Below are 69,843 nucleotides of genomic sequence, written 5' to 3'. Positions count from 1 at the left end.
CCACAGTCTCCTTATGCAAATCAGGCCCGGGTACCAGGGCATGTCCTTGGGATGGCTCCCCTCCGTCCACAGACCTGCGAGCCCCCCAAGGAGGGCAGGTCTGGTGGAAGGCACACGGTTCCCCCTGTGAGGTCGTCTGGGGGCAGCCCGCAGAGCCCAGCAGGACTCTTGGCCAGAGTTCACAACCCCCCTCCCCCCAGCTGCTGGACCCTTCAGGGAGACAGCCCAAGGGTCAGGGAGGGCAGCCCAAGGGTCAGTGAGCACTGTGGTCACCCCGCTTCCTGCCGGGGGACGGCCAGACCTCTCACAGCCTCCCACTGTCCCTTCCAGTTTAAGTCCCCAAGTTTCCACAGATACTTTTCGGGTCACCTGCGACGTTCCCTTTATAAAAAAGCCAGAGCCAGGGCCGGCGCTGTGGCCTCGCGAGTAAAGCCACCACCTGCAGCGCCAGCATCCCATGAGTGCCGGCTCCAATCCCAGCTGCTGGACTTCCGATCCGGCTCCCTGCTAATGACCAGGGAGTGCAGTGGAGGATGGCCAGGTGCTTGGGCCCTGCACCCGGGTGGGAGACCAGGAGAAGCACCTGGCTCCTGGCTTCGGATCAGCCCAGCTTCTGCCGTTACAGCCATTTGGGGAGCGAACCAGTGGATGGACGATCTCTCTCTCTCTCTCTCTCTCTCTCTCTCTCTAACTCTGCCTTTCAAATAAATACATCTTAAAAAAAAAAAAAGAAAAGAAAGCCAGATCCACGGTTCTGTTTGGGACGCGCCCTCATCTACTATGGGAGGGGCTCACAGGGCTGGAGGACCGCCCGGCTGAGCTCTGCAGGGCCCTGTCCCGTGGGAGGCTCCGGGGGACACACCGTGGTCTCTGGGGACGCCCTGTGTGCCTGGGTCCCCCTCGGCCCCTCCGATCTTCCTGACAACGGAAGCTTGCAGTTCCAGGCTCCCGGCTGCTTTTGCTCCAGGTCTGGCTGGTGTGGCCACTGTGGGAGTAAACCAGTGACGGAAGATCCGTCTCCCCGCCCACCCCCTCTGTGTCTCTGCCTTTCAAAGAAATATGTACACATTTAAAAACATGTTCGGAGTGGGTTAGCAAGCTCACACACTCCCATTTTCAGCTGAGAGACGTCTGCACTGTAGAAGCCTCGCTGCTCGGTCTGCTCACGCAGTTGCGGAACCTGGTAGTGAGCAGAGGCTCTGGCTGTGTGTACTGGGCCTGGGGTCTGCGGACTGCGGGGCCCTGGGCGGCTGCGGCCCGGCCTCCCTTGGTGGTAAAGGCTGCCCAGTCCACCCGGTGAGCACCAAGAGGAACACACAGAGCTCCCGAGAAGCCCGCGAACAGCGACACTAAGACCTCCGTGTGCTGGGGTACGAACGTTTGGAAACACAGGCACCATGTTTTCATAATAAGCACTTTCCATGTACTTTTATTTTTTTGACAGGCAGAGTGGACAGTGAGAGAGAGAGACAGAGAGAAAGGTCTTCCTTTGCCGTTGGTTCGCCCTCCAATGGCCGCCGCAACAGGCGCACCGCGCTGATCTGAAGCCAGGAGCCAGGTGCTTTTCCTGGTCTCCCATGGGGTGCAGGGCCCAAGCACTTGGGCCATCCTCCACTGCACTCCCTGGCCACAGCAGAGAGCTGGCCTGGAAGAGGGGCAACCGGGACAGAATCCAGCGCCCCGACTGGGACTAGAACCCGGTGTGCCGGCACCGCAAGGTGGAGGATTAGCCTAGAGAGCCACGGCACCGGCCTTCCCATGTACTTTTGAAGGTTCCCTCTCATATGGATTTCACAACTTTTGCCCTCAGATAAACTTTTCTTCTGATCCATGAACGCTGGGACGTGCTCTCCCGCGCAGGCGTGGTTGTCTTTCTAAAGCACTTCGGAAGCTCCTCCTCTGCCGTCCTCACACTCAGGCCTGCACGGTGGCCGCCAGGCCGCTGGCGAGCGAGTCTAGCAGCAGGTGCTCCGTGTGTGCCGCTCACTTTGCCCCGCAGCTCGAGCTCCGTGGTTGCCCTCGGAGCTGCCCGGCGCCACCCCGACCTCCTCCACCGACGGTGCTGCAGGAACTTGAGAACAGCTCCACGTCTCCCGCGACCCAGCACCGGGCGTCCCTACGGCTGCCCCCGCCTGACCCAGGTCCAGGTCCCCGGCTGTCTCAGCGAGTCCCCTCTGGTTCGTCGGCAGTCGCTGCAGATTCTCTGACTGCTGGAGCCAGTGTCCAGCACCAGGGATGCAGCCCCCGTGCCCCCGTGCCCTGGGCTGTGCCAACCTCTCCCCGGCACTCTACGTCAGGGACCCGAGCCCTCCGAGCCGTGCTGCCAGGTGACGGACCAGAGCCTGGGCTTCCTCGTCTCTGGGTTTTTCCACAGGAGGCGACTCCTCGTGCGCCTTTCTTCACCCTCTGTGCATAACTGGAACACGTTCTGGTCATGGACAGAACGCACCCGTTCCCCACCTCCTAACAGATGCACAGCCGACGACTGTGTCTGTCAGAGAGCCTGCAAACCCGCAGCTGGCTGCCGGCGCAGCCTCTCAAGCTTCGTTTAGGACATCCATACGTCAAAGTGCCTGGTTCGAGTCCCAACCACGCGGCTTCTGATCCAGCTTCCTGCTAATGTGACTGCCCAAGTGCCGGGGCCCTGCCATCCACATATGAGACCTGGCTGAGTTCCTGGTTTCTGGCTTCAGCCTGGCCCAGCCCTGGCTGCTGCTCGCATTGGGGGAGTAAACCAACAGCTGGCAGATCTCTTTCTCTCTCTGTCCCTCTCTGTCACACTGCCTTTCAAATAAGTAAATACATTTTTTGTTAAATCTGAAGGAACACTCCCTTGTCTAATTGGGGTGGGTTTTTTTTAAGATTTTATTTATTTAACAGGTAGAATTACAGACAGAGAGAGGGAGAGACAGAGAGAGAGGTCTTCCATCTGCCAGTTCACTCCCCAGATGGCCACAACAGCCAGAGCTGTGCCGATCCAAAGCCAGGAGCCAGGAGCTTCTTCTGGGTCTTGCACGTGGGTGCAGGGGACCAAAGACTTGGGCATCTTCTACTGCCATCCCAGGCCACAGCAGAGAGCTGGATCAGAAGTGGAGCAGCTGGGACTAGAACTGGCGCGTGTATGGGATGCTGGCACTGCAGGCGGTGGTTTTACCCACTACCCACAGCGCCGGCCCCTAATGGGGCTTTTGGGTACCAGCAAATGGGTCTCTGGTGCGCAGGCTGGGACGCGTGACAAGCCAGGTCCCTCTGCTATGGGTTAGACTTACCTTCCCCACCCCCTCTGTGGAGCTGGAGGACCTGAGCCCGCACCGTAGCCCCTGCACAGACCCCTCACAGCCTCTTCTCTGAGGGGCTGCTTTGTAAATGTTCATCATTCACGCTGTCCCCTCCGCTCCTCTGCAGCTTCCCCACAACGTGTTCCACTGGGCCCACGACCCAGCAGAGCATCCCAACGCCGTGTGGGGGGCAGACGAGGCACTGCGTCTGTCATACCACGGCTCAGTGTCGGGGAGACTTAGCCAAGAGGAGTCCCAGGTACGACGGGTCTGCTCCAGCTCTCTGCAGCAGGCATGGGCTATGTGGGACATGTCCCCCATCCCGCCCCAGAAACAACGTTCTACCCAGCAGGGGCCCACGACACCCACAGGGCAGCAACTCAGCGCATGGATTCCGGGAGCAGGAGACGGAACGGGCACCTCCTCCGGGTTCTCGGCGCTGTACCGCTCTCCGGTCTGGTCGGAAACGCGGTGGCCGAACGCAGTGGCCTCGCCTCCCTTCTTCCCACCCTTATCCCGGGGTCCGGGGCTGCTGTACTCCTGGGACCGCCCAACTCCTCAACTCCGCCCCCTGTGGCCTCGGCTCCGCCCTTAGCTCAGCCCTCAGCGCCGCCCCCAGAGGCCCCCGGCTCCACCCTCAGCTCCGCCCTTAGCTCAGCCCTCAGCTCCGCCCCCGAAGGCCCTCAGCTCCGCCCCCGGCGTCCTCGGCTCTGCCCCCGGCTCCACCCTCAGCTCTGCTCTCCCTCCGGGAGGCCCTCGGCTCCGCCCTTAGCTCAGCCCTCAGCTCCGCCCCTGGAGGCCCTGGGCTCCGCCCTCAGCTCCACCCCCGGAGGCCCTAAGCTCCGCCCTCAGCTCCCCCTCTCCCTCCAGAGCCCGCCCTCCAAGAAAGTGAGGACGACAGGCTCAACACAGGAGACTGCGCACCAGGCAGCCTCACTGACTCAGCAAGCACAAGCTGCAGACCCGCCCCTGGCCTGCCCACCACAGACCCCACCCCACCCCCCACCCCCACCCCGGGGCCTGCCCACCACAGACCCCCCCCACCCCCCACCCCCACCCCGGGGCCTGCCCACCACAGACCCGCCCCTGGCCTGCCCGCCACAGACCCGCCCCTGGGCCTGCCCACCACAGACCCGCCCCTGGCCTGCCCACCACAGATCCACCCCCCAGGGCCTGCCCTCCCCCGGGGGGGGGGGCCTGCCTGCCACAGATCCACCCCCCCACCCCCTGGGGCCTGCCTGCCACAGCCTCCCTCCTCCTTGTCCGCGCGCTCGGGACAGGCCGCCGTCAGCCATCAGCAGCTCCAGGACTTCTCCTTGTCACCGTGTCGAGACACTGCCGAGGGAAGGCCGCCGGGTACCGCCCTCCAGGAGTGGGCATGTGGGATTCCGTTCCTGAAACACAGAAGAGGAAGCAGCCTACGGGACAGACAGCGATGGAGCTCGCCCAGGGCCTGGAGCCGGGGACCACCCCAGACAGCCCGGGGGACGCTCTCGCCCGCACTGGGGTGGAGCTTCCCCAGGCCCCCCCCCCCCATCCCCACGCGTCCAGGGACCGCGCCGTCACTCCTCGGAAAGTGCCACAGACGCACAGAGGAGGACGCGCACAAGACCACTTGGCGTGCATCCAGCGGGCCGTATTTGCAGCAGGAAAATTCCGGGAACGAAGTGGAGCCGACCCCAGTGACAGCCCAGCCAAGCCCATCTCTTCACCCGGCCCCAGGAGCGGCTCTGCATCCGAGCACAGAGCACAGAGCGGCTAATAATTCTACACGCATCCACAGTCTGAAACCATGTACTTCCATGTGCTTAATAGATCTACATACATGACACCCATGTTATTCTACAGGTCTTCTACAGCACGTCATGTGTAAGATGCGGCTTTCTATGCGCGGCTACACCGAGTGATGTGCAGGCACGGCCGTCACACAGAAACACACTGCACTGCAGAGACAGTTCATTTGCCTGTTCTCCCAGGGACAGGCACAGCGTAACAGTCAGCTAAACAGCCCTCAGAACACACCAGAGTAGCACCAGCGGTCAGCACCACTGGCCGCAGCCACCACGTGAAGGTGTGCACAGGTCCCGTACAGGCCGGACGCTGGGGAAGGGAGACGTCTGGTTCCAAACACCCACGACTGCACACAATCACCCACGTGCAGCCGGTCACGTCCAGAGCCCTGCACAGCCACGGGGCCTGGGATGTCCCGTAGGACGGTTCCAGGGGCCCACAACTCCCAGATCTGACGTGGACACACCCCACAAGCTGGCAGGGGGGGGTGCCTCTGGCGAGTCGGCCACTCGAGTGCCGCTGCCCAGAGCCCACCTGCGTTGCTGAGGGCGGAGAACGTGTACCGGCGGCCTCCAGGATACTGAGTGTGCTGCACACACGTGAAACCTGCCTTGTGCGCTGTGCCTAACATTTACTTTGTTGGTTTGGCAAAGGCTCTGGGCACACCTTACAGCAACACAGCCACAGTGTGGGGCCAACAACGGTTCTAACAATGAGGCACACACAGGTGTCCCAAGGTGCCAAACATGCGTCTTTGATGCCAGAGTTGCCTTTCGTGTTATCGAATTGTATTTCAAGAGCAAGGACTGGGGCGGCCAGCACTGTGGCATAGCGGGTTAGGCAGCCCGTCTCAGTCCCAGTTCAAGCCCCAGTGTCGCTCCCCCTCTTCGTGGAGGAACGACACAGGATCCTGCACTGTTCTTTTGTCTGCTCGGCCCTCCCCGGGTTTGCTGCTGGTTCTTCCCGGGTTGGCTGCCGTCCCTTCCACCTCCGTGGAAGGGCGGTTCCCCCTGCCACATTCCCCACTTCCGCGGGGGAGCGGCACACCGCCGGCCGGCTCTCTCGGGGGCTGCACAGGTGTTCCTTCAGATGTTCCTGGTGCATGTTGTCTCTCTCCTCCTTTATAGTCCTCTTCCACCAATCCCAACTCTGCTACCCACACGCCGAGTACGCTGCTCTCCTCCAATCAGGAGCAGGTCCTGCTGTTTATTGGTTGAACTGGAGGCAGCTGTGTAGAAGCTGTTTCTCCCTTCTCAGCGCCATATTGTGGGAGAGCAGATGCATAGAATAAGTCTTAATTCCAGTAACTTAGTCTAGTCCGAGTTGCTCCCAGTTGCTCCCCACACCCCAGCTGCTCCACTTCTGATCCAGCTCCCTGCTAATGCACCTGGGAAAGCAGCAAACAATGACCCAAGTCCTTGGGCCCCTGCACCCAGGTGGGAGACCCAGAAGAAGCTCCTGGCTTCAGCCCCACTCAGACTGGACAGTTACGGCCATTTAGGAAGTGCACCAGTGGATGGAAAATCTCTCTCTCTCTTTAAAACTCTGCCTTTCAAATAAAAAAAAAAAGCGAGGATTGGAGAACCTCCAGCAGTAGAGGGGCCCTTGCATGGTGCAGCAGGATGCCCCCGCAGAGAAGGTGGGGAGTAGGGTGTGTGGTCCCACACGTGGGTGCACCTGACAAGACAAAGGCGCAGCCTGGCTCCAGAGGCCCAGCAGGAGGCGGGGCTAACACCTCTGTATGCCCACGGGGTCTGGACAAGCTGAGGGCCCCGGGCCCCCCGGGGTTACAGACCACTTACAGACCAGTAAGGTCTGGTCTCTGGTACGGGCTAGGAAGGCAACTGAGCATACCACAGAGTCTGTCCCCAAGGGCGGCCCTGCTGGCAGAGCCAGGATCAGATACGGTGCTGTGTGCTCGGTCTCTTGGTGAAATACCAAGGTCACATGGGTGGGCGGTGGGCGCAGCAGTCAACGTGCCAGCTAGAAGTCCCACAGCAGCTGGCAGTGTGGAAGAGTGGGCAAAGCCGCCACCTGTGACACCAGCATCCCGTATGGGCGCCGGTTGGAGTCCCGGATGCGCCACTTCCAACCCAGCTCCCTGATAATGGCCCCGGGAAAAGCAGCAGAAGATGGCCCATGTGCTCGGGGCCTGCCACCGTGTGGGAGACCCGGAAGCAGCTCTTGGCTGCTGGCTTTGGCCTGGCCCAGTATGGGCCTTTGTGGCTATCCTGGGAGTGAACCAGTGGATGGAAGATCCCTGTCTCTCCCTCTCTCTGTAACTCTGACTTTCAAAATAAATAAATAAATCTTTAGAAGAAAACCTCCCACCTCCCGTGTCAGAGCAGCAGCGTAAACTCCTGGCTCTGCTCCCGACTCCAGCTTCCTGGTGATGCGACCCTGGCAAGGACACCGTCCTGATGCCTCCTGACGAGTGCACAGGCTCACTAGCTCACGCTTCTTGTTTCTAAAAGATTTATTGATTGATTGAATGTCTGAGGTAGAGACAGAGAGTGGGGGAGACAGAGAGGTCTTCCATCGGCTGGTTCACTCCCCAGATGGCCACAGCAGCCAGAGCAGGGCCGTTGTGAAAGCCAGGAGCCAGGAGCTTCTTCCAGGTCTCCCATGTGGGTGCAGAGGCCCACGCACTCGGGCCATCCTCGCCTCTCCCCTGCTTTCCCAGGTGCATTAGCAGGGAGCTGGACTGGAAGCGGAGCAGCCGGGACTGGAACCCACACGGGGTGCTGGCGCGGCAGGTGACGCCTTCACACACTACACCGCAGTGCTGGCGCCACCACCTCACGCTTCCATGATAAGTGATTTGGGCCTGGCCTTGGTGGTGTCTGTGGTCAGTGGGCAGTGGCTTTGCTCACGTTGGCCACCCGTGAAAGGAAGGGTGGAAAGGAGGCCGGGCCCGCGTGGCCCCTGGAGACGGCTCTCCCTGTTTCACTCAGCAACGCCCGTGGCAGGGACATGCAAGCCGCGCGTGACCCCGTGAACGGTTTGCAGCCGGCTTTTCAAGCATCCCTGGAGCAGCGGGCTCCGCCCTTCCACGCCGACCCTGACAGACTGGGGGTCAGATCGCCGACGAACCGGAAGCACGTGTCCCAGGAGGGGCGTCAGAGCTGTTTAAGCGCATGGCTCAATGCTTCTCTGTCACCGCGCAGCCTGAGTAAGACATCGCGAGTCCTATCCTTGACCATTCCCTCTCTACACTCAGGAACTGGATTTCGGAAGTTCGTCTGGTCCTGAGCTTTTGTCACCAACGCTGTGTCCGCAGTGGCTGTCAAGGCTACTGTGAGGACGCGATCAGGACGCAAGGAAGGTGCTGTGGCAGCGCTGGCTCCCAGCTGTCCCTCACGTATGGTCAGCCCAAGCTGTGAGCCCCCCACGCAGGTGCAGGCCCACAGGACCCAGCGAGGAGCGAGGGGGTGGCACTGAGCAGCACAGGGCAAACGCAGCCCCCGCGCAGCCCTGCGGGCTGTGAACAGCAGCCCCGACTCGGTGCGGGCGCAGGGCGGGAGGAGAGGCTTGGAAGCCACAGGCAAGGTCACGGAGGAGCTGCGTTGGAAAGCCATGCTAAAGCGCCACTTCCTGTTTCTGGCTTCCCTGTGCTGGGCTGAACAGCGGGCAGCCGGGCTGACGGCAATGCTACGCAGAAGGCAGGTGACGCTGGCCAGTCAGGAACGCCCACACCAGCGCGAAGGTCACGGGCCATGTCCCACAGTCCTGGAAAAACAAACGCCAAGTGAGACTCCATCAGCACCAACTCCCAGCGACCTCCCCGGAGAGACACGGCTCCCTCTGCCAGGAGCAGCTGCAGGGAGCCCGGGCGAAGCAGGCAGCCGAGGGAAGAGCTCCGTGGCAGGCTGCCACGAGACGGGGGTCGCCTCCTGCCTCCCTCACGTGTGCCTGGAATTCCCGACTTCTCTGGTCCTGGAGGCTGACTGATGGGACTTCCCGATTTTATTCTTCCTCCTTGTGTCCATTTACAACTTCCCATCAGGAAGGGTTTTGGAAAACTCAGCAATCACAGCTCCTCACGCCAGGAGATGCCCGTGACGGCCGTCCGGCCGCTCCCCGTGTGTGTTTCCCTGCCCAGGAGCGCGCTGGCCTTTTCCACAACTCACTGCATCACGTACCAGATTACAGGCCCAGTGGCTGAGCAGGCCGACGGACTGCGTCCCGACCTCGAGACCTGCCCAGAGCTGCGAGCCGAGTGCAGTCACTGGGAGGTCCAGGGCGAGGACGTGGACGAGTTGGGAATCCTCAGGTCCTTCAGGCCCCTGAGAAGTGACCTGGAGACCACGGCCCTCCGGCTGAGCCAAGCCCAGCACCGAAGCCACACGGATCACGGAGGAGCCAGGCATCACACAGCAAGCTGACCTGGTTCTGGTCCATGTGTCTGGGAACTGACCTCCAGTTTCCCTGGGTTCAGCCGAGCACCAGGAGGGAGCTGACCATGTGTCGCTAACCCATGGCTAACAGGCAGAGCCGCCAGGGTAGCAGACTCCAGCCACGCTGCAGGCAACGCATTCCAGGTGGGCACGGGCTGGCTCCTCGGAGACGGCATCTGACACAGCCTGGATCTCATGCGCTGGCTCCGGGGCCCGACAGCCGCGTCTGTGATGCCATGACCCTGCACAACCCCCAGGGCCAGGCAGTTACTGCTCCTGAGCTCCCTCGGATGGGATGCTGCAGGTGGACAGACGCTGCAGGTGGACAGACGCTGCAGGTGGACAGACGCTGCAGGTGGACAGAAGCTGCAGGTGGACAGAAGCGTGGTCCCGTGTTACGTGTTTAACTGACACGCTGAGAGCTGTGCGTATTGGTGAGGTACCATGTGATGCTCGGGGCTTATATACACCTACTGTTCAAATCAGGGTACACATCTGTCTCCTCAAATGCTTATTATCTCCTCACGGTGAAGACATCCCAAACCCTTTCTTTTATCTTTGCTAGGAAAAATACACTGATTATTACCTGTATCTACCCTTCTGTGTAAACACACAGAACAGCAGAACGGCCCAACCTAACCAACCTCCTTCCCTCTCTGCCTCTGCCTCTATGGCACCCACCACTCCACTCAGCCTCTATGAGATCATCTTTTTTTTTTTTTAATGATTTATTTGAAAGGCAGAGTTATAGAGGCAGAGAGAGAGAGAGAGAGAGAGAGAGAGAGAGAGAGAGGGCTTCCAACTGCTGGTTCACTCCCTAAAAGGCCACAACAGCCAGAACTAAGCCAATCCAAAGCCAGGAGCCAGGAGCCAGGAGCTTCCTCTGGGTCTCCCACGTGGGTGCAGGGGCCCAAGGGTACAGGGTCCACACCCAGGGAGGTCCCTGGGACTCCCTCGGCCCCCACGTTTACCCCAGGGGACCTGTGCGTCTCTCGTTCCCACGGTGCCACCCGAGGGTAGCTCACTTCTTGAACGGCTGCAGTGACCTCCCGCTGCCCTGGAACCTCCAACCTTTCCCGTCTGTCTGCAGTCCATGCTTCGTTCTGCAGCCAGAGGGACTTCTCGTCACCAGGCGACACGTGCCCCTGGAGTGGTGACATGCAGCGCTGCCGGTGGGTGCTTCGTGGTGCCTCTGTCCGGCTGAGGGGACTCCCCTCGACACCAAGATTGCTGAGACTTTTCTCACGACTGGGTGCTGAATTGCGTCAGACGCCTTCCACGTGCTGAGCTACAGGCTCCGTGCCCGCCATCTGACGCCCCGCGGAGCTGGCTGAGCGGGAGGCGGAGCTGCAAGGTCGAGAGCGATGGCACCGTCTGACAGAGCCGATGCCTCCTGGTCTGGGGCAGGGGACCCGGTGGGAGGCCGCGGGAGGCAGCGATTCCGCCGTGCCTGTGGCTGGCGAGGGGACGGGTCCTGCAGCCTCAGCGCACAGCCTCCCTGGGGTTCCCTGCAAAGCCGACTGTGCCCACTCCTGCAGCCTTGCCCTCCCGTGACAAACAGCGATGGTGTCGCATGTGAACCTGCCCCCAGTGCAGTCCCTGCGGTGAGCTGTGAAGCCGCAGGCCCGACCCCCCACGCAAATCTATTCAGAGGACGATTGATTAACCTGACTTGCTCACTGGGCACCTGCGGCTTCCCTAACCTCTCACTCAGGCCACGGGGTCCAGGTGATGGCTGTCACCTTGTCGTTTGTCACGTCAGTCACACCACTGCATCGTGCAGCCCTGAGACCACTGAGAATGCGTCACCTGACTGCGCAGAGCGGCAGTGCAGAGGACACAGCCGTGGTCACTAAGTAGCACAGGCCGTGGCACGTGTTTCAGTAATGCATTCCAGCGTGTCGGCTCAGCCACGGCCACTGCCCCAGCCACCCTGCCCCGGGAAGGCTGCCCTGAACCTACGGCAAGCGTGGTCTACCTCGGGACAAAACTTCACCCATCCCCAGAAGACAGACGCGGACAGACACACCACACTGCAGCGCCTGGTGGGCTGGGGGCTGACATGGCCCAGGGCTGCCCTGCGTGGCTGGAGCTCCCCGTGCTGGGAGTGGCACCCTCCACCCCTGCCCCCTGCTGTCGTCCTGAGCAGCCCCTGCCAGGGGACCATGGGAGCTGTCCCCTGAGCGTGGCGCGTGTGCCTGCCAGTCAAGCAGGAGATGTGAAACGTGCCACGGTTGTCAGGGATCAGCACAACCCACCGATGCATCACCTGCTGGTCTGTCCCGGAAACGGGTCACGCTGCTCCCAGACCACAGGAGCAGCCACGGAAACGAACCAGCTTCCGGCCTGAGGACGTCATCCACGCTGTGAAGCGTGGGAACAGGAACACGATGCTGCTGCCCCCCGTCTCACTGCTGCACGTCTTCAACACAAGGGGCCCGCCCCGCAGGGGTGACGGGCCGGAGCTGAGCTCTGCTTCCACACCTCCGCCCTCTGCCCCGGGCTCCGAGGAGCAGGCGCAGGACAAGGCTGCCCAGGACTGGAGGCACGGCGGAGGCTCTGCCACTGTCCGGACCCCTCCTGCAGGGAGCGCACAGCCGAGCTGTGGCCGTGGGACAGGACAGCCGCGCGGCGGGAATTCTCCACTGAACCCCACGTGCAATACTCACCGAAGGGCGACGCCAGCAGAGCGCACACCACCGACAGACAGGTGCTTTCAAGTTATCTGAGAGGCAGAGGGAGGGCAGGGGGCGGAGGGAGGAGGAGCGCGAGAACGGGAGTTCTGTCACCAGGTCTCCCTCCACCGCCAGCAATGGCTGAGCCCCAGTGTGGGGGACTCTCTTAGGAGAGAGGCACCTTTGGCCACGCGGCCACACGGCAGCCGCCCACCCCTGCAGAGGGCGCCCGCTGGACACGGAGACCGCAGCCCAGACGCAGGCTCTGGGGGCCTCCTGGTGCCCCAACCTCCTCCAGGTGGAGAGGCTTCCCCAGAGGGAGACAAGATGGGGGGGGGGTGCCAGGCACTGCACACCGGTGGCAGCGACTCCGTGGCGGCTCCCTCGATGCCGGGGGTGACTGCCGAGCACTGCTCTACCGTGCAAACACCGAAAGGCTCCGGAGGCCGAGCAGCTGTCCCCGGCTTCCAAGCTGGGACGCAGCAGAAGCAAACCCACACAGCACGGGGCAAAGCCCATGCTGCAGCCGCAGCAGGCCTGCCCTGCTGTTCCCGCTGTCCAGGCACTCGGCTCCTACACCCAGTGCACGTATGGGCCTCGGCCGGGGTTCAGAGGGACAGCGTCCTCCTGGCTCTGCCCCAGCCCCAGCGTCTGACTCCTGCCGAGTCGCGTTCCTGGTGACTCTGGTGCAGCAGCGCTTCTGGGCGCCACGTGTGCTGCTGCCCGTCCCCATGCTGTACACGCGTGCTTGATCGCGCAGCAGGGTCTGCGCCCCGCTCAGACTGAGAACAATCTGGAGAAAGAGGGAAAGCGCTGTGCTGGGTCACCAGGGAAAACCACCACGGTCAACCAGACCAGCATCGGCGGAGGCAGGAGGAGCCGGGCGGAGGCAGCCTTGACCGAGCTCACGTGTTTCTCATGCAGCACTTCCCTCTTCCGGCTGCACGCCTGACGCGTGCGTGGTGCTCAGCCAAGGCCGAATAACTGCAGATTCCAACTTGAGGGACCGTGGGCAGGCCCAGCGCGGCCCTTTAGGGAGGAGGCAGGAGGTGGCTGTTCCCTGCACCCAGACACCGAGGTGCACAGGCAGAGGACGAGGGCCTTGGGGCTGGGGGGTTCCCGGGACTGGCCTACAGCTCGTGGCCCATAGGGGGCGCCTCCGTGTCCCACTGCTGACTTTCGGGAGGCACAGTCCCTTCCCAGGACACCCGCTGGAGGGCACACAGGCTGTGGTCGGGGAAGGCTGGTGTCCGGGCCTCACGGGGCGAGAGCCCACCACACTCCAGGTCCTTCCTCTTCAAGCTGGAACCGAGGGTGGGAGCACAGCTGGGGACAGATGGACCAGGAGCTGCCTTGCTTCTGTGGGGGGCAGGCGGGTCCTGGATTAAGAGCCTGAGCTGGGGGTGGGGGGGTTGCTGCCGCAGCCACAAGGGGGCGCCTTCCAGGCAGGCGGTCCTAGGTGGTCCCCGAGGGGGAAGCTGTGGTGTTGCAGGGCCCCCTCTGGTCCACTCGCGGCTGGGCCTTCCACGCAGCGCGTTCTGTTTAATCCTCACAGCGACGCCATGGACAGAGGCGTGAGTGCTACGGTCTGTGTCTTCCAGGTGGAAAAATCAAACCAAACCAAAGACCTGAGCTGTTAGGCTGGAATGGAACGGCGGCTTCTGGGGACCCTGCTACCTGTTCTCACGCGGACATGAGCTCTAAGCCAAACCCAAACCAAATGCCTGGTGCACGTGTGCTGTCTGGGAAAAAGGGAGCCGGCCGGGGGGGAGCCGATCCAGTCCATGTTGCAAATCCTCACTGGTGGCGACCACTGCGGGCATCCACCTCCTGAACCGTTCCACCTTCCCAAACGGCAACTCAGGGCCCGGAACGCTCACCTCCCCCAGCCTCCGGCAGCAGCACCCGCGTGGTCTGAGCCTGCTCACTCCATGGGGCTTGTCCACGTGGGACAGGACACGCTCCGGTAGGCCTTCCGTCCTCCCAGGCACTCGCGGCTGCTTTGCAGTGAGAACACACACGACGGAGGCCGAGTCCCACACCCAGCGGCTTCAGCTGCGCTCCAAGGCAACACCAGATGCTAACAAGCCACGCACTAGGTGCACGACGCCAACATGGCGGCTGAGACGGAGTCAGAGCCAGGGGAGATCCTGGTGACACCAGGCAGTGGAGGAGAAGAAAGCTTCATTCCGAGGGTGGTGACCGGAAGAATGGCTGGGAGGTCCGGTTGGGCAGAGAGGGAGACCCAGACCCAGGCAGGCGGCTGGGCCGTCCCCAGCAGAACCCCGCCCTGGGCACAGCTCCGTGCGTGTCTCTGAGCACAGAACAAATGCTCCGAGTGTGAACGGGGCCTCTGCCTGGCCCCAGGCCACGCACACACGTGATTCTGAGAGGGAGGGAACCTGAGTCGGGCGAGAGGGCGAGGCCCTACCCTCCACGACACGTTTCACGTCAGTGCTAAGCGAGCCGGGAGGGCCTGCGCTCAGACAACCCGGCAACGTCAAGAAACGCAGGCAGCCCCAGCAGCTGGTCGGGGAGACAGCAGGGACTGCCAGGCGGACAGTGTCCGACGACCACCTATCCGTGCCCGGTCCCGGGGGCACGGGGAGGGACAACAGCTCTCCCGACAAGCCCAAGACAACGTCCGGTCTTTGTTCCGTGGAAGACCTGTCGCACACAGGTAACCCTGCGGGGCGGAATCAGAACGGTGAAGACAGACCTGAGCACCTCCATGCTCCACTGTACCCTGGCCCGCGGCTCCCGGCTCCCGGCTCCCGGCTCCCTCAGCCCCGCTTCCTGGGAGCCTCCCAAGGCCCTGCCCAGTCCTCAGTGCGGGCGCTGCCTGCAGAGAAACCCAAACCAGGAAGAGGCCCTGGACTCGCAGTTCCTCCCAGCCTGCAGCCAACTCCCCGTGCTCCATGCCCAACTCCCTCCTGCACGCTCTCCCCTGCTCTCTCTTCCCTCCCTCTCCTTCCTCACTTCCTTCTTTCAGACCCAAAGCTGCAAACAGCTAAGAAAAAAGCTGCTAATCCTACCTTCCAGGGAACCGGGCTACAGGGAAACACGGGCAGGAAGGATGTCGGCAAAGAGGTGGCTACAAGACGGACTTGAGGAGGCCAGCCCCCCGGCAGCCCCCAGCCCTACCTCTTCCCTGTGCAGCCAAACACCACAGGTGCCACACCGGTGCTGGCCCAGCACACCTGCTGCAGCCCTGTGATGGCCTTCGCTCGTCACAACGTCCTGACAGTGAAAGCACCGGCCCGCTCTCCTGCTCCAGTCATGCACCTCACACCACAATACGCCCAAGATTTCAACAAGAGGGTGAGGATGCGTGGAGCACTCAAACCCACCCAGGCCACAGACCCTGACAGTCAGCTAACACTGCCCCTATGCACACAACACCCCCTGTGAACAGTCAGCTAGCACTGCCCCTCCGCACACAACACCCCCTGTGAACAGTCAGCTAACACTGCCCCTATGCACACACCACGCCCCCTGTGAACAGTCAGCTAACACTGCCCCTATGCACACAACACCCCCTGTGAACAGTCAGCTAACACTGCCCATCCACACACCCCATGCCCCCTGTGAACAGTCAGCTAACACTGCACCACCACACACCCCACGCCCCCTGTGAACAGTCAGCCAACACTGCCCCTCCACACACCCCACGCCCTATGGCTCCCGACTGTAGAACGGATGCACCAGGATCACGCTGAGTACAGCTGTCCCGCGCGTGCCTTGCTGTCCTGCTAACGTTCACCTACGGCTCTTCCTCGCACCAGGGACACGAGCCCGGGCCCAGCAATCTGTGGCTTCCTGACTCAGCAACCGTGAGTGACAGGAAGACAACAGGTGTGGTGAGCCTGTCGGATCAGCACCCAGGAAGGCTGGCCGCGTGCCCCTGCAGGAGAGGGTTTGTGGAGCTGTGTCTGCAGTCCTAACCCTGGGCATCGTCTTGCTGTGTGTAATTGTGCTACAACGAGGTCACTGCAGTTGGCGCTTGGTGTTAACGGTCGAGTCCTGGCTGCTCCACTTCCCATTCAGCTCCCTGCTGATGCGCCTGGGAAAGCAGCCAGAGGTGGCCCAAGCGCTTGGCCCGCTGCACCGATGTGGGAGCCCCAGAAGAAGCCCCTGGCCCCTGGCTTTGGCCTGACCCAGCCCTGGCCATTGTGGCCATCTGGGGAGTGAACCAGTGGATGGAATACCTCTCTCTCTGTCTGCCGGCCAGGGACACACAGGGCCCAGGGCTGTGGCCCGATGCTGGGCCCTCAGAGACTCCTGCGGAGAGCCAGTCCCAGGGCAGCCATGCTGGGCTGGGGCATGATGGGAGGTGCTCAGGCCTCAAGAGCACAGCTCAGTGCCGCTCCTCCCCCACTCACCTGCAGAGGCCAGAGCCCAACCCCGGGCAGCCTCCAGAACTGCCGGCCACACCCGGCTGTCCCTCTGAGCCTCTTCGTCTCAGGTGCTCTGTTCCAGCAGCACCGGGGTGTCGCTCCCCCTCTTCATGGAGGAACGACACAGGACCCTGCGCTGTTCTTTTGTCTGCTCGGCCCTCCCCGGGTTTGCTGCTGGTTCTTCCCGGGTTGGCTACCGACCCTTCCACCTCCGTGGAAGGGTGGTTCCCCCTGCCACTTTCCCCACTTCCGCGGGGGAGCAGCACACCGCCGGCCGGCTCTCGGGGGCTGCTCAGGTGTTCCTTCAGATAGATGTTCCCCTTAGATGTTCCTGGTGCATGTTGTCTCTCTCCTCCTTCATAGTCCTCTTCCGCCAATCCCAACTCTGCTACCCACACGCCGAGTACGCTGCTCTCCTCCAATCAGGAGCAGGTCCTACAGTTTATTAGTTGAACTGGAGGCAGCTGTGTAGAAGCTGTTTCCTCCCTTCTCAGCGCCATATTGTGGGAGAGCAGATGCATAGAATGTCTTAATTCCAGTAACTTAGTCTAGTCCGAGTTGCTCCCCACAGATCCCCCTTTCTTTTTATTTTTGGCGTTGATACACGCCTGTCTTCGGTGCCCCGCGGCACACACTCTGCTCTGCTTGCTAGAGTTGCCCACAGGTGCTTACAAGCCCTATCAATCAGGCAAACCGAATCCGGGTCCTCTCTTCGCCATGTTGTGAGGAGGTTTTTAGGCGCTGATGCGTGCCTGTGTTCGGTGCCCTGCAGCGCATGCTCTGCTCTGCTAGAACTGCCTGCAGGGGCTTACAAGCCCTACCAATCAGGCAAACCGAATCCGAGCCTTCTCATTGCCGTATTGTGGGGAGACTTATTGATGTTAATTCGTGCCTTTCTTCGGTGACCTGCAGCTCATACTCTGGTCGAGCTGCCTGCTGGTGCTTATCGCCTAATCAGGCAGACCGAATCCAAGCTCTCTCATTGCCATGGTGTGGGGAGGCCTTATTTTTCTCTATTTCTCTATCTCTGGGCATTCCTATCTCTCCTATTTTACTTCTATCTGCCAGCATTCCTATTTCTCTCATTTTACTTCTAAACTTCCCGCGGCTTCCCGGCGCCCGCCCCGAGGCAGCTTCTCGGCGCCTCCCCCGCGGCAGCTTCCCGGCTCTGTGCCGCTTCAGCCCGCGCCTCTCTCATCTGCACGGCTTGGCTTCGCACGCTCCGCGGTCCTTCGCACCCGCACCACGGCCTTCGCGCCAGCCCCGCGTTCCCTATCTATTCACGCCCCGTGCTCTCTCTGCACGCGGCGGCTTCCGCGAATCACACAGCCCAGCTCACGTTTCCGCCACCGGCATTCAATCTAAGTTCCCCGGGCTAACCTGGCGAATTCAACCTAGCTCACGTCTGCGCCTTTCGGTTTGCCTTCCCATCTTTTGCTCCCTGGGCTAATCTGATGGATTCCAACCTGGCGGCCCACGTCTCTGCCTCTGGTTCCAGATTTTCGACTTTTGCTCCCCGGGCTGACTTGAAGAATTCCAAGATAGCTTACATCTCCGCCTCGGCCTGCCCCCGCGGCTTCATCCTCCCTAACATATTTTTCTCTACCCGGTATGTTTCCTAAGTTTCTTCCAACAATATTCCTCCCTCATTTCTCCTGGCTTCTCCCCACAGTCCGTATCCAAGTCTAAGTTTCTTATAGGTTTCACTTTCACTTTCAACCTGCAGTCCGTATCTGAGTCTAAGTTTCTTCTTGCTTTCACTTTAAATCCTAACTTCTTTCCCACAGTCCGTATCTGAGTCTATGCCTAGGCTTTCGATAGCTTCTTCCGGCACCTTTTCTGTCCGGCTTTTCCCTAGGCTCTTTGCTAGTCTCTCCGGTATTTTCCCACTTCTTCCCGTTTCTTTCCGCTTCTTCCCTCCTAAGTTTCCTTATCCGAGTCACGGCACCATTATGTCGCTCCCCCTCTCCATGGAGGAACGACACTAAGCCCTGCCTAGGCTTCATATCTGAGTCACGGCACCATTATGTCGCTCCCCGTCTTCGTGGAGGAATGACACAGGACCCTGCGCTGTTCTTTTGTCTGCTCGGCCCTCCCCGGGTTTGCTGCTGGTTCTTCCCGGGTTGGCTACCGACCCTTCCACCTCCGTGGAAGGGTGGTTCCCCCTGCCACTTTCCCCACTTCCGCGGGGGAGCGGCACACCGCCGGCCGGCTCTCTCGGGGGCTGCACAGGTGTTCCTTCAGATAGATGTTCCCCTTAGATGTTCCTCGTGCATGTTGTCTCTCTCCTCCTTTATAGTCCTCTTCCACCAATCCCAACTCTGCTACCCACACGCCGAGCACGCTGCCCTCCTCCAATCAGGAGCAGGTCCTACAGTTTATTGGTTGAACTGGAGGCAGCTGTGTAGAAGCTGTTTCTCCCTTCTCAGCGCCATATTGTGGGAGAGCAGATGCATAGAATAAGTCTTAATTCCAGTAACTTAGTCTAGTCCGAGTTGCTCCCAGTTGCTCCCCACACCAGGGTCCAGGGTGCTGGCCGCCACCATAAGCTAGGATGAGACGGGCAAACAGTCTTGGTTTTGACTTCTCACGCACCACCCTGCTGGCGGCTGCCCCGGGGACCTGCTGGCGGCTGCCCCGGGGACTAGGGACTAACACAGCAGGTCTGCACACTGACTCTCAGCCCTTACGGCAGCCAAGGCCGGAGCAAGTGCTATGTGACCCACAGTGGGACTGAGAGACCACACATTCAGGGCTGCAGCACTTGTCATGACACCAGGACACCAGACAAAGTCTGCTCTGGTCCCACAGAGCCGACGCGGTGGGTGACACCATCATGCTGCGGGTGACAGCGGATTTTGTGTGCATTTCCCACCAGGTGCCACACTGACGGCAGACGGCACAACCCAAGAGACCCCAGAAATGAAAGAGGGCACATTGTTTTTTTTAATTTTTTAAAAATTATTTATTTATTTGACAGGCAGAGTGGACAGTGAGAGAGAGAGACAGAGAGAAAGGTCTTCCTTTGCCATTGGTTCACCCTCCAATGGCCGCCGTTCTGCGGCCGGCGCACCGCGCTGATCTGAAGGCAGGAGCCAGGTGCTTCTTCTGGTCTCCCATGGGGTGCAGGGCCCAAGTACTTGGGCCATCCTCCACTGCCCTCCCGGGCCACAGCAGAGAGCTGGCCTGGAAGAGGGGCAACCGGGACAGAATCCGGGGCCCCGACAGGGACTAGAACCCAGTGTGCTGGCGCCGCAAGGCAGAGGATTAGCCCTGTGAGCCGCGGCGCCAGCCTGAAAGAGGGCACATTGTTATCAACCTCATAGGAATAAGAGGACCCTAAGGGACTACTGCGGACAACACTAGACTGACACATCAGACAGCGCAGAGCAAACAGACAAATTTCTCGAGTGACACAAACCACAAAAGCTGGCTCAAGAGGAAACAGAGCGGCGGACAGAAGATGGCCGAGCAGGAGAGAGCCGCGCTGATTCTGGGCGCGGGAAGACAACAGAGGAAGGGGAGGGACTGCATTCCCGGGGCATCAGCGGCTGGCGCGGCCTCCGCAGTGCACCAGGCGGCAGCAGGGATGAGCCCGTGGCTGGAGGGGACGTCGTCCTCTGGGAGCCAGGCAGGGCAGCCGGCGGGCGAGGGGCTGTGGCCTGCGCCTCACTGCAGGATTCCACCGGAGAGACAGACCTGCAGGCCCACTGACAGAGTCTGGCCTGGGGCAGGGCGCCTACCCGGGCCCGTGGGGCCATCCCCTCCCTCCCACTCTGCCAAGGCCGAACATGGAGCATCCTCTGTCAGGCAGCCGACTCTGGGAATGCCACAGCTCGGGGGGAGCTGAGAGTGGGTCCCCTGCGCCCCGCGACTGGGTGGTAGGGCGTGTGGCAGGATGTGGCCGGGTCCGTGGGCATTCACTGTGTCTGGTTTCAGAGGCTCAAGGCTCCACCATCACCTTTGAGGAGCGCACAGACCCCTTGTGGGCGAGGTCCCTGGGTGGCTGGGCCCACTCGGCAGAGGGGAGCAGACCCTGTGGTCGTGCCAGCCCCTGCTGACCAGAGAGGAGACCTACCACACCCAACTGGGGTGCCACACCCTTGCCCCACCCTAAACGCTGGCTGAGCTCGCTGGCCCCGCCCAGCACACACCTCTGGGTATCCACTGAAGGAGCAGACCCTGCACTAAGCCACAGAGGTCTGGGTCAAAGGTAAAACCCATCAGAGAAGAAAACCAATGAACGCTTCCACAAATGCCTACAACCAAACATAGAAACACAAGAACAGGAACAAAGAAGACAGTATGTCTCCCCAAAAGGAACACAACCTTTCAGTATTAGGATGTGAAGGTGAACAGATTTATGAAATACTCGAAAAAGAATTGCAAGGAATGATCACAGGATTCCTCAAAAACACAAAGAAGCAACTACCTGAGCTAAAGAAATCCACACATGACATGGACGAGAAATTCTGCTGGAAGACAGAACTGAAGAGAAATCAAACTGAAATATTAGAAATGAGGAATGCAATCTGTCAAATAAAAAATACAGTGGAAAGCCTTGACAATAGACTTGGTGAGGCAAAGAAAGAATACTCAAGATGGAAGACAAATCCTTAGAAATATCTCGGTCAAAAAAATGTAGAAGAAACAATAAGAAAAATCTGCAATAGCATTCAAGATTTACAGGATACTGGCTAACGACCAAACACACAGGTCTTAGGAGTTCCTGAAAGTGTGGGAGAGAGAATGGACTAGAAGGCCTGTTCGGTGAAATGGCAGCAGAAAAATCCCCTAATGTGGAGAAAGTTACGGAAGTCCAAGTAAGGAAGCACACAGAATTCCTAACAGACGTGACCAGAAAAGATCTTCACCACGACCCACCGTAGTCAAACGTTCAAAAGTAAAACATAAAGATTCCAAAATGTGCACAGCAGAAATGCCAGATTACTTTCAGAAGATCTGCAATTAGACAGACAGCTGACTTCTCATCAGAAACCCTGCAGGCTAGGAGAGAATGGAGACACAGTCCAAGTCCTAAAACAAAAAGCCGCCAACCCGGAATACTGTACCCAGCCAAGCGCCCATTTATAAATGAAGGTGAAATAAAGACCTTGGAAAACAACCAGAAATCGGAAAAATCTGTCACCACTCATGCAAATGATACATAAGGATGTGCTGCACACTGAAACAGAGACACACAGTCCTCTTCATAAAAGGATGCGAGGGCAGAAGATCTCCTAGTACAAGCACAGAGGAGTTCCATAGGGCTGGTGCTGTGACGTAGCAGGGAAAGCCACCGCCTGCAGTGCCGGCATCCCTTATGGGGCGTCGGTTCAAGTCCCAGCTGCTCCACTTCTGATCCAGCTCTCTGCCATGGCCTGGGAAAGCAGTAGAAGATGGCCCAAGTGCTTGGGTCCCTGCACCCACGTGGGAGACCAGGAAGAATCTCCCAGCTCCTGGCTTCAGATCAGCACAGCTCCAGCTGTTTCAGCCAACTGGGGAGTGAACCAGTGGATGGAAGACCTCTCTCTCTCTCCCTCTCTCTCTCTCCCTGCCTCTCCTCTCTCTGTGTAACTCTGACTTTCAAATAAATAAATATATATTTTTTAAAAAGTACAGAGGAATTCCAAAGCAAACAGTAAGAATGTTTATGGAAAAAAATGACATAACCAAGCCGTTACTTATCAATTATAACCTTGACTGTAAATGGCCTAAATTCTCCAACTAAGAGGTACAGACTGGCTGAGTGGATTAAAAATTAAGACCCATCAGCTGGCACTGCGGCTCACTAGGCTAATCCTCCACCTAGCAGCGCTGGCACCCCGGGTTCTAGTCCCGGTCGGGGCGCCGGATTCTGTCCAGGCTGCCCCTCTTCCAGGCCAGCTCTCTGCTGTGGCCCTGGAAGGCAGTGGAGGATGGCCCAAGTGCTTGGGCCCTGCACCCCATGGGGGACCAGGAGAAGTACCTGGCTCCTGCCATCAGATCAGCGCGGCGCGCCGGCTGCAGCGCGCTGGCCGTGGTGGCCATTGGAGGGTGAACTAACGGCAAAAGGAAGACCTTTCTCTCTGTCTCTCTCTCTGTCCACTCTGCCTGTCAAAAAAAAAAAAAAACATCTATTTTCTGCCTACAAGAGAAAGGATGGAAAGAGATGATCCCTGCTAATGGAAGGCAAAAAGGAGCAGGCAGAGCCACGCTAGTGTCAGAGAAAATCATCGTCAGCACAGAAACTGTTAAAAAGAGATAAGGGTACTAAGGGATCGATTGAGCAGGGAAGTGACTACAGTAAACGTATATGCACCCAAAGCCAGGATGCCTTCCCATTTAAAACAAACGTTAACAGACCTAAGGAAGACACAGGCTCTAATATAACAATAATGGGGAATTCAATACCCCACTTTCATCAATAGATCCACTAGACAAACAAAAAGTCAACAAAGAAGCAACTCAGTAATCCACACCACGGGCAGATGGACCTAGTCGGCATCTACAGGTCATTTCCTCCCACAGCTGTGGAACACACATGCTTGTCATCAGCGCGTGGAGCCTCTCTAGGACAGACCACCTGCTAGGCCATAAAGCAAGTACTAGTAAGTGAAAAAACTGAAACCACGCCATGTACCTTTTCTGACCACAGTGGAATGAAGCTGGATTTCTTTTATTTATTTATTTATTGACAGGCAGAGTTAGACAGTGAGACAGAGAGAAAGACCTTCCTTCCGTTGGTTCACCCCCTAAGTGGCTGCCATGGCCGGCGCTGCGCCGATCCAAAGCCCGGAGCCAGGAGCTTCCTCCTGGTCTCCCATGGGGTGCAGGGCCCAAGCACTTGGGCCATCCTCCACTGCACTCCCGGGCCACAGCAGAGAGCTGGCCTGGAAGAGGAGCAACCGGGACAGAATCCGGTGCCCCGACCAGGACTAGAACCCGGTGTGCCGGCGCCGCAGGCAGAGGATTAGCCTAGTAAGCCACGGCGCCAGCTGAAGCTGGATATTAATGATTTAAGAAACTCAGTAAATAAATAAATCATAAAAAATGAAACTTTGGAAAATATACAAAGAGACTGAACAACACCCTCCTGAATGATCAGTGAGTCACAGAATAAATGAAAAAAGGAAATAAAAACTCCTACAAATGAACAAAGATGACAACACAACATATCACACTTACAGGATACACCAAATCTTATCTATGACCCGATACCATCAAATCACCAGAGGAGAACATTCGGGAAACTCTGCAAGACATTGGCATACGCATCGACTTCTTGGCAAACACCCCAGAAGCACAAGTGATCACAGCAAAAACAGACAAAAGGGACTACACCAAACCAGACGCTTCTGTACTGCAAAGAGAACTCTGAACAATGTGAAGAGGCAACTCACAGAGTGGGAGAAAATATTTGCAAACTATGCAAATGATAAAGGATTGTACCCAAGATCTATGAAGAGCTAAAGAAACTCAACAACAACAGAACAAACACTCCACTTAAAAATGGGAAACGGAAATGAAAAGGCATTTTTCCAAGAATGAAATCCAAACGGCCATCAGACACGTGAAAAAAGCGCTCAGGATCACCAGCCATCAGCGAAACGCAAATAAGCTGTGAGGCTCACCGCACCCTGGTTAGAACGGTCATCATCCGAACATCAAAACCAGTAACTGAGTAACTGCAGGCAAGGATGTAGGGAAAGGGAACCCTAACCCACTGCTGGTGGAAAAGTGAACTCGTACACCCGTTACGGAAGACAGTAGCAGCTTCCTCAGAGACTTGACAACAGATCTGCCATATGACCAAGCAACACACTCCCAGAAACTTCTCCAGATGAAATGAAATCAGCATGTGGAAGAGTTCTCTGTACCCCCATGTGTGCTGCAGCTCACTTCACAGTAGCTAGGATGTGGCATCAACCCAGATGTCCATCAACTGATGACTGACTGCATAAGGAAAATGTGGTGTGAATACTCTCTGCAATACCGCTCAGCCATAAAAGAAGAGTGAAATCTTGCCTTCTGCAACAAAATGCATGCAACTGGAAACCATTATGCTTAATGGAATAGGCCAGTCCCAAAAAAGATAAATTTTTTTATATGTGGTAGTTAGTACAGAATACAAAAAAAAGTATGGACGTGAAACTGCCATCTTGTAATCTGATTGTTGTTTTAGCCCTCGTGGAACTGTGGCCTTTCTTCATACTTGTTGAGTGTCCTGGTTAGTGCTGCCATCCGCCTATGATTACAGAGCGGACTGAATTACGTTTTTGTAAAAATTAATGAAAAAGGAAGGAAGGGGGTTGATAGGGAGAGGGAGGAGGCATGCCTATCTCCTAGGAGCTGAACCTATGGAATACTTGGAACATGTTCTCTTTATATTAATAAAATTTTAAGAAGCAGCAGACCATCTGCATAGATCTACACAAAGTGAAATGAGGCAATTAGTAACCAAAACCCTACCCATAAAGCAAGCCACCATTTCTTCAGAAAGTCTTCCAAAAACAGAAGAGGAACGTCCCACCTCGTTGCATGAGGCTGGTATTTTCGTGGTACCAAAGCAGACACCAACAGCCAAAGGGGAGAACACCAGACAGAGCACACCTCGGACGTGCCCGGGTGCAGGCAGGCACCCAGCTGCGTCACCCCAGGGCCCAGGAGCGCACCTCCCACCCGGCCTTTGATGAGGGGTGGACAGCGGATCTGAACGCCGTCATTTCTGTCCAATCTGGAGGTGACCCCTCCAACCGCCATGGCACGCAGGTGCCCGTGCCTGGCCAGCTCTCAGCCCCGGGGACGCGGCACGTCGTCGGGGCAAAGTCAGGCTCACAGCAGCCCGGGGGTCGGTCCCAACGGAGGTCCTCACGCTGAACCCCCAGGCGGTGTGGGCAAGCAGAGGAGTGACCGGGTCTAGAACTCATTTTGATTCAACATTGACGTGAAACCTGCAGGAAGCTTAAGACAGGCTTGCAAAACACGTCCAGAGCACAGCTTGTTAGGACCACAAAGGCGAACTTGCAGCCGCATTTTCCAGGCCTGGACGCGCGGCTCCGCCCAGCTGCCGGCGGCTGACCCCTCCTCTGCCCCACTTCTCACCCGGGCTCGCCGCAGAATGTTCTGGAAGCACCTGCTGCTCGGGTGAAGGCAGCCCTCGGCCCGCGGCGGCGGACTGTGGAGGAATTAGGATATGACGGCTTGAAGTCGGGCGGGTTCTGAGGCGCCCAAGGCGACCCTTGCGACAAGAAACCTCAGAACCGTGTCCACGGCAAGATGTGTGCAGGCGGCTTCAACCTGGTCGTCGCCTGCCCTGCCTTTCCAGCAACGGTGCAGACGCCGCTGGAGCGAAGCTGCTGGAGACAAGGCCATGGCCCAGGCCCCGCCCCCGGCCCCGCCCCCTCCGGCCCCCGCCCCCCGGCCCAGGCCCCGCCTCCGGACCCGCCCCCGGGCCCCCCGCCCCGCCCCCGGTCCCGCCCCGGCCCGGCCCTGGCCCCGCCCCCGGTCCAGGCCCCGCCCCCGGTCCCCCCGCCCCCGGCCCCGCCCCCGGCCCCCGGCCCCGGTCCCCCCCCCCTCACCGGCCTCGGTCCCCCGCCCCCGGCCCCGCCCCCGGCCCCGCCCCCGGCCCCGCCCCCGGCCCCGCCGAGCCGCACGGGCGCGCGTCCCGCCGACGGGGGTCACTGTCCCTCGGAGCCCCCGCCGCCGCGCCCACCGCCGAGCCCGCCTGCGGCCTCCCCGCCGGCGCCCGCCTCACGGCCCCGAGAGCGCACTGGGCCATCGGCCGCGGACCGGGTGAGTGCGGGCGCGGGCGCGGGCGCGGGGAGGCGGGAGCGCGCGCCCAGGCGGCGGAGCGGGAGGCCGCGAGGAAGGCCCCGCGCCTCCTCCCGCGAGGTTACCGGGACGCGGGGCCCAGGGCCGCGCTCTGACCGACTCACCGAGTTGCCCGCTTTCCGGGGCGCCCCTGCCCCAGACCTCCGGCCTCGGCGCGGCTCGGGCTCCCGTGGGCCGCACCGCACGCCCCCGCCCCGGGTCGCCACCGCAGGGCGAGCTGTTAGGGGCAAACTTGGTAAAGAGAAATGGCCGAGTAAGCCACGCACTCGGTCATTGTCTTCTCGTTTGTTAACTTGGGGCTCCAGCGGCTCCCCCGGAGCGACAGGAGAAAGCAAACACAATGGAAACGGGCCCGGGGCGCGGGGCGCGGGGCGCGGGGCGCGGGGCCCGGAGCCCGGAGCGCGGAGCCCGGAGCGCGGAGCGCGGAGCCCGGGGCCCGGGGCGCGGAGCCCGGGGCCCGGGGCCCGGAGCCCGGAGCCCGGAGCGCGGAGCCCGGAGCCGCGAGCCCGGAGCCGGGGCCCGGGGCCCAGAGCCCGGAGCCCGGAGCGCGGAGCGCGGAGCCCGGAGCCGGGATCCCGGAGCCCGGAGCCCGGAGCCCGGAGCGCGGGGCCCGGAGCCGGCGGCTCTCAGCCCGGATGCACAGGAAATCGCGCGTTTTCACAAAGCTGTGGCCCCCTCTTCAGAGCTCTGGGCATTAGACGAGGCCACGCAGGTCTGGCACGCAGGTCCTGTTCCGAGAGTGCGTTACAGTCTGTGAGTGCGGGACAGCAGTGCCTCCCGCCTCCCGCCTCCAGGCGCGCGATGCATCGGTCAGCGGTCGGCCCAGTGCAGCACTTAGGGTCCGGGCACCCTGCTCCAGGCCTCCGCACCCTGCCTCGCCTCCCGCACACAGGTGCCCAGCTGACCCCGGCTGCACCCTGCCTCGCCTTCCTCCAAGCCTCCAGCCTGGTAATTCCAGCCGATTTTCTCTAACTGCCCGGATATGTGTACAAAAGGTAAACATGGGGCAGAAACTCCGTAGACAGCCAGCCAGCCGCTGCTGGACGGGCTCCCGGACCCCTCCGCTGCCCGTGCTAACCGCGTGTTCGGACGCCGGTGTCCGCTTTGCGTGAAGTCTCCAGAGTGAGCGAGAGTGTTCTCAGGGTGTCCACACCCTCTCTCGGAATTCCTCCCGGACAGATCAGCCCGGCCGACACAAACTGTCTCTGCCTCCTTAACCCGATGGAGCTGCCTTCCATTTGTGATTTCCGAGAACACAGGTGTGCGGGTGTGCGTGTGTACGTGTGTGTGTGTGTCTCTCTCTCTCCCCGAGTGGAAGGGTCGCAGACAGTAATGAAGTTACCTTTCGTGGGGTTGCTGGGCCAGCACCTACGCCATCTCTTCTCCCAGGAGATGGCCCTGGGCAGTGTGGCCGTGGTCTGGTGGGCATTAGGGGGGCGGGCTTCCTCAGGCACAGACTCCAAGGCAGAGACAGCGAGTGTGCATCACGCGGGGCTTCCTGTCACCCTCCCAGCTGCAGACGCCGAAACCAAAGCCGGCCACCGGAGGGTCTGGGGGCACGGTGCCAGCAGTTAGCCCCCTCCCCTGCCATCAAGGACCTGAACTCCGCGTGTTTTTTCTTTCCCCTGAAGTTGAACTCAACTTTCCGCCGCAAAGTTCATTTCATGCTGGCAGTGCTTGTATTGAGCTTTCAGACGTTTCAGACAGGCCATCGAAGCCTGGTCACGCAAGCGAAGAACCAGAGCTCCCTCAGGGCCGCGCACTACTGGTGCTGGCGGTGGATCCCACGGTGCCCCGGGCGCCAGGAAGAGGGGGTTAGAGCAGGAGGAAGGCTGTGCTGGCCCCCAAGGCCTCAGCGCCAGAAGCTGCCCCTGGCTGGGCATCGTGATGGGATGAACTCTGATGGGTGAGCCCCAGACAGCACTTTGCCGGGGCCTCAAGTTACTGTCAGTGGCACCTCGGATTGGCTTCCTGAGGGCAGGAGCCGTGTTCTCCTCCGGGAATGCTGGGCCTGGCCCCGAGGGCAGGGACACAGAGCACCCACGTGAAGAGCTGGTGGGGGAGCGCGCGCAGGAAGACCACGCAGCCGGCCCTCTGCGCTGCCATGAAAATGAAGGGAAATGAAAGGGGAACTTCTCGTTTTTTCTGGTTAGCTCAACACACATTAATGCCAATGCATTCTGTCGGATACTTTACAGGAGAAATCTGCATCGTGGGGCTACTGGTCAGGCCACCCCCCCCCCCATCTTTTACCTGAGTCCTGAGCAACCTGTTTTGCATGAAGGTTAATTTAGGAAGTAAGAATAAACTGGGGTGAGGCTCTTGGATCTGGTATTTTAAAGTCTATTTGAAAAGCACAATGGCAGGGAGGGAGGGAGGGATTACAGGGGAGCAGGCAGAGCTGTCGTGCACTGGTTGATTCCCAAATGCCCTTAACAAGCAGGGCTGGGGCGCACCAGACCCAGGAGCCAGCAACTGCGTCAGGTCCCCCACGTGGGTGGCAGGAAACCAAGTCCTCGGGCCAACAGCGCTGCCTCCCGGGTGCAGCAGCAGGAAGCGGGGTCCGAAGCGGTGTAGCCTAGGCCCACGGCAGGCGCTCCGGCGTGGGATGAGCGCCCCGTGGGTGAACCTGCCGTGCCACAGTGTCCACACTGTGCCCTGGCCCATTCTCCAAGGGCGTCCTGCCGACTCAGACCACCATTGCACGGAATCACCTGATGTTAGAGAGGCAGCGACGCTGACGTTGAACCACCAAAGTCTCAACGTGGGCGGACGAGGCAGCAGTAAATACCGGTGCCTTCTCTTCTGCCCCGGCCTCAGTGACGGCAGCTCCAGCAGGGGGTGGGTTACAGGCTGGGGGAGACACTGCATCTCGACTCGGCTGACTTCCACCCTGTGAGGGTTTAGCGGGAAGTAACCCCCTGTTCAGAGCCCGTATCCGGATCTCCTGTACAGATCCGTGTGACCCAACCATTAAGAACCTGTACCTGGGTCTCCTGCACGGATCCAATCATTAAGAACCTGTAACTGGGGCCGGCGCTGCAGCTCACTAGGCTAATCCTCCGCCTGTGGCGCCCGCACCCCGGGTTCTAGTCCAGCTGCTCCTCTTCCAGTCCAGCTCTCTGCTGTGGCCGGGAGGGCAGTGGAGGATGGCCCAAGTGCTTGGGTGCCTGCACCCACATGGGAGACCAGGAGGAAGCACCTGGCTCCTGCCATCGGATCAGCGCAGCGAGCCGGCCATTTGCGGGGTGAACCAACGGTAAAGGAAGACCTTTCTCTCTGTCTCTCTCAGTGTCCACTCTGCCTGTGAAAAACAACAACAACAACAACAACAACAAAAAACTGTACCTGGGTCTCCTTCACAGATCCGTGTGACCCAACCATTAAGAACCTGTAACTGGGTCTCCCGCACGGATCCGTGTACGAGCCAATCGCTGTGGGATCCCACTCTTGTGCCTCCCCCCCGACCAGGAGATGCCCAGGACGGTGGCTGCGGGCGCCCCCTAGCGTGAGCCGCGTGAAGCGCTCAGCCGTCCTCCCGCTCCTTCGGGATTTTCCATCCTAATCAACCTGGGGCGCACTCCCCCTCGCACAGGACTGGATGTGCTGTGCTTCCGGCTCTACAGGACAGGGCCCAGGAGTGGGGTCTGTGAGGACGTCATTTTTAATGGGCACGGGCACGGCTTTCTCAACCCCATCCCACGCGTGGCCGTGTCGTCCTCCCCGCCCCCTCTGGCTCTGTCACAGCTCATCTTTGTCGCTGCGCCTTGCTGCTGTTTGCGCACGAGCTCAAGACTCCCCGGCCGCCCGCCTTTGCTCTCCGGACGTCCACCTACTCTGTGTCCCGCTCTTCCAGGCGTCGGCTCGTCAGGTCCTGCGCGCGCCCTGTTGGCTGTGGACTGCGGAGGCTTCGCTGCCGCGCAGGTGGGTGGCTCGGGGGCCCTCTCCCCCAGGGGGGCGCGGGATCCGTGGCCGTCACGCCGGTCACCGGGCAGCGTGACGTGGAGGACTGAGAAGGTGAGCAGCCCCTGCCGTGCTGTTCCTGCCGGTGAGGACCTCCGACAGCAAAGGGCTGCCTGGCCAAGGCCCCCCTGCCGCCCCGGGGCAGCGCCGCGCCAGCCCACAGTCCCCAGGCCCAGGGCTCCTCCTGGCACCCGGGCGCCCACCAGACAGCACTCACGCCTGTGGCGCTCCTCTGGGCGACCCAGAGACCTCTTGCGGGGTCAGCACTGGCCGTCCGAGGCTCCCGCCAGCCCCTGCAGGCTCTGTGCAGCTGTGAGCCCCCTGCTCAGGGCCCACGGGGACCCAGCGCGGCCACTGGCACAGGCTGGGTCTGCTCGTGGCTGAGGAGCGCGGGACAGGGGTCCGGCACTGTGCTCCCCTGTCTGCGCACGTCCGGCCATCGAAGGAGCCAGGCGCCCACTCGCAGAGGAGAGTGAATTCTAAGAGGAAGGCGGAGGCGAACTTGGATGCTGAGACGCTGCCCGGCAGCATGTGCCCCAGGGCTCAGGACGCCGGCCCCCTCGGGCGCCCGGGCTCACGTCCCAGCCCCGGCTCCTGCTCCCCACAAAGCAGCCCTGCGCGGCGACAGTGCCGGCTCAGTACTGGGCTCGCGCACCCTTGTGGGGGTCCAGGTCGAGTTCCCAGCGCCAGCCGGCGCAGGCACTGAGAACGAGCAGCAGATGGGTCCGGCTTGCTGGCCCCTTCTCTCTCAAATTAGAACTAAAATAGCCTTTCTAGACCGCAGTCTCCCCGTGCTCGCTGGCCGTAACGGCGCAGCACCCGCTGCTCAGGGTGCCTTAACTCCTCCTCCCGCTTCCGGGACATCAGCTACTTGGTCTCCGGGGAAACGCAGCCCTCAGACGCCAGTAGAGAGTGCGGGCCGCACGCGGGTGTATCAGCAGCCGTCTGTGAGAGGAGTCTGCTCAGGCTGCCACCTTTTCAGACAGTGTCAGTCACGCTGATGCTGGTGTGGCCCCAAGCGGGCGGGCATGCGTGGTGGAAGTGGGTTTGGAGACACGCTGACGCTGGCGTGGCCCCGAGCGGGCGGGCATGCGTGGTGGAAGTGGGTTTGGAGACACGCTGACGCTGGCGTGGCCCCGAGCGGGCGTGCGTGGTGAGAAGTGGGTTTGGAGACACGCTGACGCTGGCATGGCCCAGAGCGGGCGTGGTGGGAGAGAGTGGGTTTGGAGACACGCTGACGCTGGCGTGGCCCCGAGCGGGCATGCGTGGTGGGAGGGAGTGGGTTTGGAGACACGCTGACGCTGGCGTGGTCCCGAGCAGGCGTGCGTGGTGAGAAGTGGGTTTGGAGACACACTGACGCTGGCGTGGTCCTGAGCGGGCGTGCGTGGTGAGAAGTGGGTTTGGAGAAGTACAACACAGCGACCAGGAGCGCTGCAGTGACTCCTGTGCCCTTCCCACGCCTAGCCGTGCAGGACCGAGGGCTCCTGGGCGTTCTCTCCCCTCCGCCAGGGCCCGAGCCCGACAGCCCAGGCAGCCCACGGCCGCTCACCGTGCCGGGGTCTCGCCGGAGCTCAGGACTGCACGCGCGTGCTCTGTGCGGAGTCTCACGCCTGACCTCGGGGAAGCTCCTGAGAGAAACCCCACCAGCCCTGGTCAGCCTTGCGGGTCCTCCCGCGCTGACCCGCCGCCTCTCGCACGGACTGGTGGTTGTGCTTCCTCAAGGTACCAAGCACACAGAGGAGCCCCTCGTCAGGTCCCCGCGCGGGCCGCGTGGGTGCTGCTCTGCTCAGTGTGAACGGAGTCCGGTACTGCCAACGCCTAACCTGGTTGCTTTTACAGCCGCAGAAAGAGAAGCGCTGCCCGGCCCCGCACCGCGCCTGTCCGCGCCAAGAGCGCCTTCCACGCCCGGAGCGCCACTTCCGCTGCTCCTGACGCCGGCTCTGCCACCCCCAGACAAGAAGCCCCCGGATCGATCTGCCAGCAAAGGCAGCGTAGCCACCAGCGACCGTCAGGAGGCCGGGCCGCGCGCGGGGACCAGCGCCACACCCGCTCCGGGTGCCTCGGGAGACAGCGGCCCCCGCACCGCAGCCACGCACACGCCTCTCCGCAGGCGATGAGGAGCGAGGAGCTGCCGGCCGCCCCCGAGCAGGGCGGGCCGGGCCCCGGCCGCCTGGGGGCGCCCTACTCCGAAGCCTGGGGCTACTTCCACCTGGCCCCCGCGCGCCCCGGGTGCCCGTCGGGCCACTGTGCCACCTGTCGCCTGTGCGGGGAGCAGGTGGGCGGCGACCCCGGCTCGCCGGCCGGGACCGCGGCGCTGTGGCAGCACCTGGAGCGCGCGCACCGGCCCGAGCTGGAGAAGAGCGGCGCCCGCCGGCCTGCACCGGGAGCCGCGGCCGAGCGCGCCGAGGGCGACTGGGCGCGCCTGCTGGAGCAGATGGGCGCGCTGGCCATGCGTGGCAGCCGGCGCGAGCGCGAGCTGGAGCGGCGCGAGGCGGCCGTGGCGCGGGGCGAGCGCGCCCTGGAGCGCGGGCGCCGGGCGCTGCGGGAGGCGGAGCGAGCCGTGGCCCGGGCGAGCCGGGAGCTGCAGGCCGAGCGCGAGGCGCTGCGGGCGCGGCTGCTGGAGCTGGGCGCGGCCGAGCGCGGGACCGCGGCGCTGCCCGGGGAGCCCCAGGCGGGCGGCAGGGGCGGCTGCGGCCCGGTGGGATCCTGGCCCGTGAGGACAGCAAAGGGAGCTGCTGGGCAGCGCGAGTGAGGACGGCGGGGTGGACCCCACTTCCCAGCGCCGAGCTCGGGTAGGGGCGCCTCGTCCCCTCGCCACGCTGCCCACCGACGCCAGGTGCGCCCGGTCTCAGCCCCGCGGCGGCGCCCTGGCCCGCGCAGGTGCGGCGCATTCCCCTCCCGCCTCGCGCCGGACGTGGCCACCCCGGTGCGGCCTCCCTTCTCGCCGGAGCTCAGCCCCCGCCACGGGACAGGACTTGGGGCGCGGGGGCCCGAGGCGGCCGCCTGCCCCGGGATCCCACAGGCCGAGGACGCTGGCCGCCTCCCCTTCCTCGGGCGGGACGCGCTCCGTCGCGTGCCCGGTCCACACACTGGCTCCCAGGCAGCTTTCTCCCCAATCCTGGAAACTGGGGAGCTCGGGGTCACCACGTAGACTGAGCCGCCGCCAGGACGGCCGCGCGGCGGTCACGCCCTGCGAGGCCCACCCCGCCGACTCCCCTGCGCCACCTCCACTGGCTCCGACTTCATGCCCATTCCCCGAGCACAGGCCCCGCGTCTGTGGCCGGAACCGAGTGGAGTGTGACACGCACGCCCCCAGTGCCCACCTGCACAGCAGCGCCCCCTGCAGGGCAGGCGCTCCGTGCCCTGGTGTAGGGCAGGAGACCGCACAGGGCGGGCGCTTCCCAGCCCGCCCGCTGCGGCGCCCGGCCTCCAGGGACCCCTGTCCATGCCCCATGCCAGGGACTCAGGACGCCGAGGTCACTCGGCTGACCTGCCCCCGCCTCCCCTCCGGGCCATACAGATTGGCCCAGGCGGAAGACGTGCCCCCGCCAATGCTGATCGCCGCATGTTTACCATGGACCATGGACGGCCAGCACGCAGGCCTGACCCGCTCCCCGCACCCCTTCGGCCTCCCTCGCTGTGTCTGGGGCGGGCTAGGGTCCTCCCACCTCCAGGGCACACGCGCCCCTCCTCTCACAGCCCCTGCGCCCACCAGCTCCTCAGCCAGCACCAGACACAGACCCGAACCCGCTGTTGATTCAATTCACGCTCACTGATTGCGAGTAAAAGACCAGCCCCGAGGGACTGGCCGCTCCGTGGGGAAAGCGCCCTGTGTGGGCGGCACCGACTACCGCGGTGAGCCCCGCCCAGCTTTCATCGCAGGAGCCTGTGCTGCCCCCACCCCAAAGGAGAGGCGCAAGACCCCCACCCACCCGGGGCAGAGGTGGGTTCTGAGGCCCCAGCCCCCGGGACCGCCCACCCCGTCTGTCCCCCTGCCACCCTCCCGGCCAGCAGGGCAGACACCGGGCAAGGCTGAGGTGGGGCGCCCACGCTGGGTGCGCCGGGAAGGTCCGGCGGGAGTGCAGCTGACCAAGCCTGCGATGGCTTCCAGCCGCCCATGGCAGGTGTCACAACCTTCCCACAGCCGCCCCGCACCTGTAACGTGGGCCTAATGCAGACCTGAGGGGGTGGTGAGCACAGCCTGCTTAGGTGACTCCGACAGTGAACGGAGCACCTGTGATGTCAGCCTCACACCGCTCTGGGGAAGCCGAGAGCCACGCAAGGGGACCTCAGGGACCCGGGATGGCCACAGTGGAACCTGTGTCGCCGGCCCGCCCCCCAGCAGCTCGGCTTGCTCAGTGAGCCTGCAGGGAACCCGGGATGGCCACAGTGGAACCTGTGTTGCCGGCCTGCCCCCCAGCAGGTCTCTCTCCCAGCTCCCACAACTGCACCAAGCCCCACCCTGCCTTCTCTTCTCTGTCTAGAGAAGGTGAGCCAGGCACCGAGCAGGCACGAGGAAGCAAAGTCCCGTCCCCTGGCAGCTGCATTCAGAGAGACGGATCCCACTCATGGCACTAATATATAATATATAATACATATAACTAATGCAGAACTACAAATCACGCTCAGTGAAAGAAAAATGGTTTTTCAGGAATGTCGCTGAGAGGCAGCTGACCAGCCTGAGGGATGAGAGCCCCAGAACTAACTCTCAGAGCAGACGCCGCATCAGCACCAACTACGGAGGACGTGCGGGGAGAGTACAGAGACAGGCCCTGTGTGAGGGCCAGGCACAGCACACCAGAGCAGAGGCCAGCTGGCCGCGGCCCCGACAACGAGTGGGAGCCTCACGGCCACGGCCCAGACAACGAGCGGGAGCCCACACGGCCACGGCCCAGAGAGGAGCGGGAGCCCACACGGGCACGGCCCAGAGAGGAGCGGGAGCCCACACGGCCACAGCCCAGAGAGGAGCGGGAGCCCACACGGCCACAACCCCGACAACGAGCGGGAGCCCACACGGCCACGGTCCAGAGAGGAGCGGGAGCCCACACGGGCATGGCCTGGAGAATGAGTGGGAGCCTGCACAGGCCCGGAGTTTTCTGTCTCAGATAAATGGGAGCCGCGAGGCCCCCCGGCCGGCAGAGGCTGCTCCTAGGCTCCTGGCTCGCACAGACGGTATCACCAGGCTGAGGAGTGAACACCAGGCCTGGAGGAGAGCGCGGGCTAACCCTGGATAAGCAGCTTTAATTTAAAATGATTGTGAAAGGACTGGCATTGTGGCTTAGCAGGTAAAGCAGCCCCCTGCGATGCCTGCATCCCATCTGGGTGTCAGTTCAAGTCCCGGCTGCTCCACTTCCAATCCAGCTCCCTGCTGTGGCCTGGGAAAGCAGTGGAAGATGCCCCAAGTGCTTGGGCCCCTGCACCCATGCAGGAGACCCAGATGGAGCTCCTGGCCACTGCAGCCATCCGCTGAGTGAACCAGTGGAGGCAAGAGTTCTGTCTGTCCCTCTCTAATAAACCTACAACAAGAAGGTGACTGGACACTCGATACCACGTTTCTGAGCTCAGCGTCCTGACACAGCCGCGTTCCCAGGCTTAGGACGGTCCACACAACGGCACAGCAGAGCAAGGGCACGGCCTGAGGCTGGGCCCCACGGTGCCGCACCTCCGCCAGATCCCACCGCATCAGTGTACACACACACAGGCCACCGTCCATCTGTTACTCCTTGGATAGCCAACAGTTTTGATACGGACTGCAATGCTTATAAAATACAAACAGGACCATTTTCAACATTCTGTTCTGACCACCGCTTTTGAAAATGGGCAACATAGCGACCACGCAGGGCCCCCCAGGCAGGGAGGGGGAGCCTGCACTCGCCCCGCCCTGCCGCTCTGCTCATGGAGCTCATGGAGCCCAGCCCCAAGCCCAGCCCCAAGCCCAGCCCCAGCCCCAGCCCCAGGAAGTGGCTCATGCCTGGCTGAGGCTGGCTGGGACCCTCCAGGGGCAGCTGCGCCTTCTGGTCTGGCTAAGGAGCCTAGAGAAGCCACGGTGAGAACCGCGCAGGCCCCGGCCTTCCTGAAGCAGACCCAACCCTGCGCTCCCGTGCCTGTGACGAGGATGGCGGCCGGGGTTCCAGGGATCTAAGTCCACACTGGGACAGCAGCAGAGAGCCTGGCCTGAACCAGACACACACGCACTGCCGCCTTCGCAGGAAGCCTGGCACAGAGCAGGCGGGCTGCGACCAAGGCGTGCCGGCAGCTCCGAGCGTGTACACAGTGCAGGGCCCAGAAGCGCTCGCAGGCCCCCAGGCCCCCGCTGCTCCCTAGGGGCCGTCCTCTGGGCACCCCACCTCCTGGAGTTCTCTGCCCCCTTCTGCCTGCCCTGGAAATGTGCCGCGTCTACAAGCACATTGTGCACAAGCTGGGAGATGTCTCACATGCGCAAGCTCTCACGCTCCGAAGCCCACGAATAAAAATGACCTCAGAAACGAAACTTCCAGAAGCAGCGAGAAGTTGCCTTTCACGGCCGAGGGCTCCTCAGGCCACGCAACACCAGCAAGTTTCTGCGGCTGTGCTCTGGTGTGCTGGGCTCAGCTTGGTAGCTTCTCTTATGAAGTGCTAGAACTCCTAAAATTCACCAGCTTGCAGCTCCGCTTACCTCTTAAACTCTTGAAACACCAGCTTTAAGCGATTTCACGCATAATCCGAACTGTGCACCGTCCACGTGTATGCCTCGAAACCCACAGCAGCTCACGTGTGCTGCTCCTGCTGTTTCCAGGGGCTCCACCCCATCCGCCTGCCTGCTCCTCAGACAGACCCTGGGGCAACGGCGCTCACCGGAGCAGACCCATGCCACGCCCGGCGCCCACCAGGCTCAGCAGTGCAAATTCCCACACTGCAATTCTTCATCACCACCTGCAGGTCTTCCATTTCCTTAACCAAAGAAAACGGAACAGTTTCCCCCAACGGAACAAAGGGCAGCGTCACAGCCAGCCACACCAGCTGTCACCGGCCTGACGGTAGGACCGCCAGGGCCAGGCCCCGTCTCGTGGCCACACACCTGCGACAGCCGCAGGACCACTCCCAGGACACACCCGCCACCTCCATGTCCCGGGCACGTGTGGATGGCTCTGACGGTGCAGCGCGGTGCAGAGCCTGTTCCCCGGGTCCAGCTCTCCCGCTCAGCACGCCTCCCTGTGTGCCGGCACCACTCAGACAGGGTCCCGCGTCCCCAGTGCAGAGGTCCCTTTCTTCCCAGCACAGGGACCTGCGCTCACTCTCACTGCCACAGAGCGGCAGCCAGAACCTGCAGACCAGTGAACATGCAAATCACAGCCAACAAACCACTCAACGTTGTCATTTTTTATTGCATTTGTCAACACTCCATCACTATTGTGAGGCTGAGGCTAGGAAACCCTGGCACTGCAGACCTGGTATCCCTAGCAAACTCCACTGCCCGCAATGGTACTGAACACAACCCCAACAGCCAGCACGCCGCGCTGCTTCCACTGTTCTCACCTGGAACCTCAGCTGCTACGGAACTAACAAGCGTGAGTGCGGAACACAGAACACACATCCAGATTCTTCACAGAAGAAATGAGTGGCCGTGGGATCTCCCACCAGCGTCAGCTGTGCACGAGCTCTGGGCTGCTCCCCCCAAATCGCACCATCGCCCACATCTTCTCAACGTCCTCTAAGTGCGTGAACAGGGATGCGTGGAGGCCAACACTGCTCCAGTGAACCCTGGATTTGTCCCCTGCTGCTGTGCATCGCCGGGACAAGGACAAGATGCAGCTCATGAAGCTCGCGCACTGGTGTTGTGCCGACCAGACCAAGTAACACAGCCTGCGGCCACTCTGCCCGTGAACTTTAGTCCGCTCAGCACACGCCCTGATCCAGTCCCTGTAACTGCTTTATTACAGGCCTACACGTGGGCGGCAGCTGTGACACGGGTCCCTGTGCCGCTGACCTGTCGAGACGCAGTTTCGCGTGCGCGGAGACTTCCAAGCTCCCGGCTGCGTTGCGACTGGCTTCACTCTGCAGCCCCTTTCACCCAAGGCGCGCTGCCCGGCGCATCTCGGGGCGGCCTGGCTTCCGGGAAGTTCTCGGCAAACCTCTCTCGTGCTTTGTCCCAGTTCTTTCTGCTCTTGTTCTGGAGGAGGGGAACCTCTTCAATGGAGGACGGCTTGCCGGTCCCCAAGCCCGCGTGCGCCTGCCGAAGCTGCAGCTGGATCTGTTGAGAGGGCTTATTTTAGGGTCTGAACACAGTGAGTGTGCGGCGGCCACACTGGCACGCGCATCTTCAACTCATCACACACTGATGCAGACAAAAACGCCGAACGCACCACAGGCACACAGGAACGCACGCACCGCCACACGGACGTCAACTCCAGTGCCCCCGTCCTGCTGTCACGGCGAACAGCTGCTCCTGACCCAGCGCCTGCACGTGCAGGGGGCGCCAGGCACGAGCAGGGACGCCCTGAGTCCCCGTCTGGTTTTCACTCGAGTGGGGAACACAGGAGTCAGACAGAGAGCCTGACTTGTTTCCGTGGCAGGAGGGCACTTCCTGTTACTCGGGCCTGATGGGAGGCACCACGCGCACACGTTCTCGGAGTTCCTGTTTCCACACAGGACAGCTGAGGTCCAATGGCATCTACACCACACGGCTGTGAATGGCAGAGCCCACGTGCTGAGCGCGTCTGACCACGCCAGCTGCACTCTGCACAGTACCACAGTGGAAGAGGCAAAGCTGCGTGGGGCTCACACCCACCGCCCATCTCTCAGGTGGCACAGGTTCTGCAGGCAGGCGGCTGTGAGGTGTGTGAAAGACAACCTGAATCGCTCACAATTAAGCCAGACACTATTCTCTGGACATGCTAAACCCAAGGGACTCCCAGCCAGCACAGAATCTCCTGTCTAGCAGGACACTGGCTGTATCTGCAGTATGCTAGACCAGGCCCAGAAAGAAAGGCACTGAGAACAATGGAGCCGGAAGAACGTCTGGCTCAGGACACAGTGCCCATCACCCCCGCCCCGAGGCAGGAGAAGACCGGGAGAGGCTTCCTCGAATGCGGGAGACAGAGCACAGACACACACGCACGTGTGGATCGGGTCTCACTCGGCACGCCAGCAGTACCGAGGGCAGCACGGGCACTGCTGGGGCCGGCAGGCGCCTGCTGCGAGGAGACGCGGCCTTACCGGAGCGCGCACGCCGCCGCCGTCCTTCCCCAGACCCTCGCCTCTCTTCCAGCCCATCTTCTCCAACATCTTCCGGCCTTTGTTGCTCTCTGTGATTTCACTAGAAGGAAGACGGAGGCGGCACATTTGTAAGTTCGTGAATTAAAAATGATCAGTCCGACCAAAAATGGTTTGGCATTACCTAATAAAGCTGCAGATGTAAAAACTTCACTCCTACGAATGCTATGTAACAAAACGGCTAAAGTTTCACTCCTACAAATACGAAGTATGTAAACCAACTGTTTATAGGCATAGCAAATCTGCCATCCGTGCCCTGTTCCCGTGCATAGGTGCGTCTATCCACAGGTCAGCGTTGCGCAGGAGAAAAACAAACCGCATCCGACAGGGACGCGAGACAAGAAGGGCAGACACAACACACAGCGGACTGCTCACTGAGCACCTCGGAGACAAGAAGGGCAGACACAACACACAGCGGACTGCTCACTGAGCACCTCGGAGACAAGAAGGGCAGACACAACACACAGCGGACTGCTCACTGAGCACCTCAGAATAAGGGAAACGACTCCACTGCTGTCCAGAGGGGCGTCGCCTCCGCAGAGAGGCGGGAGTCGGGGGACCCCCGAGGGTGGGCTTCCAGGCGACTGGGAATTTCCACTCCTGTCCAAGAAACGCACGTTCTGCCAACCTTAGGTGTCACTGAGCTACACGCTGACGGCTTGTGCGCTTTTCTGACGAACGTTATGCATCAGGGAAACGGGTAAAATAAAATGAAAGAAAACCTCTTCTTCGCTATTTGTATTTTGTCCTATAATTTTTTTTGTTTTTTGTTTTGTTTTGTTTTGTTTTTTTACAGGCAGAGTGGACAGTGAGAGAGAGAGAGACAGAGAGAAAGGTCTTCCTTTGCCATTGGTTCACCCTCCAATGGCCGCCGCGGCCGGCGCACCGCGCTGATCCAAAAGCAGGAGCCAGGTGCTTCTCCTGGTCTCCCATGGGGTGCAGGGCCCAAGCACTTGGGCCATCCTCCACTGCACTCCCGGGCCACAGCAGAGAGCTGGCCTGGAAGAGGGGCAACCGGGACAGAATCCGGCGCCCCGACCAGGACTAGAACCCGGTGTGCCGGCACCGCAAGGCGGAGGATTAGCCTAGTGAGCCGCGGCGCCGGCCTTGTCCTATAATTTTATATTGCACTGAATTAAGGATGTTCCAGTTTTATATTCTATTGTACTAACCTTTCAGTTCTACAAAATGTATTGTTAGTTTTTCAATAAAAATAAACCACAGACAGACCAATGCCTTTCACTTTTACTTTGGCCTTCTGATACAGTCCTCACGTTCTAGAGCAATTACGTGAGGACAGGAAACGCGCAACACTGCCTGCTGCCTGGGCAGCTACGCTGTGGGCGTGTCTGGTCCATGCCCAGCTGGCTGCCTCTACGTCAGGAAGAAAACACTGCCACCCTGGGGAAGTGTACGCCCACCTCAGAACCAGTGGCATACCACAGTTCATTAATGCTACCATCATCCCTTCCACACAAAACACTGAAATCTTAATTAAACCCAGAAACTCTAAGAAAACAAAAAACATAGCCAATTTGATTAAATGTAGACATACGCAATATTACAGGCTTCAAAAATCATTTTTCATGCTTTATCAAAGCTGTAACCAACAAGAGAGAACCAAATCAAAGAAAAATAGTATCACAGAGTTAACAAGAACAAAAGCATCTGTATGTTAAAGAATCATAAAAAACACCGGGGAGGGTATCTGGCCTCGTGATTAAGACCCCCACAGCCCACATCGTGCGTGGGTTTGATTCCCAGCGTGGGCTCCTGACCCCAGCTTCTTGCTAGAGGACCCTGGGAGACTGCTGATGGTTCAAGTACAGCCCCGTCCAAGTGGGGACCTGGATGGAGCCCCTGGTTCCAGCTTTGACCTGGCCTGGCCCAGTTCGCTGCAGGCGTTTGAGGAGTGACTAGCAGACGAGCGCACAGGCACATACATGCTCGCTCTCGTCTATTTCAGAAACAACCATCAGATCTCGGGTCCTGGAAGTCAGAGTCCCCGCCGCATGGCATCACAGAGCAGACACGACACTCACGCATGGACAGACGCAGGAGCATCATCCCTCAGGAAGGGCCCTTCACTCCCAACCTGCTCTCTGCGCTTCCCAGCTCGATCTTTGTATTTTGGATTCTTCAAGGCCTTTTCATCTTCATAATCTGTATTCTTAACAGAGAAAAAGAAAAGCTGATAAGTAAAAATGTCACTTCTGTACATTTGCCTTAGCTGGCAAAAATGGCTCCACGTGGGGTGGGTGCTGTAGGGTGAAACCACCACCTGCAGTGCTGGCATCCCATATGGGCGCCAGTTCTAGTCCCAGCTGCTCCTCTTCCAATCCAGCTCTCTGCTATGGCCTGGGAAAGCAGCAGCAGATGGACCAAGTCCTTGGGCCCCTGCACCTGCGTGGGAGCCCTGGAAGAAGCTCCTGGCTCCTGGCTTCGGATCAGCGCTGCTCCTGCTGCTGTGGTCACTTGGGGAGTGAAACCAGCAGATGGAAGATCTCTCTCTCTCTCTCTCTCTCTAACTCTGCCTTACAAATAAATAAATCATTCTTTTAAAAAAAATGGCTCCACGTGACCTCTCTAACAGAAGAAACCAAGCAGTGACACACTCTCCTTTGCAGCTGTAACACTGCTTCAGATTGTAGCACAACGTGGGCAGTGACAGAGGAGGGGAGAACAGCACACTGACTTACTGCTGTGTTCTCGTGTCCTGTGAGCACGCACATTTAAAGGAAAACACAGAACAGGCCGGCGCCGCGGCTCACTAGGCTAATCCTCCACCTAGTGGCGCCGGCACACCGGGTTCTAGTCCCAGTTGGGGCGCTGGATTCTGTCCCGGTTGCCCCTCTTCCAGGCCAGCTCTCTGCTGTGGCCAGGGAGTGCAGTGGAGGATGGCCCAGGTGCTTGGGCCCTGCACCCCATGGGAGACCAGGATAAGCACCTGGCTCCTGCCATCGGATCAGCGTGGTGCGCCGGCCGCAGCGCGCCGGCCGCGGCGGCCATTGGAGGGTGAACCAACGGCAAAGGAAGACCTTTCTCTCTGTCTCTCTCTCTCACTGTCCACTCTGCCTGTCAAAAAAAAAAAAAAAAAAAGGAAAACACAGAACAAATGCGGGTGGGAAAGCCCACGCCCTGATGCTGTCTCTGTGAGAGGCGAGGCTGCAGCTCCCCTCGCCCGACCTGGCAGTCACCTTCCACGGCCCTGGAGAGCAGCTCCTGACTCGGGAGTGCAGCCTGTCGGTGTGGCACGCGCCACGCCTGCCGGGAGTCTCAGCCTAACCTCTGTTCCTGGAGTCTTCTGGACGTTTAAAGCTCTAGGTTTTATACTGACACCATGACGCACTCTCAGTTCACCTCTGTAGGCGGCGTGAGGCAGGGACCAATGCTTCCTGTCTCTGCACGCAGCCCTCTCTGTACGTCAGCACCGCTTGTGGAGAGACACCCTTTCTCTACCCAACTGCCTTCCCTCCTCTGCGGAAGACTGCTCGTCCACACAGGCACAGGCTCGCGCATCCGGAGGTGGGCGTACCCCCGGACTGCTTGGGTCCATGCCCATACGACACTGTCTTCAGGCCAAACGGAAGCCACACGTGCTCTTGGCGGCACCTCACTCAGCGCAGGTCTCTGTGAGCCGCAGCGGCTGTGGAAGTCTACTTACCCTCAGCGGTCCTTAGTCAGGATCCCCAGACCGGGAACAGCTGACACAGTGACAAAGCGCAGAAGGACAGTAAGCAGCCCTGGACAGCAGTGCACACTCACCACACCTAAAGGCAGTTTTACTCAAACCAGATAGATAGCTTAAAACATCAACAAGGGGCGGCGCTGTGGCGCAGCGGGTTAATGCCCTGGCCAAAGTGCTGGCATCCCATATGGGTGTCGGTTCTAGTCCTGGCTGCTCCTCTCCCTATCCAGCTCTCTGCTATGGCCCGGGAAAGTGGTGGAAGATGGTCCAAGTCTTTGGGCCCCTGCACCCGCGTGAGACCCAGAAGAAACTCCTGGCTCCTGGCTTTGGATTGGCGCAGCTCCGGCCATTGCGGCCATCTGCGGAGTGAGCCAGCAGGTGGACCACTCTCTCTGTCTCTGTCTCCACCTCTCTCTGTAACTCTTTCAAATAAATCAAATAAATCTTTAAAAAAAAAATCAACAATATTTAAAACCCATACCTGTAAACCATATTTCACTCGTATTTTCTTTAATTCTTTTCTCCTTTCCAACTCTTTTTCTTCTTTACTTAGTGCTGGACCAACTAAAAGAAAAAAAGTTAGTTAAAAAAAGAATCCAACATATCCAATAGATGTTGTAGCAACTACTATTAATAAAAAGCTAACAGTATTAGTAACCCATTCCTATTAATAAAAGTTTAAACATTAATATACATGATTTTGGGTTATGTTAAGATTCTCTGGGCATTTTTGTAACTAAACGTCTTGGAAAGAAAGCCAAGAACCAAACCTTACAGGAAGATCATAATGTAGATACCATAATGAACAATGGTGGTATCAAACAGCAAACCCAAAGTAGAATACTCTGTAAATCTCCCAAAGGCACAGACACAATACAATCTGTAAAGCTGAAGATTCACGTTCTCGTGTACTAGGGCACACTCAGTCTCACCCTAAGGATCAGAGAAAGAGCAAACAACGGGCAGGCGCACGGCCGGGGGATCCGACGCAGAAACCGAGCTGCCACAGCTCATGCATCTGTGTGTGCGCAGCTTTGCGTGGGGGCCTGACGCAGCAGGCCTCAGCCTGCGGGCATTTATTAGAAAACACGACGGCGCACAGAGCCAGCAGACCAACATCAACCAAGAACTCCAACGCCCCTCGACGTCCATGCCGACGCCACGTGACAGGCTTTCACCACGGATGACTTTTTCTTGCTGGTAAACAGATGTTAAATCTTGTCATTCAGTTAAAAGGAAATCAATTTTTACGATATTATGTCACAATTTTTAAATTATACACTGACAAGCTGCATACAGTGTCCATGTTTTGATATGCATACTCTATGGAATGAGTGGCTCAATGAAGCCAATTAACAGCCACATTACCTCACCTTTCTTTCTGTGGTGAGAATACTTAAAATTTGCTCTGTTAACCATCTTTAAACAGTTCTCACCAAGGACATTTAGGTACCACAGCTGTCTATTTCCAAGTGCTGCTAAACTGGATTAGCAAAAAGAGCGGATCAGCCTCTCTCCTGCTCAGAAAGCCACCTAATGGCACATCCCCTGAACCACACGCTAACACAGAAAAGCCAGCACCGTCACCAGCAATACCCCAAGTCTCCAATTTCAAACACGCGGAACTGTACAGCCCTGTCTCACTCTCCCGACACCCGCACTGAAGCACCATCACACCCACTGAGACACGGGCTCGCAGGGCCACGGTCACCCTCACGACCCCATCACGGCCACCAGCTGTGAAGGAGGAGCGGGCGACCGTCTTGCAGAACGGCCACGCCCGCGGGGAGCAGCGTCTCACGTACCGAGAGCTTCGTGCTTCTGATCGAGGCGCAGGTGCGCCCTCACCTGCCCCGGCTCGCAGCCATCGCACGTCTCGCTGCCAGGGTGGATGTGGAAGGACAGCACGGTCTCCCCGATTCTCACCTCGTCCCCGTGCTCCAGCACGTGAGGGGCACACCTGGCTTTTGGCTAGAGGAGAAAACGTCAGAACACAGTCACGGCCGGCTACGGTACGTATACCGCACAGAACACCTGCACTGAAGACACGGGACGCCCTCACAGCGAGGGACCCACACCGGGGGAGAGGCAGAGGCCCTGGGCACCTTCTGACGTCACCAAATCCACCAACCGCCCTCTCTGCGTGCCCAGTGCTGTGAGAGATACACCCCTTCAGACGTCAGCCACCACACAAGGAGCTCTAGAAGCCTCAGAGAGGGGCTGGATGCACACCCCTGTCCTGCAGGCCGTGCGAGTCACTGCTTCACCCCGACAGGCGGGGCCTCTGTTCTCCCCACTCCCCTCTCTGTTCCCATTACGTGCCGAGCACTTCCTCACCAGCACAGGACAGAAGCACCATGGGGGGGGGGGGGGGCACAGCCCCTGCCCTCCACGGAGTTTCCAGTCCGTGACATTTCCATGACAACTGGAAGGAAGAAGGAGTGCCTGAAGGTGCCCTAAGAGCACGCAGTCCAAGGAGGTTTACCACACACTCACGGGAGAGGGCAGAGCCAGCAACAGCACCGCCCAGGAACGCTTCCCAGCAGCCCTGCTCCCGCACGGCCGGCCGGGTCTGAGCTCCCAGGGGAGCCCCGGCAGCCCCGACTCCCGCATGGCCGGGTCTGAGCTCCCAGGGGAGCCCCGGCAGCCCTGCTCCTGCACGGCCGGGCCTGAGCTCCCAGGGGACCCAGAGGCCGTCTACAACGGCGACGTCCTCCGGGGTGAAGCCGCGTCCAGTTTTCACCACGCACTCACCTGGAGAATCTGCTTCCCGTTGACAGTCGTGCCGTTCTGACTGCCTTGATCCACCAGGACGTAGCTTTGTAAGTCGTGGTCAAAATGCACTTCCGCATGAAACTTAGGGAAACAGAAATCAGGCAACATTAAGTTACAGCTTTGTTTTTTTTAACCACGGGTAACAATTTTTCTGGCACGATGATGTGGACTTTGTGTTTTTCAATACAAACTGATATTCTGGTAGAAATCTGGCGGCTAGTGAAGAAGCAGTCATCCGTAATTCTCCCTAACACTCACAGTTCAGTATCTACCCATTACCTAACAGTTCAGTATACGAGAGGTCTTCAACACGCTTATGGATATGTGTACTATGAATGGGTTCCAAATTCTCTCTTCACCAAAACACACTCATCTTTTAATTCCATTCTGCACACACTCTGGCAGTGCCCTGGCACATGTGTGCCTCTGCTTCCTCACAGTTCATCACAAAGTCAGGAGCTGCTGCACACAGCACCGGCCAGTCCCTGCACTGAGTGAAACGCATCACATGGACACACCACAACCATCCGCTCCAACGACGCAGGCAACGCTTTCTCCCGGTCTTACAATTTTTAAAAATATTCCTGCTAACCTTCTTACAGTACATGTACACTCTGTGTGCACTGCAATGGAATAGCTAAAACATCACATATCCCACTTTTTAAAATTTTGTTAAAGATTTACTTATTTGAAAGGCAGAGCTAGAGAGAGAGGTAGAGGGAGGGAGGGAGAGAGGGAGTTAGGAGAGGGGAAGGGAGGGAGACGGTGGGGGGGTGCAAATGGAGTATCTTCCATCTACTCGCTGGTTCACTCCCCAAATCGCCACAGTGGCCAGGGCTGGGCCAGGCGCTTCATAAGGGACTCCCACGTGGCTGCAGGGGCCCAAGCACTTGGGCCATCTTTTGCTGCTTTCCCAGGCGCATTAACAAGAAGCTAGACTGGAAGCGGAGTAGCTGGGACTTGAACCAGTGCACCTATGAGATGCCAGTGCTTCAGGTGGTAGCTTAACCTGCTGCGCCACAGCGCTGGCCCCCCACATCCAGCTGCAATTCTGCTCTGCTCTGGCCTGACAGTTTGAGAGGCTCCGAAGGGCAAAGCTGTGAACAAGAGCCGTGAGAGAGGACAGACTATTCTCGGCTGTGAAACAGGTCCAGGGCCAAAGAGCCACTTCCCAGGTGTCCTGAATCCAGATGTGATTTGCTTTGGAGTTGGCAAAACATGTAACATGTACCACATGGCATGTCACTCAAAAAACATGTCAAACGGGTGCTACTTTAACACTCAGTGTTCTCCCCCGCTCCAGGTGTTCAAAGCAAACATAACGCGTTCAGACTGTGGAGGGACTCTTCTCCCAAGCACTGGAACACCCGATCTGTACCCCGCACCACGGCCGCTGCACCCCGCCGTACACCCTCACGCTCCAGAGGGAGAACGTCCACGTGCTACCTGGGAGGAGATCGCCGCACTCACCTTACTGACACCGACTTCAGGGATGCGCAAGGTGTGCTCCATGTCCTTCTCTCTGCAATGGAAGGGACAGTCACCTCCGCAGCACACACAGCGGCGGGCAGACTTGGGAACAGGCCCCGAGGGACCCCCTCTCCTCCCTGGCTGCTCCTACGGCTGCTCTTCTCTTCACACTGTGCTTTCTGTGGGGGAGGGGCTGCCTCAGTCCTCTCTGTCGCCGCAGTGCACGGCACGTCTGACACTCAGCACACGGAAGCCCTGCCTCTGCGGAAGCCCTGGCGGAAGGAGATGATGACGTGAGCCGTTTTTACCTTCCGATCGTCGCAGGGGTCACAGCGGTAATGATGAACAGCGACCCTGTCTGCAGCACCGGGGACCGGACAACGATCACTCTAATACACGGGGGCCAGATCTTCTCCTCATCTGCAAGGCAAGGAGACGGCACACGTCAACTCCGCCGCGACAGAGCGCACGCTTCAGGGCGTGCACGAGGCACCCTCGCGTGAACACTCTGATCACAAACCTCAGATCTGACTGAGAAATTCCTCAGGCTCTGCAATTTGATATCTACACGTTACAGCAGCATACGAGGCCCAACACTGCTGCAGGGGACAAAGGAGGGGTGCAGCACACCCCACACCTGGCAAGGTTAAGACGTCAACACTGTTTAAAGATCTGGGACTTGAAAATATCCCAAATACATACTTTTAAGTTAAAATTCAAATGTACTTTTACTAAAAGCTAGGAGAACCGTCACTGAGAACAGAAGAACAAAAGCGCACGTCAGTGTGAGGTAGCGTGCTTCACAGCATGTACTTCTGCCTTCAGGAGCAGAAACAGGCTCACCCAGTACGTCAGCGACTGGATGCAGGGGCACACTTTTGGAGACGAGCTTGCTCCTGCCTTCAACCTAGAAAGTAGACAGCAGGGGCCGGCACTATGGCGCAGTGGGTAAAGCCGCTGCCTGCAAGGCCAGCGTCCTCTGTGGGCCTTGGTTTGTGTCCCGGCTGCTCCACTTCCAATCCAGCACCTGGGAAAGTAATGGAAGTTGGCCCAAGTGTTTGGGCTCCTGCCACCCGAGTGAGATCTGGATGGAGCTCCTGGCTCCTGGCTTCAGCCTGGCCCGGCCCTGCCTGTTGTAGCCATCTGGGGAGTGAGCCAACAGAAAAAAGGAGTTTCTCTCTCCGCTTCTCACTCTTAACTCTTTCAAAATAAAGCCTGCAAATCTCTAACCCAGAAACACCTTCACATGTCCTCTAGGATCCGCTGCAGGCCGCCTGTACTTTAAAAAGCACAAAACTCTCTGAGGGCCGAAGTGTGAAGCACTGCTTCACATCACATCTCTGCAAACCACCGAGCGGGGCCTGCGTCACTTTGGGTAACGTCAGACTCCGCACAAGTCCCCGATATCGCCGGCGCTGGGTTCCTGCACACCTACCGCCTGGCTTCCCCGCTGCAAACGAGAACGAGACTCACCCTCCTCCTCGGTGTCCACACCGCCGCCGTCCTCCTCACTAGTGCCCTCGGTGTGCGAGTCTGTAATTTCACCTTCCTCCGGCTCACTGTCGGTCTCTGGGCCTTTCCCGGCGTCCTCTGCTGCGGCATTCGTGGCGCCGTCACAGGGAGGGGACTCTGCGCCACCTCGGGGAGGACTGTGTCTGTGGTCAACGTCCGTTCTGGCCTTCTTCCTCCCATCTGCACAACTCTCCCCCTCGCCGCGGCTTGCGCATTCCACGCTGGCAGCCTTCTGGTCTGCTGAACTCGCGTCCTGAAAGGCGGCGGGAGGCAGGTGGGGCAGGAGAACATCACCACCGAACAGCCATCGCGGCACGGGCGGGGGACACACGGGCGAGCACAGCAGCCGCACTCTGCACCGCTGCCTCTGCTCCCTTCCCGGGGGACGACGCCGTCACCCAAAGTAAGGACTTTGTAACCACCAGGCGGAATCAAACCCCGTCTCAGGCCACCCCAAATCTGTCTCCCAAGCGAGCCCGCCCTCCACACGCACGGCCCAGCCCACACGACAGGGCCTGTGATGGACCTGGCAGGAGAGTCACTCTCGGACTCGCCAGTATTCGTGTCCCACCGTCCGTGAGACGGTTACCTTCATCTTTGTGTGCTAAGCCCTCAAAAGCCTGTGTACTTCACACTTCCGGCACACCCCAGTACAGACGAGCCACACGCACTCACCCAGGCACACGCAGCTGCCTGCCTGGACGGTGGGCCTGGACAACACACCTGTGCCTGACGTGCTTTCTGAACGTCTAACCGGTCAGCAAGTCAACACAGAAGCGATCCAAACAGACCCAATGGACACGAGCTGCAGTTTGCCGAAACTTGGAATTCTGGAGCACAGACAAGGCAGCTCTATCTGTCATCCCAGAATTTCAATTTGTTCGCGTTTTATTATTAATTTGTTGAATACGTGGAGTTGGCATGCTTTATGACAAATGAACTTTTTCTAATTGATAAAACTGCATACTTTTACCATGTTCAACAACAATGTTTTGAAATAAGTACCCTGTGGAACTGCCCAATTAAGCTAATTAACGTGCATTACACCTCACGTTTTTGTGCTGACAATATCTAAAATTTACTCTCAGTGATTCTCAACTATACACAGTATTAACTACAGGAACCACGCTATACAATGGATAAATCTCTAAGTTTAATCTTAGAAGAATCCAAGAGTTATTCTCCTGTTTTTCCTTTAGTTTGTAACACATTCTCATTTTTTCTTTCTACCTTAGAGCAACAGGAAGAAGCAAATTCATACGTTCTTTTGTTACTTATAAGAGCGCATAGGAGGCCGGCGCCGCGGCTCACTAGGCTAATCCTCCGCCTTGTGGCGCCGGCACACCGGGTTCTAGTCCCGGTCAGGGTGCCGGATTTTGTCCCGGTTGCCCCTCTTCAAGGCCAGCTCTCTGCTGTGGCCTGGGAGTGCAGTGGAGGATGGCCCAGGTGCTTGGGCCCTGCACCCCATGGGAGACCAGGAGAAGCACCTGGCTCCTCGCTTCGGATCAGCGCGGTACGCAGGCCACAGCGCGCCAGCTGTGGCGGCCATTGGAGGGTGAACCAACGGCAAAAGGAAGACCTTTCTTTCTGTCTCTCTCTCTCTCACTGTCCACTCTGTCACAAAACAAAACAAAACAAAAACACACATATTTACAGTAGCATGAACTCTGTTTGGAGATGGCTACCCAGTCACAGTGTGGTAAATGAACCACTTACATTTCCCAGCAACGCACTCATCAAGAACAAGAAAAACCACAAGGACAATCCCCAGTCAATACAGATTTTCACAAAAGCAGATTCTCATCTTGTGTATTTTATTGTCATCATTATTCTTGGGCAACACGCGCAGCGCGAAGTGTGACCGTCAGCGGTGCTCCTCACCTAAGCTACCTGCAGTGCGGAATGTCAGAGTGTTAGGTAAGAAGGCTGCTCTCAAACAGGCACTGAGGCCTGGGGAGGCGACCTCCCAAAGGCTCATGGCAACACATGCTTCCTGTCAACTAAATTTTTCAACGCACTTTTTGAGGCACTCATAGACATACTTCACATTATTTCAAAAATATTCTTACTTCTTACTTATTTTCATTTTCTTGAAAAGGCAGAGAGTTAGAAATAGACAAAGATCCTCCATGCACTGGTCCACCCCCCAGCTGCCTGCTACAGCCAGGGCTGGGCAAGGCCTCCCATGTGGCTAACAGGGGCCTGCTGCCTCTCAGTGGTGCAGGAGGCAGGAAGTTGGCATACGACGTGGGCAGACTGGATTCAGGCACCTCGATGGGGAACGCAGGCATCCCGGGCAGCTTCTCGGCTCTGTGCTGACACCCTGCGTTCAAGTCCCACTCGTCTCCTCAGCCTCCTGCCCTCCTTCACAGTCATCACCTCTAAACGCAAGCCTCACGCGCCGTAAAAACAACGAGGAGGAAGCTTCAACAGCCTCGCCCGGCTCGCAGCCAGGAGATTCCGGTCAGAACCTCGCCAACTCTCGCAATGCACGCAGGGTGAAGCCTCTGACCTAGAGCTCGCGTATTCTCGTGGTTGTGGGAGCCAGAGAGGACCCACTGGCACAGCACGCATTTCAACCCGATTCCTAGGGAACAGCCGTGAGCCCCCACACCCCCTACCCGCAGGGGAGAGGCACTTTCACGGCCTCGCCTTTAAACAGTTTGCCCACTAAGAAGGCACGAGCCACTGAATGAGGTCCTCAAACAAAAGAAACCACTCTTCCTATATAGCTGTATACTCTAGACACACACTACCAACGAAGAATGCAAATAAGCAAGTCTAACAGAGAACAGCAAATGAATATGGCCGAATCCTAACTGTATGTGAACTTTAGAATTCCGTATGTAATCATTTTTCTCTCATTAAAAAGCGAATGACATGAGACAGAATTTCAAAGGCAAAGCATCCAGCAGGAGCCACCAGCTGCTCTGCTAGGAGCAGAAGCCAGGGCACACGAGTTTCTACATGGTCCTTAACATCACATCTCAGAGGTTCTCCAACCCCTCAGTCTAACCACCACCTGAAGCCCTCACAGTACCTTCTCTACTCAGCGCACCATCGCTTCCTTACTCAGTACCTTGCAGGCCATCTTAAATGCTTTTCTCTTTGTTCTTACAAATATAAAGCTACTTCAAAAAGTTAGTGGGGGCCAGAGCTGTGGCATAGTGGGTAATACCAACGCCTGCAGTGTCGGATCCCATATGGGCGCAGGTTCACATCCCAGCCGCTCCACTTCCGATCCAGCTCCCTGCTGTGGCCTGGGAAGGCAGTGGAATGGCTCAAGTCCTTGGGCCCCTGCACCGGCGTGGGAGACCCGGAAGAGGCTCCTGGCTCCTGATCGGCTCAGCTCTGGCCGTTGTAGCCAACTGAGGAGTAAACCAATGGATGAAGGACCTCTCTCTGTCTCTGCCTCTCCTTCTCTCTGTGTAACTGACTTTCAAGCAAATAAATCTTAAAAAAAAAAAAAAGTTTGTGGAAAAATGGAATTAAACATCAAGTTTATTTTGATGTAAATTAATTTTGAAGTTCAATGGATGCATAGCTTTTTCATAATATGCATTTTCCACGCACTTCCTGAGGACTCTTCATTTTGCTATAGAATTATGCAGAGGGATTTTTCTTTCACTTAAATTTTTAAAATAAATTACTAGAAACAAGATTTTCTAATAAAGAATATGAACATTTTTATGGCTACTATATACACAAACACTGGTTTTCTTTTTTTTTTTTTTTTTTTTTGACAGGCAGAGTGGACAGTGAGAGAGAAACAGAGAGAAAGGTCTTCCTTTTGCCGTTGGTTCACCCTCCAATGGCCGCCACGGCTGCCGCACTGCGGCCGGCGCACCGCGCTGATCCGAAGGCAGGAGCCAGGTGCTTCTCCTGGTCTCCCATGGGGTGCAGGGCCCAAGCACTTGGGCCATCCTCCACTGCACTCCCTGGCCACAGTAGAGAGCTGGCCTGGAAGAGGGGCAACCGGGACAAAATCCGGCACCCTGACCGGGACTAGAACCCGGTGTGCCGGCGCCACAAGGCGGAGGATTAGCCTAGTGAGCTGCGGCGCCGGCACAAACACTGGTTTTCAATCCCAGCATGTACCTCCCTCCACTTGGCAGCCTGGATTTTCAATGTTTGCTAATGAAAGCCCTACAGGAGATTCAGAACACTGAACCTGACATCTGACAAACTGTTCTTTGCAATTTTTTTTTTTTTAATTTTGACAGGCAGAGTTACAGTGAGAGTGAGAGAGAGAGAGAGACAGAGACAGAGACAGAAAGGTCTTCCTTCTGTTGGCTCACTCCCCAAAGGGCCGCCACGGCCGGCGCTGAGCCAATCCAAAGCCAGGAGCCAGGTGCTTCCTCCTGGTCTCCCATGGGGTGCAGGGCCCAAGGACTTGGGCCATCCTCTACTGCCTTCCCGGGCCACAGCAGAGAGCTGGACTGGAAGAGGAGCAACTGGGACTAGAACCCTTCGCCCATATGGGATGCCGGCGCCACAGGCGGAGGATTAACCCACTGCGCGATGGCGCCGGCCCCCAAACTGTTCTTGAAGACAGTGTTCGCATCAAGTTACCAACCAGGGTCTGAATGCCCCCTCCCAATTATGCAGCATCCGTACCTCCATCTATCTTCCAAATCTGAGAAATGTTCTCTACTGCTAGTCACGGAGAACTGAGAAAAGCCCACATTTGTTCCATCTCAACTCTCCCCAGTTGTTGGATTGAAGCATCTGAGTGTTTATGCTTGACATACAGAGTAAAGGAATTATTTTCATATGAAAATATTGGCTTATGTCTGTCATCAGCATTATGGAAACTTCTAAAATCATGAAGACATTACCTTTTCTTCAGTTGTTGTAGAGCTATCTGGATCCTTTCTTTTCTTCTTTAATTTTTTATCCTTACTCTGTCTTGTGGCAGGAGTCTGGTAAGGCTGCAGATCCACTCGAGAATGAAACTGATAGCGCCCGCTGTCCACGTCGCAGTAGTAATAGATGCCAGTGGAGGGGTCGTAGTATAGCTGGTTTTCCTTTCAAAGTCAAACGCATAAACTTAGTCACACAGGTCGAAATGCAACAGAAAAATTCAAATGGCCAAACAGAGTAAATTTACTTCTTTGATTCACTATGATATTTTTGGAAGACAATGAATTAAAGACAACAGAATGGGAAATGTTTACAATCTTCCAAAACACGGCGCCATTTAATATCTATCTAATTTTTCTAGAGTGAAAAGGAATCATATAAATATTAAATGGAACCACACGAAAGTGCCAATATTTGACTTTTTTTACTGTTAAGGGACAGGGTTTCATATGGCTCACTTTAATACATTCAGAGAAAATGTTAACAAGAAAACCCTCTGAAGGCACGCATCAGAAAACGCTGATCGGACGAAAGCAATTCTAGACTTGGCACCCTTAATGACTGCACAGTAATGGCCTGGTATTATAAAGCCCCAAGCCCCACTCTGTCATAAAACATGATTTCCCTTTTAATGTTCATTACTTAGAGACACTGACAAAAAAATCTGAAGATAAATTTAAGCTCATAAATACCATGACACAACATACTGTAAGCAGAAATAGATAATTTGCTTCACTAAATTAAGTAAATAACACAGAGTAGCTATACCAAAGAATTTTGGCAAATTATGGATAAAAAACTAAAAGAAGGGGCCAGTGCTGTGGTGTAGTGGCTGAGCCTCCGCCTGGGGAGCTGGCACCTTCATGTGGGCACCGGTTAGTGTTCCGGCTGCTCCTCCTCCGACCCAGCTCTGCTGAGGCCGGGGAAAGCAGTGGAAGATGGTCCAAGTGCTCGGGCCCTGCACCCGCGTGGGAGACCCGGAAGAAGCTCCTGGATTCGGACTGGCCCATCTCCAGCCCTTGTGGCCACCTGGAGAGTGAACCAGTGGATGGAAGACCTTTCTGTCTGTTAACTCTACCTCTTAACCTTGTTAACTTTACCTCTACTTCAAAAAATAAATAAATAAATAAACAAACCTAGAAAGCAAAAGTTGTGCAATCATTTGCATTTAGAAATGCTGGATGGCATTCTCTAACGGAGATTTAATGGAACACCTCTAATCTGGTGACATCACACATTCACGCAGCCCAGACCAGGAAACTTTTAGTGTACACAGACTGAGCAGCTTTTCCAACTGTGGACGGCACTGCAATCTGTCATCTTTAATCCATGCATTTTGCAGAATTCTCATCTTCTTTCCTCCAAGAAACTGAATCAGAGTTTTATTTATTTATTTATTTATTGTTTACTTGAGAGGCAGAGGACCAGAAAGAGCTCCTTTCCGCTGACGGCTGGGCTATGCTGGGGCTGAAGCCAGGAGTGGGGATAGGAACCCAACCGCCTGAGCTCACTGCTGCTTCCCTGGGACTCAAACCCAGGCCCTGTGATGTGGGACACGGCTATCTTAACCCCCAGGCTTTAGCCTGCTCCTCCGAATCAAAGGTTTTTATCTTTACTACTAGTGATAATGGATTTTTATAGCTTAAACCTTTAAAACCTCTTATTGGAACAAAATACAAATATTTTCAAAACCTAAGAGGAATTCTACTTAGTTAACATATAAGAAAACAAGCACAATAAAAATGGCAGGCCGGCGCCGCGGCTCACTAGGCTAATCCTCCGCCTAGCGGCGCCGGCACACCGGGTTCTAGTCCCCGTCGGGGCTCCGGATTCTGTCCCGGTTGCCCCTCTTCCAGGCCAGCTCTCTGCTGTGGCCAGGGAGTGCAGTGGAGGATGGCCCAGGTGCTTGGGCCCTGCACCCCATGGGAGACCAGGAAAAGCACCTGGCTCCTGGCTCCTGCCATCAGATCAGCGCGGTGCGCCGGCCGCAGCGCGCCGACCGCGGCGGCCATTGGAGGGTGAACCAACGGCAAAGGAAGACCTTTCTCTCTCTCTCTCACTGTCCACTCTGCCTGTCAAAAAATAAATAAATAAATAAATAAATAAATAAATAAAAATGGCAAAATAATTCAGTCTGCAACTGACTTAGAATGTAACCTGACGTTTACGTCAGGAGAGACACCCACGTCTACTCGTCTACTGGGAAAGGGTGTTCTCCTAGCAGCCTGCAGCAGCCACTCCTCTGGGCAAGCTCGTGATAAGCCTCTGCTGAACTCAGATACCTGGCCCGGCCCTGCATACCGAGAGCCAGCCGCAGTGCCAGTAACGAGAAGGCCGACCACCCGTTCACCTCTCAGCTTGGCATTCTGTAACTCCTCAGGAGACCAGGGATACGCCGGGATCCCCGATATGGCGAGGAAGTTCCATCGCCACTGCCAGAGTCCCGGATGCGACTCCCATGGCCGCACCGCCGTACTGTCAGCCGGGGACTTTATTTTCTGGTCCTCTGCCGGTGTCCACTATCAATCAAATCTTCAGAAGTAAAATGTCTAAGAAGCCACAGACGATAAAACACTGACAAATAAACACGCTACTAAGAACTCAACAAAAGTCTCCGCCGTGGCCTGAACTGAATTCATAAGTATTTCAGACAGTTTTTAAAAATCTCACCCAAGCCTAGAATCAACGATCTTACATCCTTATGAATTCCATATTCAAGTGCGTTCCTTGCACATTTTACGATGACGTAGGTAATTATCTGCTTTCCTAAGTGAAGTCTCAGTGTTTCAGCGCATTTCCCTACATGTGAACGTTAATCTACAAGGACCAATGACAGCCTGATTTAAAAGCCTGGAGGTGCAGTACCGTAAGCCATTTCTACCTTCTGCCAACAGCCAGGACTCAAACAACGACTGAACACAGCTGCTCATCTTCTTCCCGCAGCCAGGCGTGCGACCACAGTGCTCAGAGTCTGACACACTTACGGAGTCGTAATAGAAACCAGTGCTGTGGTCAAAGTAGAGCCCAGTGCTCTCGTCGTAGCTGAAGCCCGTCTGCGACACGGCAGCCTCCGCGGCGGCTCTCAGACTCTCGGCCAGCGACGAACCTCCCGAGGGCGCCCCTTCAGCTGCTGACGCAGACGCCGGCCCCTAGGAGAGACACTGTCAGGTGAAATGAGACGAGCTTCTGCGCTCCCACTCAAAGTCAGCAGACCCAGGACGGCAAATCCACTTCGAACTGCAGGACACGACTGCGGCTTCCACAGTGGGAACGCTTCGGGAAGCCACTCTGAATCCCTTTGGAGAACATTTACTAGTGTGTCCGTGAATCAGACTGACCCCGTTTTGCAGACTAAAAGTGAGGACAATTACTCAAGAATAAATAAATTAAGCAATACACACACACACACACACACACACACAGAAGCTTGAAACATCCTGTAAGACAAACGCTCTAGATTCTTCAGCAGTTGCATCTTGGTGGGAAAGAGAATTACAAAGAAATTCAAGGGGGCAGGCGCTGCGATGCAGCGGGTTAAGCCGCTACTCGGGATGCCAGCATCCCCTACCAGAGTGCCAGTCTGAGTCCCCAGCTACGATGCTTCCGACCAGCTCCCTGCTAACACAGCTGGGACGACAGCGGATGACATCTGAGGCACCAGAGGCGCTGCCACCCACACGGGAGACGCAGGCAGTTCCTGACTCAGGGCTTTGGCCTGGCCCAGCCCTGGCTATTGTGGGCACTGGTGGAGTGAACCAGCAGATGGAAGATCTTACTCCCTCTTGATCTGTCACTCTGCCCTTCAAATAAATAAACCTTGAAAAATAAAGACAGATGGAGGAGAAAGCGACAGAGTAAATGAGATGAAGGAATTTCACAAAGTTTATGGATAATCAAATTAGATGACATTTTTGGTGCAGAAGTACATGCACACGGGTCGGTACTGCGGCGCAGCAGGTTAAGCATTAAGTACTTGGGCCCTATACCCACACGGAAGACCCAGAGAAGCTTCTGGCTTTGGATCAGTAAAACTCCAGCCGCTGTGGCCATTTGGGGAGTGAACGGCGAAGGAAATGTCTCTTCCTCTTTCCTTCTATGTATTTCTGCCTTTCATTTAAATAAATACATGCATATTTTTTCATAATACACATTTTTAATGAAGTTTTTTTGGAAAAATTTTTTGTATTTGAAAGGCAGAGAGTTACAGACAGAGAAAGAGGGAGTCATCTTCCATCTGCTGGTTCATTCCCCAAATGGCCACAACAGCTGGGCTGGACCACAGTGAAGCCAGGAGCTTCTTCTGGGTCTCCCACATGGATGGAGAGGCCCAAGCAATGGGTCGTCTTCCACTGCCTTTCCCAGGTCATTAGCAGGGAGCTGGATCAGAAGTGGAGCAGCTGGGCCTGCCAGAGTGGCAGGCAGCAGCTTAACCGGCTACACCACAGCGTGAGCCCCGTTAATGAATTCTTTTAAGATCCCTCAGGTGCATGGATTTCAAAATTTTTTACACCAAAATAAAATTCTTTTAGTTCCACTTTCCACAAACTTTTTGAAGTACCTTCATATATTACACACAGTGGGGATTTTAATTCACATGAATTATAAAAATAAGTTTATAAGACATTCAGGGAAATTAGAATAGTAACAAGAAACCTGATATAAAAAATTTGAAATATTTATTTATTTGAAAGGCAGAGTTAGAGCAGACAGAGAAAAAGAGAGAGAGATCTTCCATCTGCTGGTTCACTTCCCAAATGTTCACAATGATTGGGGCTGGACCAGGCCAAAGCCAAGAGCCTGCGACTTCACCCAGGTCTCCCATGTGGGTGGCAGGGGCCAAACACTTGGGCCATCTTTTGACGCTTTCCCAGGCACATTCAGCGGTAAGCTGGGTAGAGGTGGAGCAGACTGGACTGGAACCGGCACCCATTCGGGATGCCAGTGTCATTGCAAGTGGCGGTTTAGCCTGCTGTGCCACACACTAACACCACATTAAAACTCATTAGGTGTGGCTGGCGCCGCAGCTCACTAGGCTAATCCTCCGCCTTGCGGCGCCGGCACACCGGGTTCTAGTCCCGGTCGGGGCGCCAGATTCTGTCCCGGTTGCCCCTCTTCCAGGCCAGCTCTCTGCTGTGGCCAGGGAGTGCAGTGGAGGATGGCCCAGGTGCTTGGGCCCTGCACCCCATGGGAGACCAGGAAAAGCACCTGGCTCCTGGCTCCTGCCATCGGATCAGCGTGGTGCGCCGGCCGCACGCAGGTCGCGGCGGCCATTGGAGAGTGAACCAACGGCAAAGGAAGACCTTTCTCTCTGTCTCTCTCTCTCACTGTCCACTCTGCCTGTCAAAAAAAAAAAAAAAAAAAAAAAAAAAAAAAAAAACAAAACTCCTTAGGTGTGACACTGATGTTGTGGCTGTTAGCCAAGGCTATTGGGTGGAGTCCAAGATACACTGTCAGACTGTTCCACTTTATGCAGACCATAAAAATTGAGAACATGATGTAACGGGAAAGCAATTACACATAAACAGGCTTTAATTTTTCAGGAACTGCGATATCGCTGCATAACTACACGTCAGAACAGTTACCACTCCTCGTGTGCAGTGCCGAGCAGAGACGTGTTTTCTCACTCACACTCACAGTACGAGGAGGCCAGCTCTCGAGCGCGACCGTCCCAGGCTGCGCACTGCGTTACCTCCGCATCCGGGGCGAGGTGGTGCCCAGGGGCGCACTCAGCGGGGTCGGCGTAAGCAGCACGCTCTGGCTGTGACTGGTCTGCGGAAGTCAGAGCTGGAGCTTCAGCACGCTGGCACTGCTGAGCCGCGAGTTCCGTGACTTGACTGGGAAGACTGTCATCGTTATAATATGTCTGGTAATAATAATCTGCAGCAAAACAAACCAAGCGGCGGATTAGGACGGTGCACATAAAAAGGTCTCCATTCCACAACACTGGCACTGATGACACACACTGTCCACGATTTCTACACTATACACATTTGAAAGGGAAGAACCGGCGGTGCAGACTAACCCAGGGACGGACATATCCGATTCTAACGTCCCCATTCACACCCACCTGCCACGCCGAAGAGGGAAAAAACACAGCACTTCTGGATTCCCCACACTAGCAGGAAGCAAATGGGCAAGAGCAACGCTTAACTTCTCGCCTCATACCCCATACTGCTGCTTATCAGTGACAGCAAAACAAAGCCAAGGTATTAGTGGCTGATTTTCTGGCAATCTGCTCACGAGGCTGACTCCCAAAGAATTTCTACCACACAGATACATAAGATAGTATTACTGCTGTCTGTGGAGATTCAGCTACATTGTTAAGTGATATGCATCTGAGTAAAACAAGACAGCGCTTAATGGGAAGATGACTACTTCTTGTAATCCACAACATAAAACCCAGCAGCTCACTGGTCTTCCTCACAATTTAATGCCACTGCGAGGCCACGGTGGGGAGCTCACTGTTCAACAAGGCCCTAAGAGACTGTCACTGGACACGCGCCTCAGTGGACGCCCCAACAAGATAACACAGCCCTGTGGTCACAAGGCGGATACACAAGGACGTAGGTGACGCACAGCGAGGCAGAATCCCGTAGCAAGCGTGCCAATGAGAACAAATCAGCCACGCCACAATGAGTGTGTCACTAAGGACACATGACCCACGCCAGTGAGAGTGCCAGTGAGCACACGTGAGACGCATCAGGGAGTGTGCCAGTGAGCACACGTGAGACACACAGGGAGTGTGCCAGTGAGAACACATGACCCACGCCAGTGAGCACACGTGAGCCACACCAGTGAGTACACGTGAGACGCATCAGGGAGTATGCCAGTGAGCACACGTGAGCCACGCCACAGTGAGAGTGCCAGTGAGCACACGTGAGACGCATCAGGGAGTGTGCCAGTGAGCACACGTGAGCCACGCCACAGGGAGTGTGGCCCTGAGCACACATCAGCCACGCCACAGGGAGTGTGGCCCTGAGCACACATCAGCCACGCCACAGGGAGTGTGGCCCTGAGCACACATCAGCCACGCCACGGTGAGTGTGGCCCTGAGCACACGTGAGCCCCGGCCCAGGAGCTGCAGGAACAGAATGTATTTCTACTTTTCCCGCAAGAACAGACTGCCGTGCAGACGCCACATCGCAGGGAGAGAAGTCGGCGCTCCACCGCCCGCTGTGCCCGCTGCGCCCCGCTGCGCCCCGCTGCGCCGACGGGCCGTGGAGAGCAGGAAGGGGTACCTGAGCGCGCCCAGGGAGCGCCGTCCTCGGTCTGCACCTCCACGTCAGCCTTCCCGCTGGCTCTGCTCCTCGCGCAGTGCAGCACCTTCCTGAGCTCCTCCACCTGAGAGAGAACAAGGCGTCAGGGCGCGGCACCGCCACCCGCCCGGATGCGCCACTTTCCCGACACTGCAAGAGGTCACGTCTTTTTTAGAGAAGTGCTAAGAACAGCTGGCTTCCTATTCAGAAAAAACTAAAGATGGCATAACTTACTTCCTGTAACATTTACATGTAATCTGCATCGATCTTCCTAAGCTCTCTTGTTAAATGTCCGAAACCAAACCGGAAGAAGTTAGGTAACAGGACTTCGCGGGCGGGATTCTTTGTTTCTAACAAGAAAGTTTCAATGACAGTATTTCACAAGGTCACTAGTTCTCCTGAAACAGGAATTTCTGTTTGCAAGTGTCGTGACTATCAGTGTAGGAAGCAGCTCGAGGGCAGGGCGCGCCCCAGACCGAGCCGAAGCCCCCGCGCTCAGCGAGCTAGAGAGCACGCGGGTTCGGGGCGGCTTCACAGACTCGGCCGGGACCGGAAAAAAATGAAGCAAGAATTCCACCGCCACCGGGACGCCCGCCCGGAGAGGCGAGCAGGGCGAAGACGCCGGCGCCCTCCGCCCCAGCACGCCGCCCCCGCCCCCGGACACCCCCCGACGACCCCCAGCACGCCGCCCCCGCCCCCGGACACCCCCCCGCCGACGACCCCCAGCACGCCGTCCCCGCCCCCAGCACGCCGTCCCCGCCCCCGGACACCCCCCGACGACCCCCAGCACGCCGTCCCCGCCCTCAGCACACCGTCCCCGCCCTCAGCACGCCGTCCCCGCCCTCAGCATGCCGTCCCCGCCCTAAGCACGCCGCCCCCGCCCCCAGCACACTGTCCCCGCCCCCAGGACGCCCCCCGACCCTGGAGCACACCGCCCCCGCCCCAGCACACCGTCCCCGCCCCCAGCACACCGTCCCCGCCCCAGCACACCGTCCCCGCCCCCAGCACACCGTCCCCGCCCCCAGCACACCGTCCCCGCCCCCAGCACACCGTCCCCGCCCCCAGCACGCAGTCCCCGCCCCCAGCACGCCGTCCCCGCCCCCAGCACGCCGTCCCCGCCCCAGCACACTGTCCCCGCCCCCAGCACGCCGTCCCCGCCCCAGCACACTGTCCCCGCCCCCAGCACGCCCCCGCCCCGCCGTGCACCTGCGTGCGGAGCTCCTGGTTGCTGGTCTCGGCGCTCTGGTACAGCCGCTCCGTGTGGTGCAGCAGCCGCTCCACCTCCCGCACCTGCCGCCGGCAGCTCCGCAGCTCGCGCTCCAGCTTCTCCACCTTCCGCCGCAGCTGCGCCAGCTCGGGCTCGGGCGAGGCCTCGGGCTCGGGCTCCGGCTCGGGCGAGGCGGGCGGCGGCGGCGAGGGCGACGGCGCCTCCGCCGCCATGGGCGCGACGGGCGGCGCTCAGGCCCGGGCCGGCGCCGGCGGGCCCAGGGGCCACGGGAGTGCGCGGGCGGCGGAGGGCGGCCTCGGCCCCGGCCGGACGCGCCGGGCCCCGGCCATGACGCGCGGACGCTCGCGGCCTGCGGCCGAACGGGGCGGCGGACCGGGACCCTGTACCGGAGACCCCGCGCCCCGGTCAGGGAGACGCGGGAGGAACGCGGGCGACGGAAGCGGCCGGAGAGCCCGAGCCCAGGCGCGCCGCGGCCGTCAGGCTCCGAGCCGGAAACGAAGCTCGGGGGTGGGCGGGCCCGGAAGCTACGGCGAGCGGGAAGAGCCTGGCGGCGGGCGAACTCGCGCGTGCGCGGGGCGGGGCGTTCGGTCCGCGGGGCGGGGCTGCGCTCGAAAGGGCGGAGCTCTCGGCCGAGGGGCGGGGCTGCGGCGGGCGCGCTCCCGGGCTCCGGGTCTTCCTGGGCGAGCGAGCGCGGTTTCCTGCGCGCGCTGCGGGCCCTCGCCGCTCTCTTTCCAGGCCAGCGCCGCGCGACCTCGCAATCGCCGAGGCCGGGATCGCAGCGCCCACGACGCCAGCGTCCTCAGGGGTCCTGCGGGGCCTGGGCTCGGCGCTGTGGGGGTTGCAGGGCCCCCGGCCGGCGTGGCCCCTGGCGGCCCCCTCTGCCGTGGCCTCGCCGCGCCCCCGGCCCAGCGGAGGGAGGCCGGGCGGGCGGCCTGGCTTTGCGCGAACGAGGCGTGACTTGCGTGCACGCGGTAGATGACGTCTCCCGGTCCGGCCCGCACCGCGGACCCTGCCCTCGTGTCCCTTACCGGAACCCGGTCGAGGCTTCTGAGGGCGCCCCGGCTGCCGGCCCGGCCCGGCCCGCACCCCGGGCTCGCAAGATCTCACGCGGGGCGGAGCATCTTTGCTCCGCTTGTTCTGGGGTTTGACCCGGCCGGCGTTAGCGCCTTTCTGAGGTCCAGCCCCGGCGGCAGCGCAGCGGAACCCGCCTCCCCCGCCTTCCGGCTCTGCGCACGCTCAGAGGCCGGAGGACGCCCCCCGCTGCTCCCCTCAGCCCCCGGTTCCTGCGCTGGCCTCTCCGGACGCCACCTCGCATGTCCCTGAAGCGGTGTGTGAGGCAACACCTGGGTAGCCCGTGGCCAGTGAGGGCCACGGCCGCCATCACACTGGGCGGTCTCCTGACGGCCCCAGTCTGTCCCGGGTCCGTGCCCACGGCTCCCCTCGCCGAGTTCCCCGTCCCGGGTCCGTGCCCACGGCCCCTCTCGCCGAGTTCCCTCTTTTGGGTCGGGGTCCGTGCCCACGGCCCCTCCCGCCGAGTTCCCTCTTTTGGGTCGGGGTCCACGTCCACGGCCCCTCCCGCCGAGTTCCCTGAGGGGAGGCGGCCCCCGGTTTGCGTGGCACTGCTTGCCGTCTGCATTTCTGCCCTGGCACTAAGACACCCGGCCAGGCTGCTGGTCTAGGACGATGACGGACACATGGTGCTCCAGGACCCCTCACTCCCCCACCCCACCTCACGTCAGCAACCCAGGGCAGTCAGCCCACGAAGCCCCCAGGTTCGTGGGAATGAGTAAGCGAGGGCTGTTTGAGGCCATACGGTGGTAGCGCACACTCAGCCTGACAAGCCACACGGAGCCTGTGGGGTTCAGCAGGCTAGAATCCACACAGCTGACGACACCCCACAGGGCAAGAACGCCGTCCACTCAGAAACCCAGTATATGTCCAGTTGTGAAGAGGGTCATAAACTCCGTATTTAACAAGCATGCACCTGTGGTAATACACCGGTCCTCTGGGGAGCCCACTCTCCCCTCCCACGTACCAGCGGATGTCACGGGAATATCCCAGGAGCCACAGCCTCTCAACAGCTCTCACTGACGGCTCCATGTTACTTTTGGTCAACTGACCATTACCGTGTCCCCTGGAGGCCCAAGAGCGGGTGGACGTGGTGTCACAACACCAGGGTGCTGGAAAGGAGTCTGGAGGAGACGGGGTAAACCCCAGCCTGCACACGTGCATTTGTGAGTTCACTTTGTGCGACTGTGCAGCTGGCTTTCAAAAATTACTATAAACCTTCTCTGCTCTCCTCTCCTCTGCCCCGGGAAGGAGGGCGCTGACCCTCGAGGACGCTGGCTTCTCCACGGAACTAACTGTGGGTCCTCAGGATCCAGCATCAGCGACGTACACCAGACGGCACCTCCTCAGGGCGCCAGGAACGGCCCTTGTGAGCAAAGAGCCACCACCCACCGCGAGGGCTCCTGGAGGGGCCAGAAAGCAGGCGAACGGATGCAGGAGGAGGAAGCCAGCCAGGGCTGCTGGTTCCTATGGGATGCGTCCCTTTAAGTGTTTCCCTAGAGGGGTCAGCGCTGTCGCCTAGCAGACCTGGCCACCTCCTGCAGTGCCAGCATCCCAAGTGGGTACCAGTTTGGGTCCTGGCTGCTCCACTTCCGATCTGGCTCCCCGCTAATGCACAGCACGCAGCAGAAGACGGCCCAAGTGCTTGGGCCCCTGCACCCACGTGGGAGACCTGGATGCAGCTCCAGGCTCCTGGTCTAGCCCTGGCTGCTGGGGCTTTGGGGAGCAAACCTGTGGATGGAAGATGCCTCTCCCTCTCTTTCTGCCTTTCAAATAAGCAAGTAATTTAAACATTCCTGACTGGAGCCAGCAGGTGGACGGTGGCAGGCACTCCAGGCCTGAGCCACCACTGCTGCCTCCCAGGGTCACGTCGGCAGGGGCTGGAATCAGAACTGGGGCCTGAGTCCAGGCACTCGGGTGTGCAACAGGCTAAACTGCACAGCAAGGCTTGCCCGTTAAAACGACTCTTTACAATTTACTTACTTATTTGAGAGACACATAACAATTCTCACCTGCCGGTTCACCTCCCCAGTGCCTGCAAAACTGGGAGCCAGAAATGCAGTCGGGGGGGGGGGAGGACAGGACCCAGTCACCTGCACCTGCGCCGTCGCTGAGCCTCCGGGTCTGCACTGGCAGGGAGCGGCGTCAGGCCCTCCATGTGGGCCACAAGCATCTAAACGGCGAGGCTGCATCTGGCCCTAATTAGAGGCAAGCCGATACCGCGGGCACAGTGCTCCTCGAGGGCCTGGCGCAGGCACGCTGGCGGCAAGCGTTCTGCTGACCGTAGGTGTATGAGGCGCTCGCTCTGGGGCTGCACGGCTCTGATTTTTTTTTTCTTACTTATTTGACAGATAGAGTTAGAGAGTGAGAGTGAGTGAGAGAGAGAGAGAGAGAGAGGTCTTCCTTCTGTTGGTTCACCCCCCAAATGGCCACTACAGCCGGCGCACTGCACCGATCTGAAGCCGGGAGTCCGGTGCTTCTCCTGTCTCCCATGGGGTGCAGGGCCCAAGCACTTGAGCCTTCCTCCACTGCACTCCCGGGCCACAGCAGAGAGCTGGACTGGAAGGGGGCAACCGGGACCAGAACCCGGTGCCCACATGGGGTGCCGGTGCTGCAGGCAGAGGATTAACCAAGTGAGCCATGACGCCGGCCCCCCGTTCCGACGATTACTTACAGGAACCCAGTGCCACGCACTGTTGTGAGCGCTGTGCAGGGCAGGGACGATCCATTAACTCTCCTGTGGGACGGGCCTCCCACCAGCACCTGCACCACAGGCCCAGAGCAGGGCCCTGCCCCAGTGGGCTGCTTCAGAGAACACAGGAAGGGTCGGCGCAGGACGCCGGGGAGGCAGTGCCCACCACGTGCTGACCGCTGCACACAGGGCAGCAGCAGCACTCCATCGCGGCACCGACCAAACAATGCGTGCATTTCAGACATGTCTGCACGAGAATCATCATCCTTTAATTCATTTTCCCTTTAATTCATTTTCCCTGTTCTCGTAAAGCGGCCTTGTGCTCGTTCACTACCAACGGTTTGCCCACAAGACGCTTTCCCAAGACGCGCACACCACCCCTGTGTGCTGGCTTCCGTCTGCGTACACAGGTGAGCTTGCTGACGCGAAGCCTGGACGTGGACCTGGGACAGCAAGGTCAGGAAGCTTTCCACCACGAGACACGCAAGCACACGCAGAGCTTCCTGAGTTACTCCCCTCTCATAGGACTGCCAGGAAACCACTGCGAACCACCAGCTCCTCTCCAGTTACCGATAACCGGAGATGAAAACATTTCGTAAACTATTAAACCGCTGCAGTCAGAACCTGTGTGCGCCTAACGGATACCTGCATATCCTCAGGCTGAGAACAGCGCTCATGTGTGTAGGAGACACGCGTGCCCTCTCAGAGAACAGCGTTCATGTGTGTAGGAGACACGCGTGCCCTCACAGAGAACAGCATTCATGTGTGTAGGAGACACGCGTGCCCTCACAGAGAACAGCACTCATGTGTGTATGAGACACACGGGTGCCCTCAGAGAACGGTGTTCATGTAAGTAGGAGACACACACGTGCCCTCAGAGAGAACAGTGTTCATGTTGTAGGAGACACACGTGTGCCCTCAGAGAGACCAGTGTTCATGTGTGTAGGAGACACGTGTGCCCTCAGAGACCAGTGTTCATGTGTATAGGAGACACATGGGTGCCCTCAAAGAACAGTGTTCATGTGTGTAGGAGACACACGTGTGCCCTCAGAGAGACCAGTGTTCATGTGTGTAGGAGACACACATGTGCCCTCACAGAGAACAGTGTTCATGTGTGTAGGAGACACGTGTGCCCTCAGAGACCAGTGTTCATGTGTATAGGAGACACATGGGTGCCCTCAGAGAACAGTGTTCATGTGTGTAGGAGACACACGTGTGCCCTCAGAGAGACCAGTGTTCATGTGTGTAGGAGACACGTGTGCCCTCAGAGACCAGTGTTCATGTGTATAGGAGACACATGGGTGCCCTCAGAGAACAGTGTTCATGTGTGTAGGAGACACACGTGTGCCCTCAGAGACCAGTGTTCATGTGTGTAGGAGACACACATGTGCCCTCACAGAGAACAGTGTTCATGTGTGTAGGAGACACGTGTGCCCTCACAGAGACCAGTGTTCATGTGTATAGGAGACACATGGGTGCCCTCAGAGAACAGTGTTCATGTGTGTAGGAGACACACGTGTGCCCTCAGAGAGACCAGTGTTCATGTGTGTAGGAGACACACATGTGCCCTCACAGAGAACAGTGTTCATGTGTGTAGGAGACACATGGGTGCCCTCACAGAGACCAGTGTTCATGTGTATAGGAGACACATGGGTGCCCTCAGAGAACAGTGTTCATGTGTGTAGGATACACATGTGTGCCCTCACAGAGAACAGTGTTCATGTGTGTAGGAGACACGTGTACCCTCACAGAGAATAGTGTTCATGTGTGTAGGAGACACATGCATGCCCTCAGAGACCAATGTTTGTGTGTGGAGAGACACGCATGCCCTCACAGAGACCAGTGTTCATGTGTGTGGAGACACTCATGTGCCCTCATAGAGAACAGTGTTCGTGTGTGTAGGAGACACGTGTGCCCTCAGAGAACAGTGTTCATGTGTGTAGGAGACACAGGTGCCCTCACAGAAAACAGTGTTCATGTATGTAGGAGACACACACGTGCCCTCAGAGAGACCAGTGTTCATGTGTGTAGGAGACACACGCGTGCCCTCACAGAGACCAGTGTTCATGTGTGTAGGAGACACACACGTGCCCTCACAGAGACCAGTGTTCATGTGTGTAGGTGACACACACGTGCCCTCACAGTGTTCATGTGTGTAGGAGACACACACGTGCCCTCAGTGTTCATGTGTGTGGAGACACACACGAGCCCTCACAGACCACACAGAGACCAATGTTGGTGTGTGGACACACGCGTGCCCTCACAGAGACCAGTGTTCATGTGTGTAGGAGACACACACGTGCCCTCAGAGACCAGTGTTCATGTGTGTAGGAGACACACACATGCCCTCACAGTGTTCATGTGTGTGGAGACACACATGAGCCCTCACAGAGAACAGGGTTCATGTGTGTAGGAGACACAGGTGCCCTCACAGAGAACAGTGTTCGTGTGTGTAGGAGATATACACATGCCCTCAGAGACCAGTGTTCATGTGTGTAGGAGACACACACGTGCCCTCACAGTGTTCATGTGTGTAGGAGACACACGTGTGCCCTCACAGTGTTTATGTGTGTAGGAGACACGCGTGTGCCCTCACAGTGTTCATGTGTGTAGGAGACACACACGTGCCCTCACAGAGACCAATGTTGGTGTGTGGACACACGCGTGCCCTCACAGACCGAGAATGGTGGTTTTTGCACCAACTTCACTGCACCTAGGAATGAGGCTTCTCCCTGTGTTGTCTAAGGAGTGGGAGTGAGGTCTGGGAGCTCGGACACTTGCGGGCGCTGCACGTGCTGCACTCCAGTAACGCGCGAGGAGGACCCTGGCAAGGCTGCTTTGCTGCACACTCGTGCTGTCCAGGACAGCCCGGGCCTGGGGCTTGTCCACACGGTGAGGCAGACCACTCAGCACCACTGCGGCTGGCGCCAAGACCCTTCCCACAGCAGGAAGAGCCGGATCCACACTGCACACACCAACCCAGCGGGGTTCGGAAGCCAGGAGCAGCCTGGGGCGCTGCAGACGGAAGCCACTCAGAAGAGAGACCACGGTGGGCTTCCGGCTGGATGGAGAGGGACCTGCCAGGATGACCACCGCAGGCAGCCCAGGTGCTGGGACACCAAGGGGGAGGCCTGGGGGACCCGGCGCGATGTCCAGAGTGATCAAGGCTCCCTGGCGAGGTGGCTTCTCCCTGAACGACTGTACAGGATTCTCACAGCACCGAGTGACGCAGGGCCAGGCCCAGCGATGCCTGACGGAGGTGCGGCGGCGAAGCCTGCATCCCGTGAGTGCCGGCGTCCCCCTCCCGCACCGTGCCAGCCACTGGCCGGCCGTGCAGTCCCAGGCCCGTGAGCCCTAACTCACGGTCAGCGGTGACCCGCAGGGTGCCACACAGACCCGGGCCACCCAGACCTCCCTGTCTCGTCACGCACCGAGTGTCCGCTTCAGGGTCCAGCAGGCACGTGTTGGTGTAAGCTCTTCCTGCGGCGTTGCTCCGTGGCTGCCACTTTGCGCGCAGCCGATGTGAGCCAAGCGTGGTGGCGGCTCAGTCAGCCCGCCAGGGCCGTTGCTGGCTATGGCTGCCTCTTGGACAGAAAGGCGCCAACACACCCGCCTGTGCTGAGCCCGTGTTCTGAGACCAGGTAACCGGTCTCAGGCCAGGAAACCAGCCATGCGCCTGCTTTGTCCGTGGCAAGCACCTCACAGGAGACCAAAAAAAAAAAAAA

The 69,843-nt window shown here is 58.5% G+C and overlaps 2 protein-coding genes and 1 non-coding gene across 3 annotated transcripts; 2 read left to right on the top strand and 1 right to left on the bottom strand.

The window, feature by feature from the left end:
* The first annotated feature begins 26,153 nt into the window (after positions 1–26,153).
* On the top strand, positions 26,154–36,787 carry ZBED3 (zinc finger BED-type containing 3). The gene is made up of 3 exons (XM_051838702.3): positions 26,154–26,312; positions 30,208–30,275; positions 32,154–36,787. The coding sequence occupies exon 3, from the start codon at positions 32,428–32,430 to the stop codon at positions 33,064–33,066; it is 639 nt and encodes a 212-aa protein (XP_051694662.1). The 5' UTR covers positions 26,154–26,312; positions 30,208–30,275; positions 32,154–32,427; the 3' UTR covers positions 33,067–36,787.
* On the top strand, positions 30,354–30,480 carry LOC127488623 (small nucleolar RNA SNORA47). The gene has a single exon (XR_007916404.1). It is a non-coding gene; the product is annotated as a small nucleolar RNA SNORA47 (small nucleolar RNA).
* Positions 36,788–37,658: 871 nt separating the features above from the next.
* AGGF1 (angiogenic factor with G-patch and FHA domains 1) lies at positions 37,659–62,872 on the bottom strand. The gene is made up of 14 exons (XM_051838699.3): positions 62,337–62,872; positions 61,113–61,215; positions 59,564–59,751; positions 56,859–57,023; positions 53,850–54,038; positions 48,973–49,264; positions 47,808–47,919; positions 47,500–47,551; positions 46,009–46,110; positions 45,060–45,225; positions 43,736–43,818; positions 41,609–41,736; positions 39,510–39,609; positions 37,659–38,544 (listed from the first exon to the last, which is right to left on the bottom strand). Exons 1-14 carry the CDS (start codon positions 62,568–62,570, stop codon positions 38,344–38,346), a joined length of 2,115 nt encoding a protein of 704 aa, XP_051694659.3. The 5' UTR covers positions 62,571–62,872; the 3' UTR covers positions 37,659–38,343.
* Between the last annotated feature and the right edge of the window lie 6,971 nt (positions 62,873–69,843).

This window comes from Oryctolagus cuniculus, chromosome 14 (assembly GCF_051225735.1).
Source record: "Oryctolagus cuniculus isolate XC-2025 breed Fujian yellow rabbit chromosome 14, ASM5122573v1, whole genome shotgun sequence".
Classification (NCBI taxonomy): Eukaryota; Metazoa; Chordata; class Mammalia; order Lagomorpha; family Leporidae; genus Oryctolagus; species Oryctolagus cuniculus.
The sequence above is the reverse complement of the archived record's forward strand: the minus strand, read 5'-3'. Positions and strand labels throughout refer to the sequence as shown.

Bases quoted from the DNA above. Each gene is read 5' to 3' on its own strand.
- AGGF1 (XM_051838699.3), bottom strand. From the start codon at position 62,570: ATGGCGGCGGAGGCGCCGTCGCCCTCGCCGCCGCCGCCCGCCTCGCCC. The intron at 46,111-47,499 runs GTGAGTGCGGCG...TGTTTCCCTAAG, and splicing joins CTGAAGTCGGTGTCAGTAAG to TTTCATGCGGAAGTGCATTT. The intron at 39,610-41,608 runs GTGAGTGTCGTG...TCTTCCTTCTAG, and splicing joins GCTCCTGCGTCTGTCCATGC to TGAAATCACAGAGAGCAACA.
- ZBED3 (XM_051838702.3), top strand. From the start codon at position 32,428: ATGAGGAGCGAGGAGCTGCCGGCCGCCCCCGAGCAGGGCGGGCCGGGC.